Source organism: Glossina fuscipes, unplaced genomic scaffold (genome assembly GCF_014805625.2).
Source record: "Glossina fuscipes isolate IAEA_lab_2018 unplaced genomic scaffold, Yale_Gfus_2 0, whole genome shotgun sequence".
NCBI lineage: Eukaryota > Metazoa > Arthropoda > Insecta > Diptera > Glossinidae > Glossina > Glossina fuscipes.
This window is the reverse complement of record NW_023998414.1, coordinates 16,467,703-16,538,976: the sequence shown is the minus strand read 5'-3', so window position 1 is coordinate 16,538,976 and position 71,274 is coordinate 16,467,703. Positions and strand designations below refer to the sequence as shown.

General features: G+C 34.4%; 8 protein-coding genes across 14 annotated transcripts; 5 read left to right on the top strand and 3 right to left on the bottom strand.

The window, feature by feature from the left end:
- The first annotated feature begins 2,372 nt into the window (after positions 1-2,372).
- Positions 2,373-5,823, top strand: LOC119635655 (attacin-A-like). The gene is made up of 2 exons (XM_038030566.1): positions 2,373-4,083; positions 4,161-5,823. The coding sequence occupies exons 1-2, from the start codon at positions 3,920-3,922 to the stop codon at positions 4,558-4,560; spliced, it is 564 nt and encodes a 187-aa protein (XP_037886494.1). The 5' UTR covers positions 2,373-3,919; the 3' UTR covers positions 4,561-5,823.
- A 484-nt stretch (positions 5,824-6,307) lies between these two features.
- Positions 6,308-9,648, top strand: LOC119641658 (retinol dehydrogenase 12). Its single transcript, XM_038040448.1, has one exon. It carries the CDS (start codon positions 8,493-8,495, stop codon positions 9,561-9,563), a length of 1,071 nt encoding a protein of 356 aa, XP_037896376.1. The 5' UTR covers positions 6,308-8,492; the 3' UTR covers positions 9,564-9,648.
- A 17,379-nt stretch (positions 9,649-27,027) lies between these two features.
- LOC119634815 (gastrula zinc finger protein XlCGF52.1) lies at positions 27,028-28,550 on the top strand. Its single transcript, XM_038029214.1, has one exon. It carries the CDS (start codon positions 27,238-27,240, stop codon positions 28,291-28,293), a length of 1,056 nt encoding a protein of 351 aa, XP_037885142.1. The 5' UTR covers positions 27,028-27,237; the 3' UTR covers positions 28,294-28,550.
- On the bottom strand, positions 28,533-29,376 carry LOC119634824 (NADH dehydrogenase [ubiquinone] 1 alpha subcomplex subunit 13). Its single transcript, XM_038029226.1, has 4 exons — positions 29,278-29,376; positions 29,116-29,218; positions 28,818-29,038; positions 28,533-28,741 (listed from the first exon to the last, which is right to left on the bottom strand). The coding sequence occupies exons 2-4, from the start codon at positions 29,204-29,206 to the stop codon at positions 28,604-28,606; spliced, it is 450 nt and encodes a 149-aa protein (XP_037885154.1). The 5' UTR covers positions 29,207-29,218; positions 29,278-29,376; the 3' UTR covers positions 28,533-28,603.
- Positions 29,377-29,647: 271 nt separating this feature from the next.
- On the bottom strand, positions 29,648-59,464 carry LOC119635268 (nuclear RNA export factor 1). The gene is made up of 11 exons (XM_038030019.1): positions 59,223-59,464; positions 58,966-59,144; positions 58,793-58,903; positions 36,882-37,403; positions 36,031-36,140; positions 31,511-31,547; positions 30,934-31,163; positions 30,678-30,852; positions 30,259-30,549; positions 30,071-30,189; positions 29,648-29,866 (listed from the first exon to the last, which is right to left on the bottom strand). The coding sequence occupies exons 1-11, from the start codon at positions 59,308-59,310 to the stop codon at positions 29,767-29,769; spliced, it is 1,962 nt and encodes a 653-aa protein (XP_037885947.1). The 5' UTR covers positions 59,311-59,464; the 3' UTR covers positions 29,648-29,766.
- LOC119635329 lies at positions 38,449-39,045 on the top strand. Its single transcript, XM_038030147.1, has 2 exons — positions 38,449-38,636; positions 38,789-39,045. The coding sequence occupies exons 1-2, from the start codon at positions 38,499-38,501 to the stop codon at positions 39,014-39,016; spliced, it is 366 nt and encodes a 121-aa protein (XP_037886075.1). The 5' UTR covers positions 38,449-38,498; the 3' UTR covers positions 39,017-39,045.
- On the top strand, positions 44,771-46,147 carry LOC119635414 (loricrin-like). 5 transcript variants are annotated; one of them, XR_005247069.1, is made up of 4 exons: positions 45,006-45,068; positions 45,129-45,403; positions 45,474-45,690; positions 45,757-45,837. XR_005247069.1 is itself a non-coding variant. In XM_038030259.1 (3 exons), the coding sequence occupies exons 2-3, from the start codon at positions 44,997-44,999 to the stop codon at positions 46,024-46,026; spliced, it is 342 nt and encodes a 113-aa protein (XP_037886187.1). In that variant the 5' UTR covers positions 44,771-44,878; positions 44,948-44,996; the 3' UTR covers positions 46,027-46,147. The 5 variants fall into 5 exon arrangements, 1 of the variants encoding a protein (XP_037886187.1); XR_005247076.1 differs by having other exon boundaries at positions 45,129-45,417; XM_038030259.1 differs by lacking the exons at positions 45,129-45,403; positions 45,474-45,690 and adding an exon at positions 44,771-44,878 and having other exon boundaries at positions 44,948-45,068; positions 45,757-46,147.
- LOC119635108 (putative sodium-dependent multivitamin transporter) lies at positions 49,918-54,884 on the bottom strand. 3 transcript variants are annotated; one of them, XM_038029815.1, is made up of 2 exons: positions 54,768-54,884; positions 49,918-52,077 (listed from the first exon to the last, which is right to left on the bottom strand). In XM_038029815.1, exon 2 carries the CDS (start codon positions 51,898-51,900, stop codon positions 49,933-49,935), a length of 1,968 nt encoding a protein of 655 aa, XP_037885743.1. In that variant the 5' UTR covers positions 51,901-52,077; positions 54,768-54,884; the 3' UTR covers positions 49,918-49,932. The 3 variants fall into 3 exon arrangements, with proteins under 3 accessions (XP_037885743.1, XP_037885656.1, XP_037885830.1); XM_038029728.1 differs by lacking the exon at positions 54,768-54,884 and adding an exon at positions 54,271-54,378; XM_038029902.1 differs by lacking the exon at positions 54,768-54,884 and adding an exon at positions 54,101-54,181.
- Positions 59,465-71,274: the final 11,810 nt, after the last annotated feature.

Below are 71,274 nucleotides of genomic sequence, written 5' to 3'. Positions count from 1 at the left end.
AAGAGTCGAAAATTAAAATTGTTATCTTTAAAGAGCTGTGGGCGGTTAAGCTTACGATGCTAATTATGTTTGTCAAGCTTTTATGAAAAGATTAGCCTTAACTGCCCGTTTGAAATTGTAGATAACCGTATCGATTAGAGAGCAATTTAGGCGATAGCAATAAGACAGTAGGAACAGCAAGAGGGGGCAAGCGCGCTTCACACGTAATTTTTGTAAAAGAGTGTTAAGTAATTTGATGGGACTGTTTTAACTGAGAGCGCTTGAGTGTTTTACGTTTGACTTGAGTTCAACTCGATTGCTTTTTTACACGTAGGTCAAGTCAAATTTACAAGAGACACATTAAGGGTAGAAAACGAGTCATCCAGCGAACGCGGAGAGAGCTGTGTTTTACACGTGCTACGCTTATATTTAGAGAATAATGTAATTATATATGTATGCAGTTTTTGGGAATTTTCCATTCGTTATTTGCTTTGTTTTACTACAATTTAACGCGTTTGCATAATTTGTGCCGCGTACGTGACAAACGCAAAATGAATTCTTTATTATTGCAATTGAAAAATTTCCTTTGACACACAATGCAAAGTTAAGTTTAACATAAATTATTAAAATAAAGTATCGAAGTGCGAGATGCGAGTTCAGCCGCAACGCGAGCTTCACTATTAAATGCTCCTTGAGATTATTTAAACTTGTCGTTACATTAGTTTTATTGTTTGTCATTTGTACCGTTCAGAACGAGTATTGGGACTCTTTAACGTATTATTGAAGGTTGGTTTGCTTTCAAAAACCTTCTGAATCCGGTAACTGCAGGTATTATGGGAATTTGAAATAATGTCATCTATAGCTTACTACGTGTAAAGCAAATTTTATCAGTTACTAAAATCCTTTAGGTCTGTAGATTAGAAAGAACGTATTGATTAACTTGAGATAAATTTTATCGCGTCCTAATTCCGTAGCCTTTCCACATGCCATTCGAAACATCTTATGCCTTTTAAGCCATTAAAAGTATATGAAGCGCGAAATAATCTTTCAATAAACGATCGGCCTCTTCACAATTATAAAGTGTAGGTTGGAACAGAGCCAAATATTACATACGAAACACCTTACTTCTTTCACAACTTCAAAGAGGAAGCTCCTATTTCAGTGGCCGCATGAAACAGCTACTAAACCTACATTAAAGTCCTCAACCTATTACTGCAAGAACGGGACTACTGGAATTAATTTTGAACAGTGTTGCGACCTGTAAGAACGGTGTGTGGACTTTAGGAGGGCCATCTTCTACTATTTCTGTGGCATAGAACTGAAAAGTACAACTCGTACCTATTTTTCTGTCCTTTAAGCTTAAAGACTCATTCTGAGCAACGGCAATAGCGAAGTGACAAGTGATAGGAACGCAATTGATATCAAAGAACTTTACCATGAAAATAATTTTTTCTCATAACTAGTGATCGGTCACAGTGCCAGAATATTGCTGTGAATGATATTATGTACTTCTAAAACTTCGTCATTCTTTCTGCCTTAGAAACTCGATTTAAATTTGTTTTTTTTTTTTTTGTCGCAACTATCGGTAATGATTTAGTGGCGATGATTCACTGTAGTCTTTTTGTTTTTTTTTTTTCTTAAACGACTGTCTGCAGCTGACCTTTTGTCACGTTAAAATAGTAGTGTTCTCAACTCCTCAACTTGCAAAAGTGCAACGGACCGGAAGTTGGAAATCAAAGCTCTGTACTCTGTCTACTTACAGTTAAAGTTAATTTTAATTATTCATCAATAAATTATTCTCCCTTGTTTATTTTATTTAAATTATTTTTCGTTAACTAATTTATTCATTCATTAACTCACAACAAAGTTCGTTCAACTGTCTAATGCATAAAATTGCCTTAGACAAACAAATCGTATTTTTGTTTAGTTTTCATAATTATTTTGTTATTTCGCCGATACGACCAGGTTTTGCCATTACCTTAGCAAGGGCGCGAACCAAGTGTGAAGATAGCCCAGCTTTCAGCAAAAGCAAAAATGTGGGCTAAGCACGGTGGGCCAACTATACGGCAGAAATTTATTTAGTTCATTTGGCATACACACACACGCACACGATAAGCAAAAAAGCCAAAAATAATTGAAACTAAATGTAACCACTGAGCATAGAAATAATGATTTTTGACGAAAATTAAATAGGGGTTAAAAGATGATTACTTCCACTCGAAAACTCAAGCTTCCGCTACTCAACTATCTAATACATTAGCCAATCAGTTCCGGGACTAAATAAGACAATTTGTTTGCGAAATTCGACTTTATTTTAAGACTTAGGAGTGATGGAATCGCTTTAATGCTTCTCTAACAATTCAATATGTTTGTGAAGAGCACTAGAATGTACTCCAGGTTATGTAATAATCTTATTATTTAATGCAAATATTTTTCCTTCTCCTCTGCCTCCCAAGCAGAAGGTGTAGCATCAATCCAAAGTTTAAATCAGACAATTTTGGCGTTCCCTGCAGTTAAATGCGGAACACATTTGTAAGATGTTCGTGCAAAATAGTGAACGGATTATCGTTTGATATCCATAAGAAGGGAGCTATCTGTTACAACCTCATTTCTCTATTATCGACAATAACTTTCAGAATTTCCTTAATGTTTTCTAATTCTCTCTTTGGATTATCCGCCGCGTTCAGGATGATTGGTGTTCGCACGACCTTTTTAAAATCAGCAAGTCGCTCAAAAATTGTCCTTTTCGACAAAGAAGGGCTGCCACGATATTTTCAATCCATTACTGAATTTTAACTGAGTTTCAAAATAAACTTTTCTCTCTTAACCTTTTCTGGTCTATCATTCTTTATTCATTCTTAAATAACGTAGCGCGGCCATTAAAACTAATAAACGGTGCTTCCCCGTAATCCCATCTTATCTTATTGCGTGAGTAATTACCGATTGGTTTGTTAATAAAAGCCAGCCAACCGTTGTTCTACTAACCACTACTGTGAATCATCATCATCAGAAGAAGAATGCGATGAGGACAAAGAAACATCTATTATTGTACATATTCATAAATAAATAACTTGTAAGTCCCCTTTGCAGACAGTGGGCTTTTCTAAGAAGAAAACCTAACGTAAGGAATTTGTCGCTTCGAATAATTTGTGTTTAGATCAAAATAGTAAGGGAGTCGTAGCTTGATTTGCTTTATGTAGAGTAACTAACTGGCTTGATAAGTATTGAAAGTTTTTCACTATCACATCTAGAAGAACAAGCATTGCAACTAACTCTATTGAATCCCCTTACGCCAAAGTGTATTTGGAGTTTCGGTATTTGCAAGTATGAGTAGGTTGTGAACCAATTTCTAGTAAGAAACTTTCAAGTTTTTCCTATTAATCTTGAAAATCTTTGGTAAGTAGTATGAAATGAGAAAATGGGTTTACATTGTTAGTTTAGACCCGTTTATTACTAGTCGATACCAGGCTAGACTTTTTATGCACAGGAGTGAAAGCAAATGAACGATAGAAATCCTATCATATAAGTAATATCGGAAAGTTGAACACTTCAATAAAACTTCAGTAGCAACATAGAAAGGGTCGAGATCTAACGTTTTCGGGCAATAGGTAGGTCTACGTACGAGTACAGGTAATATTTCCAATCTTCCCCATAATCGCAATACGTGAAAAGCTCTTTGTATTTATGGATATCGAAGAATTGTCATAAAGCAAACAAAATTCTTTTATGGATTATCGAAGTCTTTTTTTCCACTGTCATTGCACACGCAATCAGCGGCGTAAGATTTTCGCACTTTTGGGTCATATATAAATACTGTCGACTGTAAAGCTTTCAGTTCAATATCGTGAAAGAATTGTGTAGGCAAACGTCGGGAAATAAGTTGAAAAAAAATTTGTAACAAATCTCTTATATATAATACCTAACAAGTAAAAAAAAAGAAATGTTCGGTTCAGCGTCATCCAATTCTAACGGTGGTTTGGATGTAAACTTAGGATGTGGAAAAAGTGTCGGTGACGATGCAAGCAATGTTGGTGCCGGGATATTTGCAGCTGGGAATACTCTTGGTGGTCCAGCAACCACCGGACTATTTTTGGAAGCCAACACGTGAGCTTTCGTATAATATTTTTTATTAATGCCATTATTGAAGAAATGAACACGATCTCATTGACTCTTCAATTTAGAAACAATCATGGAGTCTCGCTGAAACATTCCAATACGGAAAAACTCGGTTCCACTTTAACAACAAGTGCTCACGCCAATCTTTTGAAGACGGACACTATTCATCTAAATGCCAATGCTTTCCATAGTCGTACGCATTTGGACAATGGTTTCAAGTTTGATCGTGTTGGCGGCGGTTTGACCTGTAGTCATGGTAATGGTCATGGTGCTGCTTTGACTGGTTCTCAGATACCACAACTTGGTATGAAGACGTTAGATATAACAGGCAAAGCTAATTTATGGTCATCACCAAATCGTGCGACCACTTTGGATGTAACGGGGGGAGTATCAAAACATTTTGGCGGGCCGTTTAATGGTCAAACTGATAAAAAAATTGGCTTCGGTCTAAACACTAACTTTTAAACATTTTAAATAATCTTTATAAAGGTTACATAAGGCTTGTGAATAAATATTTAAGCTAATGGAACCCTTTACGCAAGCGAAATGCTTTCAACTCTGTTAAGATCGCTCACTGAATTCAGGGACATTTTGCGCAAATCTTCGCAAATTGATTAATAAAGCGATTACAAAGGGTGTTTTTCATTCTTTGCGCAACAACAAATTTGTTTTATATGTCATCAATTATGACGAAACACAAATAGTAACAAGATTTTTTAATTCCATTGACAGCTTCAAGCTGTCACGAACGGTTAACTGGCTACGATTACATCAAGGTATAACTGTATAGTCGAGCACGGCCCACTCGCCCAGTATCTTACAGCGTTTTTGGGGGAAACGGTCATAAGAATGGTACGATCCGAAGAAAAAAGGGAACAAGACCTACATGGATAGAATTATTAGAGGCAAGCACGGGGCACACGAGCTTAAGTTAATCAATGATAGGTTTATTTAAACTGGTTCTGGTTGTCGCATACATCCACATCAAGTGACGTAGAGTATAAAAAAATAAGGTAGTAGCTTTACACGACAATGACCATAAGTAAGAGGAGATTCTTCATTGTCCGGAAACTTTCAAAAGGTTTCGTATGTGTCGTTCACGAACAATTTCAAAAATGGAAAGAGCACTTCATAGCTGTAGTGCTTCATTTTATCGGAAGAGTAAAGTTTCCGACCAAGAAGCTTCATCGATTTTGATTTTTTCAAACTTGTGATCACTTATGGAACTGCGTTTAAGAAACTTAGATCTAACTCACCATCTCACCACCAAAATCGTCGCTATCAATGACAACTGATACTATTTCGCCGATTATTCAGTCGTAATAATAAATAGCTGGAACATGCGAAAGGGCATTGCAGGTAAATTTTTCATCACGATGGCACTTAAGCTGATATTGTCAAACTTTTGAAAGAAGCCTTAGCAACGCTGGTTTAGAAATTTTGCGAGACCTTTCGCGAGATGAAGTCCAAAAATCACCTGAATCGATCCACAAATGAAGTATAATTTCGATCTATTCCTTGTCATAAGAACAACAGAGAAGGCGTGAAACAGACCGTTTGTTTTGGAATCAAAGTGTTTACTTTTTTTCCTTATTTTGATCGAAGAACTATCAGAGATATAAAAGCTTAAAAATTATTTTCCTTTTATATCACACAACATCACGTTTACGTATGCGAGAAGCTGTTCTTTACGCAGTATGTAGCGTTCGCATTAGTAATTTACATTTCTCATGGGTACACGCAACAAAAGTATGCAACCGCTCGGAATAGTGCATAGCCATAAAAATGCAATTTTCCTTACGGCAACGAAATGCATTTTCTGCGCGACAAACACAAAAATTAGTGGCTAACGATGGACAATATTTTGAAAGCATAATTTTTATACTCTACACAGCACTTGTTGTACAATGTTGTATATCAAATTTGTGCGGATTCAGAGTTCCTTTCGGTTCGTTCGTCTTGTTTTTTTCGCGTCCAATTTTTAGATCGCAATTTTTGAAACTTGTTTGCTAGACCGACGTGTCTGGGCCCAATAACGAGCGCTATTGAAAATGGTTCGGATCGGAACAGTTTCTCGACCAATACATATATAACGCGTTATTTTAAAAAGTCATTATATGATTAATTGCATCGCGTAAAGTGGTATTTAATGGTGGACTGTGGCCTACTAGTGTTTTTATATTTCTTCATTTTTATTTATTTATTCTTTTTTTGGGAATAATTTTAGAAAATTTTTTTGCTTCCTCTAGAATCTCGAAAAGTCTTTGGTCTTTGATTCTTATTCTTATTGTTAATTATCTTAAACATTTGTTTTATACAAAAAAAGAATTCATGTAATTTGAAATGCTTAACAAGATTTAATTAACTAAAGAAGCTTAAGGTACAAATATAATTTGTAGAAAATTACTGTGAAATCAGTAAGTTACTTGAAATGCCAAGAGAAGATTGTATTCAACTTAAGACGAATGTTAAATAATCGTCATCTCAATAATCGTAAACATTTTTTCATTAGTTATGCGCGATGAAAAAACTACACGACGAAACGACTACTACGGAATGATTATTTTGCAGAATCGCTGAAGAGCTCTGTTAAGTATTCTTCTCGAATCCTAAAGCGATAGGCATTATGTGTAGTGAGATGGGTGCCCTCATCCCGTTTTTGTTTGCTTAATATGATTAAATCAACCTTAACTTCTAGTAAAAGGTCCTTCAAAACTTCAAAATTGTGAATTGCAAACGCGTGGCAGCGTTCTTGAATCTTGCAGCCATCGTTATTTCCTCTAACATAATCGCCGTTACGGCCGATTAGAGCGAGTCTAACTACAGGCGAAGAGTAATGCCAGCTCTAATGATGCGGTCTCTAATGAGTTAGTAAAACGACTTTGCCATCGCTGATCTCGCTGATACACAGTAAGAATGTTATGTCCACCCATAGTGGACACCGAAAGTTTCTCCACCTGTTGCATCTTCGTCTGCGTTTTTCTACCCCACAATGAAATGTTATCTTTTAAGTAAATGCAGCAAGACGAATCAGAGGCTTTTGCTTTCTTTATTTTCGTTGTGTCATGGGTGGGTTTCGTTTGCTCAGCTCATGGGAAAAGTGCTTGCTCGATATGCATTGCGATAAATTGATCGGCCCAATCATTAGCAGTGTCGCTGTTACTAGAAATTCATTCGACATATTCTTAACCTCAATAGTAAATATTGTTAACAAAATGTCCTTTGATTTAATAGCAAGGCATTCCAGGCATTCGAGATGTTCTGCAAACTAGTCATTTAGCCTTTCTGCCCACTCAGCTTATGGCTTTTGAATGACATTCTTTCTGACTGTTTATATAAAAATGTAGTTCGTCGAAGAAGTCAATTATCGTCCTCTTTAAAGCAATATAGAGACTTTTGATTTTTTTTTTTTTTTTTGACAAAACTGCGCGCCTTACGAGAGCAAATAAATAAAACATGTTTGACTTTTCGTTGTTAGGCGATCGTCAATTCGCAAGTTCACTGTATAAAATGAAAATCGCCAACATAATTGCAGCTAATGATTAGAGAAACTGGTTGAACTTGGATCTGCTAATATAATAACAGCAGCGAATACTTGAATAAATTAATATTTTTATTACAATCTTAAACTCTCGCGTTTGCAACTATGCCAGAGTTAGATGCAAAACCAGTTTAGTATTCCCAGCTATTTAAATGAATTTCAAGAGATGTTGAAAGAGAATTCAATTTTTAAAGAGAAAGGATAGCATGCCGTGCTTATAATTTATGCTGGGTATCTGAAAAAGAGTCACGTATTCATTGCCAATAGCATTGTCAAAGTCTTCAGCTACCACAACACATAAGTGTATCATAATAATGTGAAAGCTTCGCTATGCAACAAAAACTGGTTTCGGCTTGTAAGGAGAAACTTTAGTCAGTTAATTGCCTAGTCAATTAGTCAGGTAGTCAATCTGTCGGGTAGCTGGCCAGCCAGCCAGCCAGCCAGCCAGCCAGCCAGTAAGTAAGTCGAGCAAACACAATAAATGAATAGATGAGCGAATGAATCTTGTTGGTTAAGCTGGTAAAGCAAACAGGCCAAGAAATAGCAACAATTTGTTAAACACCTCAGTATGAGAGGAACGTTGGTAGAGTGCGCGTGTGACATACCAATAAAAGCGGTATCAGTATAAGGAAAAACAATAAACGTTTATTTCATTTGATAGACAAGGAGCACTTTCGGAAATACACACAAGTTGAAGAAAAGAAAGTTTGTGCAAAACTTTTTTTGCCGTTTGCCATTTGCCGTTGTGACTGTGGACTGCATTCCTACATACCATTAACGTTGTTTAAAAGCGGCAGCATTTCCAATTTCTCTTAATATCTTTCATTTTTTTTTTTTTTTTTTTTTTGCTTTGATTATGGATAATTTCGATGTGGACAACGATCGAGATCAAATAAAACGTCTGTGTTTTGAGGGTGCCTGGGCTTGGTTTTTGGAAATTTGCTTTTGGTGTTGCGTGATTGCTTTCGTTATGTATTTGCTAAGACGTGTATTTGAAGGACCGTTTTATAGGCGTACGAACCGCATAGATGGCAAAGTGGTTATTGTTACCGGTTGCAATACGGGTATAGGTAAGGAGACCGCGTTAGAGTTAGCAAGACGTGGCGCCCGCTTATACATGGCTTGCCGGGATGCCGCCCGTTGTGAGGCCGCGCGCCTGGAAATTATTGAACGCACTCAGAATCCGAACGTGTTTAATCGTACGTTGGATTTGGCCAGCCTATCATCGGTACGGCAGTTTGCTGAACGCTTTTTAGCCGAAGAAGATCGCCTCGATATTCTTATTAATAACGCTGGAGTTATGGCCACGCCACGTAAACTAACTGTTGATGGTTTTGAGCAACAACTGGGCATTAATCATTTAGGTCACTTTCTATTAACTAATTTGCTGTTGGATCGTTTAAAAAAATCTGCTCCCAGTCGAATTGTGGTGGTTAGCTCGGCTGCTTATATGTTTGGTCGTATAAACAAAAACGATTTGAATAGTGAAAAGAAATATTGGCCGTTTTTCGGAGCCTATGCCCAATCAAAATTAGCCAATATACTATTCACTCGAAAATTGGCCGAACTACTAAAGGATACTAGTGTCACTGCAAATTGCTTGCATCCCGGCATCGTGCGCACCGAACTGATGCGTTACAACAACTGTTTGAGCTTTTTGAAAACAATATTTCATTTAATTACACGATCGCCGAAAGCAGGAGCTCAAACAACTTTATATTTGGCTTTGGATCCAAAATTTGATACCCTTTCAGGCGGTTATTATGAATACATGTTGCGTTTGCCCTTATTACCGTGGGCTCGTAATAAAGAAACGGCTAATTGGTTATGGGAAGAAAGTGAAAAGATGGTCGGGCTGAAGCATAATGATGATGGGAGTAAACTGACAAACATTACAACTGTACAAGTTATTAAAGACGAACAATAAATTACTGTTCCAAAGTGATTTAACAGAGTTGAGCAAATGGACAAAGAGCTTAGAATAGATAACGATATTATATAAACAAATAAAGAAAAAAAAAAAAGAAAAAAAAAAAAACTAGGTAACGCTATTTATTTTATCCTTTCAATAGATATTAGTTGAGGTGTATTATTTTAATGTAAACTTAAAAAAAATATTTTTATGAGATTATTTTATTTAAATAAAAATAATTTTATTTAATAATGAAAATAAATCGAAGAGCATTTCATATTTACTTAATATCATTCACTAAACTATTGAAAAGATCCAAAACAATAAAATTGATTAGTTTACCAAGAATACAAATACGTAAAGCGTAATATGCGATTAACTAATATATAATTTATAATTAAATGGATAAAGCTTTAAAATATTTTTAAAGAGACCAAAAGCTTCCTAAGCTCAAATCTAATGGTTATATGATGGTTATATGAATTCGCGCAAACTATTCACGCGTACATGTCAACCATTACATCATTTCGTGCTTAGAAATTGTGTCTTAAAGAAAACTACATTATCAGAAAAAGAAAACGTGCGCGTGAAAGTCCGGCAAGTTTTTAGAAGCATCGAGGAAATTTAATGGGAATGTAGTGCCTAGAGAAGAATAATTCATTAAATAAAAATGAGTGATTAATGTCTCTCTTCCCCAGCTTATACAAAATGATTATTCCTAGCACGTGCCTTCCTTTCCCAAGCGGAGGTAAATCAATTAATTTTTAACGATTTTCAACGATAGAGCGAACAAGGTAAGAGCAACGCAAGGCAAAAAAATGAAACTAGTTTTGTGCTGATTTGTTGCAGTACAGCGGTGTATTAAGCTTGTGTGGACGCATGTAACAACCAGAAAAACTAGAGATAGACCCGTCTTTTATTATACCGTGCGACTTCGAATCACTTTCTGACTTGATTTAAGATTGTCTATCCGTCCGCCCATCTTCTTGTGTTCAACCTATAGGTAACAATTTTTGAGATAGTTTGATGAAATTTGATACCGATATGTTTTGGCGCAAAATAAACCTTTTTACGATTAAATGATCGACTTTTACGAGTTGAGCTCTCAAAAAAAAAACTAAAACACGTTAAAGAGCTATAATCGAGCTATCATTATATACGGCACAATACTTCGCTTTTGTACAATTCTTCACCAATTCTCATTATAAAATACCAAAAATTGCAACTTGTTGTTAAATGAAGGGTTACTTTACATAGGAAGCAATGCACTGCATCGAGTTCGAAAAGTAAACCGACATCGTATTTATATGTTGCATTACTACTCGGTTGACGGTGTTAACATAAGGCGCCGAATTGCTAGAGGAGCCTTCAACAGTTTGTATCAATTCTTGAAAGAGCCTAAGTTGATGAACAAACTCGAATTTTGCAAAAACTAAAAAAAATTGAGTTTTTCTCACTTAATCCGATGAACTATTGGTCGATGTATTGGTTACGTTCAAGCCAAATGTAAATCCTTTCTTTCACTATCTATTTAAATTTTGCTTTTATGACCGACAAAAAAAAAGATTAATTTCAACCCATTTTTTACAGTTAAAACCACCCTGCTTCTACCTTGCTTCTTTTTTTATACAGTACACTACTTGCGGTGCAAGGGTGTATTAAGCTCGTGCGGATATATGCAACACCCAGAAAGACTTGAGATAGACCCATCCTTAATTCTACCGATCGACTCAAAATCAGATTTGAGTGGACCTAAGTTTGGACCATCTGTGCGCCTGTCTGTCTTGTTATTCTATGTTTAAACTGCAGGCCGCAATTTTTAAGGCATTTTGATGACGTTTTTTGGTCCAAGAACGTAAGCTATTAAAAATGGCTCAGGGCGGTCCACTTTTCCGATCACCCGCCATATAAAGCCTTATTTTAAAAAGTCTTTATATTGAAAAAAAAATTTCTCGACAAAAGTCGCTGATACATCGCATACTACATCGATATTCTACAGCAGTGCGAAAAATATGGGTCGGGAGGGATCATTTTTCAATCCCCTCGTATAACTCTTCCTACCCTGAAAGCTGAGGGCCTTGAGACCCTTGTCTACATTTCACTTAAAGCGTCGAGTGATTTAAATCGCGCTTGACCGATAATATTACTCTTTTTATAGAAAATTAGGTTCAAAAATCTTTGCAACATAGTATCAGAATACAACTCTTAATAGAAAGTTAGTGACGTAGGCTATATTAAGAATACTCTAAATGTTGTATTCTGAAAGTGCACTCAATACATTTTTGATTGTATACATGCAGTTAATAAAATTATCTCTCAATTAATTACACATTCAGAGATGATAATTGTTTTTGTTTTTTTCCTGTTTACGAAGACAGACTTCAAATTCTTTAAACAATTATTGAATTGAATTAAAATTCATCAAATTAATTATCGGTTAACATTGATTGTCTAAAATTGTTAAACAACCAATGTTGTGGTTTACTAACTCGAAGCTGAGATTTCAATGACGCGCCCTCTTTTCGTAATAACTTGTAAGCGATAACATAAAAATTTTTACTTAAATACAAACGAGGAAAGCGATATGGTAGAAAAGTTGGAAACAGTGAAATTGTAAATAAAAAACCTATAAGAAAATGTTTGTTATAAGGCCGTCACTATTAACGAGGTTTGAAGAGGATCAACGAATCGCACAAACGACTTCTGTTGCTGTCTCATAAAAATAGCTGGGATCACATCAAAAAAAAAAAAAAAGAAAAGAAAACGACGCCATATGTTGTTTTGCGACTTTTTACAAGGCCTGTATGCAGAAGAATGCAGTGACAACGAACTTTTAGAAGACTGAGAAAGACTTTTGCGCCCCACCTATTTTCGCAAGGGGATATCAACAATTCCGTTCGCATAGTCAATGCTTCGATGTAACTGAGTAAGTTTTTAGTAACGCGAGTAAGCGCTTTTCGTAATTGGAATGCGGAATTTTCCTTAATATACCCCCGGGGAAGGCGATATAGAATTTCGTAATGATACCGACTTGGTTAGACCATAATTTCAGCGCATGTAAGTGGCGCTTATTTTTAGATTCTAGATAAGATAATCGCCGATACGAAAGAGATTCGAATCTTAGATCTAAAATTAAACCCGATTTATTTGCTAAAAATACGTTTGTTTTTTATGATAGAAAAAAACAAATTTTTTTTTTTATAGACCGGTGTAATTAAAATTATGCATTTGCCTTATTTCGCATTAGTTCTAATAAATGTTATGTTGCTGCTACTATTATTATTATTATTATTATTTGGAAAGTGCAATGTAATGTATGTAATCGCGTATTCTAATTTTTTTTTAACCTGTTTACAATATTTCCGGGATCACAGGTTCAAGGTACACTAATTTTCCATTTTGATTGCACCAATATATACGCAAACAGTTCTGCTTTTGTGCGGCTGATGATACGCGCCAAACGAGTCATATAACCGTGTAAAAAAGAAATTATATTTTTTCCATCTGTGCTAGATTTGAATCATGAAGAAAATGCTAAGCAAAAAGCAAAGTGAAGGGTGAATTAAAATTCCAAACAAAAATTCGTTATTGCACCCTGCACGTTCAAAAAGTCAGGTTAACATTTACGTGTCGACGTGAACACGGTAAAAATATCTATAAGAATTATATCAATATTATATGTAAGAACTGTATGCAACTGTACGCATCCGCTATTCAGAACAATAGTGAAAAGTTTATTCCAAACAGAATCTACCTTTGTGTTTGTAGTTATTTATGTTAGATTTCTTCTCTCCCCTCTCCTTCCTTGTTCGCTCGTCATCATCTTCCTCTCTCTCTCTCTCTCTCTCTCTTTCTCTCTTTCTCTCTATGTTCACTACTTTAAAAAAATATGTGATCTAGTTCTCTTTAGTGAATGAATATTAATGATATAATTATTTAGTATTCGGTCAAAACCTTGAACCATAGAAACGAGTACTTGCGCTGCCTCAATAAAAATCAAAGGAAAGATTTATTAACTTATTAACCTTCGTATATTGATAATAATATATATAGCAGATAGTATTTTTGTGCGATTTGGTGTCATTTCGTAGGTAATTGTGCCAACCACCCGCCACATACAGTTTGTGCGAATGTGTGCAACACCCATAATGACTAAAAATACACCCTGCTTTTATTATATCAACCACTCGTTATGAACCGCCGCAAGCTTGTCTGTCCATCTGTCCAATTTGTACTGTTGTGCAATTTTGAAAAGTCGTCATATGAATAACTGTGAGACGGTGGTCGGCGGTCTCAGTGTAGTGGTTTAATTTGTTCCTATTTACATATGATTTTTTTGGTAACACTAGGCGATTTCTTGAGTCGATTTAAATGATTCTCGAATCTGGCTTGGAGCAACAAATTAAAACTTGAAAAGTTCTACACTAAAAATCTCAACCTTTTTCAGCGTATAGATTGAAAGATCGAAGCAAGTTATCATTTCCTTCAAATAGTTACGGTAGAGTCAGTCCGCGCTGCAGAACCGCAGATTCAGCTGAATCAGCTCTCGAGTCTTTGGTAACTATTTGAAGGCTGACCTGACTGAAGTGTAGACAAAGTTATGAGGTCATAATAGCGATTTAATGAATCGGCAGACAGTTATACCTACACTTGCTTCGCCATTCGCGCGAATCAAGAATAATTCATACACTAGTCCACATTTTGTTCGGTATAGATATCTAAAAAAAAAAACAAATTTTTACATACAGCGTAGTAACGAAACCTTTGGATGGTTTGCGCCTGACATTTAATCGGATCGATCGGAAATGCTTTTCGTCCAAACAATTCAGGCTAATGGATGCAAATTCGTGATATATAGTTAGGTTTTCGTCCTTTTTCTATTTTCATTTCTTTTTAACTTCAGGAACTTCACAAATCAATGTTACTCAGTTATGCCCAAAAACAAAAACTAGTTAATAAAAATTTAACATTTCAATTCAAACATAATTTCGTAGAAATCAACAAAGTCGTCAAAAATATCTAAAATAGACATTATTTGTACTGTCCAAAGCGCAAATTCTGGACAAAGACAAATTAATAAAAGTTTTTCTATCCCTCAAGCTCTCTGCGATAAATGTTAAATCATAAAATGAAAAGTTCGAAAAGATTGCTTCAGCTATTTTAATAGAGAAAGAGTTCATTGGAAAATTGGTTGAAGTTTTCTGCTTTTTTTTTTACCCTTCGAAGCGCAACGTAAAGTAATAGGTGCCAAGCTTTCACACTTCCTAGCTGCAGTAATTTGTTCCATAGCTTTACGGAAATTTTGTCATCTCATATTTAGCTCGCTGCCATTTATTTCAAAATTCTTCCTCTGAGAATTCTCAGAGGATTTAATTGTCATCAAAGAGTTTATAAACGTGCACGCGCTCATAGGCAAGGAAAGAAACAAATAATAAAAGAATATACAAGCGGTTTGGTTTTTTTAAAAGTGATAGTGAAAAGTTGCCCGACTTAGTAAGCAAATATCACCAAGTACACCAGCAAAAGTTGCTACGATTTTGTCTTTGTAGCACAAGTAAAATGGCGAATAAATAACCGAAGGGAATTTTCTTCTATTATTTCAGAACCAGAAGACTTACGGTGCCGATATGAACGATATGAGACCCGTGCATTTCCCTGAAGAAAGTGAACAAATTAAAGCAGAATTGAATTGAGAAAACTCTGCACCTCTTGGTTTACGTGAAGCTTCAAAGGCACCATCCATATAACATTAAAAGCTGTGCTTGCATTCAAGTTACAAGCAATATGAATCTCATAATGGTTGGGAAAGCGCAAATTGTGCCGGTGGATATAATTCTAAGAAGAAACACAAAAATTTAGCTAATATAAATAATATAGAGCGGTATTATGCCAGGGAAATGTGTAGTCGGGGTTCCTCTCTAGCACAATTGAAATATTATGTAAATAATTTGCGCAATGAAAATTTTTTCAATAGCTTCGCTAAGTCCACAATGTTCACAACCTAGGACGAATCAATAATTTACAGTTTAATTTTATTCCGCCCGTTCAAGGAGTAGGCATCATACTGACTTATCGAATCTTGCGATTTAGTTAAGGCCGACGAAACGCGATGACTACAAAAAACTTGAAACAGAACCAAAAAAATATTTGCTTTTCAAATTCTATTGATGTATACAAATGAAAGACATTTTCAACTATATTTTTTAAAAATTTCATATGAAAACTTGGACAACTCGTGACCGTTTTATCTGAAATCAAATGAAACGAAATGCTTTGGGGGTTTCCCTCTTTTGCCTTGTGCCGAGAAAAAAAAATGTGATTTGTGAACTTCTTCTTATCGTGCTTGTCCCATTAGTCTTAAAAGCCAATTTAATTGATCCATGGCACCGGGGTTTAGCTAATAACATAGTTTTAACCCTATTTATCGATACTAGAAATCGATTATTTCTTTCTTTCAACTCATTCGGTTTTGAATTAATATGTATAGGGTAGCGAAAAACACAAATAAAACTGGTAACCGAATAATTATATCGACCAACCAAACCGATTATAAAATTTCACCGCACAATTAAATGTCTCTCATTGTCTTTTTGAGATTTAATAAAACTCGAGCAAAGCGTACATGAACCCCTAACTCAATTATATTATAATTAAATCGTACTTTTTTAGGTCAATCTATCTGTTGATATCTTGTAAATTAGCTCAGAACCTTAAAGAAGTGCAAAAATATCTGACAATGTAATATATAATAAAAATATATACCGTTAACTTTATTACTATACGTTTTTATTCGCGCGACACTTATCGCAACACTTTGGTAATAAATAAAAAATAAGAAAATTATATTCGGTCGTGACCGAATCTTTTATACCCATCATCATTATTCTAAAAGGGTTTAAAAGAAAGTAAAAGAGCTACATTTTCATACCGTATAACAATGAGTGGGCGCGGCTAAAAGTCAAGAAATTTATATGATATATGCGTTGTCCGTTACGAGTAACAAGCAAAAAGCACAGTCAGCAAGAGTGTTCACAGATTTTATTGCATAGTTCGGCATGTGGGCGTTGTAAGCGTGTCTTCTGATCAGTTGGAGTTATTTTCCAATTTTTGTGCAACTTTGCAGGCGAACGGGGAAAAGGTTTACGACAGATACTGCATTGTTGGGCGGGCGGACATATTGACAGACTAACAGACGACCAAGCTTAGGTGCATTCCGAATTTAAAAATGGACTTTTTGAAACTTACTTCTGCACGTTATCGAGAAGAAAAAGAAATGAAAACAAAATTTAATTTTGATAGCCTCGGTCAATTTTTCACATATTTGTATAGGTCGTCAGCATCAAATTTTCATATACATATATATATCTGCTATAACTTGTGAGTAATGAGCAAAAAATCAATTTTTTATTCTTTTTGACGAACAGAGATGTTCTCATCTTTCGTGGTCTAACTGTCAGCGTGTCGTTCCATCGATTTGGCCCATTTTCAATAAGCATTACACAGATGGACGGACGGACGTGTTTAAATCGATTAAGAAGAATATATACACTGATCAAGAGTATATACACTTTGAATCGGTGTTCTGGCCGTTGCAAATGTCTTCACAAAATGAATATATCCTTCAGCCTTCGGTGATAGGTACAAAAATTTATACTTTTTGTGTTAGAGAACATATAAGTAATTAGTCGCTGGCATAAATCATTCAAGCTTGTTATTAAATTGTGTTGAAATTCTTTTGACGTCTGTCGATGTTAAAAATGCTACACATATATATATATATATATTAGTTTGAGGAAAAAGAAATCCATTATTTTTTCGGTATATGGCTGCACTGATAGATTTCTCGTAAAGTATCGATCAAACAATTTCAGATTTATGCTCGTTGGAAAGGTGACATTTCGCAGTAAAAAAAATTCTTTTGCTGTTTTTTGTTTGGTGCATTCAATTGTGAGTTACAGCGTGTTAAAAATGGAAGTGAACAAAGTGAACAATTCGGTACATTTTACAGTTTTTCTTTGACAAAGGCGAAAATACAAGCCAGGCGGCTAAAATTGTGAATGGTGTTTATGGTTCCGATACTGTAACAGCCAATTATGTGCAATTTTGGTTTCCTAGATTCCGTTCGGGAATTTTTGATGTTAAAGATGCACCTCGCACAGGTAGGCCGGTCGTCGAAAATGTCGATAAAATCGGAGAAATGATCGAAGTTGACCGGCATGTTACCAGTCGTAACATCGCCCAGGTGCTAAAAATCGACCATAAAACAGTTTTAAACCATTTACACAAAGCTGAATTCAAAAAGAAGCTCGATGTTTGGGTGCCACACCAATTAACAGAAAAAAACATAATGGATCGAATTTCCATCTGCGAAGCCTTGGCCAAACGGAATGAGATAGACCCATTTCTTAAACGGATGGTGACTGGAGATGAGAAATGGATCACATACGATAACCCTGTGCGAAAACGATCGTGGTCAAAGAGCGGTGAAACACCTCAAACGGCCAGGAAGGTTTTGCTATGCATTTGGTGGGACTGGAAGGGGATTATTTATTATGAGTTGCTTCCATATGGCCAAACGCTGAATTCTGATCTCTACTGTCAACAACCGGACCGTTTGAAGATAGCGATTGACCAGAAACGGCCAGAATTGGCCAACAGGAGAGGTGTAGTGTTCCACCAGGACAACGCTAGGCCACACACATCTACAGTGACTCGCCAGAAACTTCGGGAGCTTGGTTGGAAAGTTTTAATGCATCCGCCATACAGTCCGGACTTTGGCACCAAGCGATTATCATCTTTTTCTTGCATTGCAAAATTTCTTTAATGATAAAAAATTGGAATCTAGAGAGGATTGTGAAAATCGACTACTAGAGTTTTTTGCAATTAGAGACCAGGACTTCTATGAGAGAGGTATTTTGAAGTTACCTTTAAAATGGCAACAAATCATACAACAAAACGGTGCATATTTGACCCAAATCGGAGAATCCGAAGCATGTTAAATAAAGTCCTGAAGTTCATATAAAAATAATGGATTTCTTTTTCCCCAAACTAATATATATATATTTCATACACTTCATGAGTTTATTCGTGTTGCTGATGTTTCAAGCCAATAAGCATTTGGATATATTTGTGTAAAGTCATCATTGTAATAAGCGTACAACGCAATATAAGTTTCTTTTAGTTTTCATTTTTCGCATGCATTATAAATCGACAAACAAAATGACTTATATACAAAGGAAACTTTTTAAATAATAGACAGAGAAGCAAATAAGTAAGAGCACAGGCCGGCGGTCGGCAACCTATGACCCACGGGTCACCCCATTAATAATTTCAAGTGATCCGCTTTAGTTCCGAAAGTAAGGTATAATATATAAAAATAAATTATTAAAATACAAGCAGAACGTCTCTGAATAAATTTCTTTCAACTATGTTTGTAATCATTTTCGTAACAAAATATATCCTATTACTTACTAAAAAGCCGTTTTAATATGAAATTATCTCTGGCCCAAATACTCACATTTTGGTTCATTTTGACCCGCTGCCAAAAAAGATTGCCTGCCCCTGGCATAGACTATACCTGTCAATGTATGTATACAGTAACTTGTCTGACGATTATTATAGTATATCAAGACGAACTACTTACGCTTTAGACAAAGCTATTTAAATTTTAAAATGGATAGAATTTTTACGTGTCGAGTCGAATCTTTGATACCCGTCATCTTAACTATTTTAGTTTTCAATGTATATTGTGGTGTGACTGCATATCATTGCTGATATGCGTCCACCTGACGTGTGTCATAAATTATCAATGTAAGTGAAATTTCTTTAACAAAATAAAATAGCAAAGTATGACACACTTCAAAACGCTTCGAGTTGCATCACCCGCATTGGCCAATTTCGCTGGCTACGGCATCCTTACGCACATAAGATAAATGTTAAGTAAGCCAGAGAATAAGTATAAATAAGGAAAATTAAATAAAGAAAACAAGATTCGAAATCAAGACTCTGATGCCTTTCATTCGCAAGCCAAATTGAATGGGACTCCTCTAGCCGTATTTGCTTTGGCACTATACAGAGGAAAGAGGACTTGGCGTACAGAAACCGAGCATAGCTGTATAGGTGATTACACAGTTCTATAACTACAGTCGTGGTCAGTGATAAACAGGATTCATAGGGCACCTTTGGTTACGGGTTAAAGGGTTCCAAACAGATTTTATAACTCAGGAGCTATCTATGATGATAAGCAGTTTAAGTCTAGCTGGCAAGTTTACGAGATTTTTAACGTGAAATATTCCTCTATAAATATGAACGTGAATATAATTATCAACATAATTGTTGCCCATTTTCGCCACACTGCGCGCAAAATGTGCTTGCAATGTTTCTACCATATTTGAAGTCGATAGCTTCGTTTTTGCGGGCAGGAGAAGGTTTAAAACACACATTACACAGGCGAACATGCTTAAATCGATTTAAAATTTTATGCTGATCAAGAATACATCTATTTTTTAAGATCTTTCGGTTGTGCACAAAATGGGTCTCATAACGAAATCCTTAAAAGGTTTTTTCTTTAATAGCACGCTTTCTATGTTGCCGTTAAGTCCATTAGTTCGTAAAATTTGCGGAATGATGAGTCTTTTATTGAAATCACATATCCCGAAATTCCAGTTCCTCTAAATCGTAACAGCACAACCGGGTAGCGTTCGTCATTGCTGTTGAGCTATGATCATGCTTCGTTGCTTTGGAAAGTACACGTTTGGATGGCTGGCCATAGTTTGCTTTATATGGCTTAGAGCGATGCACAAAAACTACGCCACGCATTCGTCGCGAGAGAGCTTCACAAGTTCATCAGCGACATCTATAGCTGTAGCAAAAGCAAACGACTCATAGATTCGTGCAAAGTCGTCAAAGTACTGAAAAGACCAATTTGCATTTCGTTTTCAGTAACTCTCTGATCCGGACTATTAGAATAACCGATTGGTAACAGTTTTTACGCTGACCTTTTCATCGGCTCTGGGCACAATATTTGAAACAAATTCTCGATAAATATCTACTATGAATTGTATAGATCACAGATTCTTATTTTCTCAGGGACGGTAAGTGGTTAAAAGTCAAGTGGAATGTTTCATGCAAATTGCAAGGATAAGCCTAATGTACGTTATTTCTTGGATTGCAGAAAAAAAAAAGTTTACTTAATCTACATTCTAAACTGTCATGGTGTCCGATCCATCAGAGGAATGGAAAATATTTGTTCACATACCGTGATAACTTGCTATTCGGGAGATAGAGGATTCATACAATGGCCAAGTGTTTGTTTTCTTATAACAGTCAACCGTGACACTGAACTTGTAATTTAAAGCGACTTTTTTTTTTTTTTTTTATGTACATTTTATGAGACATACATACACGCAAAACTAGACATGAAAACTATTTTTATAAGGCGATACAATAGACAGCAACAGAAATATTATAAAAATAAAAGAGAAAAAAAAGAAGACAAATAAGAAAATTATATTCGGTTGTGACCGCAAAATTTTATACCAATCGCCGTTATCCTAAAAGGGAGAAAATAAGTGAAAGCACTACATTTTCATGCTCTATAATATGCAGTGGGCGCGGCTGACCTTTTTCATCTTCGAAATAAAATTTTATGTCGCATTGCCGCGTGTCCTTTGGCCGGTTTGCGTCACTTGGAATTCTTTTGTGAACTTGTAGGCAATATCTTCACTCTCGCTAACGGGAGAATGTTTACCGCAGATACTACACAATTGGACAAACAGACAAATTGACATGCTTAAATCGATTCAGAATTTGATGCTGATCGAGAATATATCTCCTTTGTGGGGTCCATGAAACTTCCTTCTGCGCGCCGCAAACGTTTTGACAAAATGAGTATACCCCTCATCCTTCGGTTTTGGGTATAAAAAATAGAAAAGAAAAGAGAAGCGAAGAGAAGAGAAGAGAAGAGACGAGAGTAGAAGAAAGGAAAAACAAAAAGAACATATTGTGCAAATAACCGGTTTAAAGCAGTTACATTGAGACCGATTGATAGCAACGAAATGGGGCAAAAATGTACAGAGAAAAGAAAACACATAAGGAAATTTAGTCAGAATATACTCGATCGTGACCGAATCTGGTATACCTATCATCTATCACATTGTCCTAAAAAAGACAAAAGAATTACATTTTCATGCTCTGTAATATGGATTGGGCGCGGCTGGTTTTTTCTCTTTTCAAAATAAAAGATTTTGTCGCGTAGGCGTGTGGGCGTTATAGGCGTGTCCTTGGAAAAGTTTGTCACTTGCAAATTCCTTTGCAAAATTTGCAGGCGATATCTACATTTTCGCTAAAGGGAGAATGTTTACCACAAGTACTACACAAGCGCGCGTGCATTTCAAATTTGAAATTGACAAAAAATTTATGTACTTTGGAAAAAAACTTAAATTTTGATATGCTATAATTTTATTATAATTTTATAAATTTATTTGCTATAAGGAGCAAACAAGTAGAGGTGTTATAACCTTTCGTAATAGTCCGGGTGTGTCCTAGAACCGATTTGGACCATTGTCGACACCAACGTTCGTACAAGAGCTTGCAATGTTTTTAAAGTCTAGAGCTTCATTTCTGAGGCTCTGAGTAGGTTTACAACAAATATTACACAGACGGCCAGACAGCCAGACAGACAAACGGACAGCAGATATGTTTAAATCCATTTAGAATTTGATCTTGATCAAGAATATATACATTTTCTGGGGGTCTCTGACGCTTCCTTCCTTCTGGGCGTTGCAAACGTTTTGATAAAATGAATATACCCCTGACCCTTCGCTGATACATATAAAAATCATTTCCCTTTTGCGTTAGCATTGCAATATACATTTTTCGTAGATAAACGCAACAAAAGTATGCAACCGGTCGCAATTGTGTATAGCCACAAAGGTGGAATTGTCCTTTCGGTAACGGAATACATTTTCTGCGAAATTTTCTTGCAAACATTTGTGGCTAACGATGGACAATGTTTTGAATACATTATTTTAATACTTTACACCACTTGTTGCAAAAGGGTATATAAAATTTGTGCGGATTCAGAGTCCCTTTCTGTTTGTTCGATGGCCTGTCCGTCTCATTTTTTTGGCGTTCAACTTTTAGATCGATCATTTTAGATTTTCGAGACATTTCGGTAAAATTTCATACACCGACGTGCTTTGGCCCAGTAACGAACGCTATTGAAAATGCTTCGGATCGGAACACTTTCTCGACCACTTCCTGTATAACGCTTTATTTTAAAAAGTCATTACATCAACGGTTGCATTAAATGAAGTTGTGTAGAGTATTTAATAGTGAACCATGGCCTACTATAGTGTTTTTAATTTTTTCATATTTCGTTTTCTGGGAATAATTTTAGAGCTTTTTGCTTTTTTGCTTTTTTGCTTTTTATGGAATCTCTTTAGACTTTGGTTCTTAAACTTATTGTTAAATATTTTACACATTTATTTTATATAACGAAACAATTTACGTAATTAGAAGTAATTAACAAGATTTAATTAATTAAAGTATCATTAAGTTATATGAGATGCCAAAAAGTTACACTCAACCTAAGACGAATGTTGAATACTCGTCATCCCAATAATCGCAAAAATTTTGCAGGGCACTACTTACTTTTCATTTAATAGTTTGCGAATAAAAAGATACAGTGAGTTCCACTAATTTTGGGTCTCTCTTCGCCCGTCAAAATGTAAACGCTCGTTAAACCTGTGCCATTGTCGAAACAAAAAAATTTTTTTGTACTAACTTGTACTAATAGGGCATACATATTAAAATAGAAAAACAAAAAAAAAAAAAAAAAAAAAAAAAACAAAGAAAACATTATTCCAGTAGACAAGGATATTAAATAACTTTAGGAACCTAAAAAACAGAGCGCCATTAATATTGGGCTTTCTTCATATAACGAAAGATGAAAAAATAAAAAACAGCGTATTATTAAATTCAGTGGCATATCGTTTTCACTTAATAATGTCATTTAAACGTTTTGACATATTTTGCATAATGTTACCTATGTAGGAAACGGGGACCTTACTTCATTCTTCCTGAAGTCTACTTTTCACATATTGGACGGAAAAGATTTAGTGTTCTCGCACGTGGCGGTCAGATTCATCCAACATAGGTTTGATGGGGTTTATGCCTGATGATTTATGGAAGAGGGTAAAGCACTTTGGGGCAGTTATAAAAGAGCGATTCTTGAATTAAGCGGGACTTAGGCTTGCTTGAGTTTACTGTCTTGGTAGAATTTGAATGTTTCTAAATTACCAAGTTTGTCGGTTTCTTCCAAATTTTCTTTCAATAACCTAAAATAGCTTTCCTTGTTTACAATGCCAACCGTAAACACCAATTTTCCGACTTCATTAAGCCAATGCATGCCAAACTATAATATGGCCATTGTCATGCTCGCCGAAAGCCGTCGGTACAAAAACGTAATGGGAATGTACATATTTTGGAGGAGCTGCATCCCATTCAAATTTTCTACGTTCATTTCGTATATTGACAAACAAATTTTCACCGATTGCAAGAAATAGTCAAAAAAGAAACTCATTTTAACGTAACGTCTTTCCCAAAGTAAGATTTTTCATAGAAAGTGCTTTCAGAAATCAATCCAATCCGTTTTGGGTGGCATCCTTGAGTCAAAATATGTTATTATGCGAAAGCTCAGCAAAGTCTATCAAAAATATCGATTTATAAATTTAAAATACCTGGGCAAACATAGACCGATAGACATTGCCAAATCGAATCAGAAGATTGATATAATAGAAAATAGGTGCGCTGCAACTCTCCTTCTAGGTGTAACGTACGTAATATGCATTTGCCACCTGTGATATAGAGTATAAAAAGAATCAATTACGATGGGTTTCATCGCTGATCAGCGAACTTTGTTTAAGATAACGAAGAAGACACATTCAATCTACTAAGAAATCATTTCGATCACTTACTGCAACGACATGGACTTCAATAAAGTACTTTGTAACTCTATAAGAGAATGTAACGATACCCCACCCATGCCCCCTCTTATCATGATACAAGTAAATCCGTTTGCACATTTTTTCAAGAAATCAAGACACCTCTAATCATATGAATACAAAACTCAATTAACTGTTCGACGAGAGCAGTCTCTTCAAGTCGCGAGAGCTTGAACAAAAATAACAGTACTTAATGAACTGGTTTAAAAAGTTGCCTCTCCGGGAAGATAGCAAAACGTTTATGCCACGAAAATGAATTATTATTGCGGAAGTAATGTGTCTGTTCACAATTAAACAATTCGCTAGAAATTGTTAATGGCTGACTCATACATACTTGCTGAATAGATATGTAATGAGTATTGTATATTAATACCATTCATTGCTTTATATTTCCATTGTATATGAATATTTGCTTTTAAACAAAGAGAGTTATTATCGTAATCATTGCTTGCATGTCATCTAGGCGCAGTATTACGGAGTTCGCCGCAAATATTAAAGATCGCTTTTCTTGTATGAAAGTTTCAAACGTTAAATCTACGTGCATTATGGATAAAAAATTGAAAAAGAAGACAATAACGGCTTGCAATGGCCTATAAAATACTCTACAAAACCCTACTGTTATGCATATGACTGATGGTATCACGATATGATATAATTTGCTGTATGGAAAGCGGTCAAAGAAGTAGTCCGACCCGTACCGTTTTCAGCAGCGTTTCTCCTTGGGCCAAAACACGTCAGTGTACCAAATTTCATCGCAATATTTTAAAAACTTCGGTCTGTACGTGCAACCCAAGAGAACAAGACGGCCACAGGCGACTGGGCTGCACCCAGCTGCAATACTTCACCAAACTGCAGCGCTGCACCTAACAACCGTATTGCAGCGCTACACCTACTGACTGTGCTGCATCTAGCTGCAGCGCTGCACCTATCGACTGTGTAAATGCAACGTAACTGCAGTGCGTGTGATAGAAGAGCAAAAGCGACCAAGTCAAGGAAAAAGAATCGGAAACAATCAGGAAACCATTAAAAAGAATAACAATTTCTTTTTTATATATAACGAAAGAAATCTGCAAACTTTTAATGTTTCTCGCGCGAAAATTTGAAGAAAATGGCACTTTAGCTTATAAAGTAAACTTTGCATTCCTTTTCAACGCTCTTTCTATTCCCTCAACGCACCAAAATTTTTTACTCCCGCCTAAATATAAATCGTTACTTGCTTTGCTTGTTAACAAATCGTTGCAATTTAGGCAAGCTACCATATAGTCAAAGATCAACATAACTCCGAATAGAAGAGTAATTTTATTCTTTTATGTATAAAATACTTGCATACATTCACGTCAATGTGTACAAAAGGAAGGAGAAACAATTTGTAGGTGCGAGAATATATATATATGTGTATATAGCTTGTTCCGGCAATAGAAGCGTAAACAACAAAGTTATTTGTGGTTTACTGAAGGTTACCTAACGCCAACGAGTAAAATACGAGATTATAAATGGCTATAATGTTGTCTTCTTTCTTGCTTCTGTCCTTTCGCAATATTTAACCATAAAATTGCATACCATTTCACGATTAAGAATGTGTTACAAAATATTTTGAGCGAAAAAAGAAAAAAATTTAAACTTTAGTTTCTAAATAAATTATTGCATGCTTTATTGCATCTCTTTAGTATTCAATATTAGAACTTAAGAGAGTTCTAGGTTGGTTTGTGTCCGAACTTCACCCCTAACCCATTGAAAAGTCATATAGAGATACAAGCCCTCTTTTACTAGTTTGAAATTCAATCAAACTCAATCACTTACCGCAATATAACGATCTCATGTCGATTTTTATTATAATCCAATTTCCAGAATTGAGGACTGTGCAACGGAACTATTCAGTGTATGGAATGAATGTTTATGTAAAAACCACCAATAAAATCAAAAACTTTTCAAAGGAAAAATTGACTGCAAGTGGCATTGCAAGGCGCAAGGTTCAATAAAGTGAAGCAATCCAAGTACATTAAAATTTCCTTAAATCTACTCGACTTTCTTATAAAACGTTCTTCGTCATTCCAGATATCATCTGATTGAATCATAATTTCACAACAAAACCGGCCCACGCAGAGAGAAAAGGACGCAGGGTTATTAAAAGTAGGACGCAACTATCAAAACAGTGTTGTATAAAATTGTAATTGCCTAATATATTCATTATGTATTGCCATTGAAAATAAAAAGTACGATAAAAATATATATAGAAAATAAACATTACGCGCGTTTAATTATTTGAATTTTAAGCAATAAAACCCGTAATACGAAATCTTGTATACATATATTTTTCAAAACTTTAATAAAACTGAAAAAATTTGATATATATGAAATACTTTCTCTTATTAATATTTTTCACCCAAGTTTTGTGATTTCAAATGCAACTATGTTTGGCTTTTTATGTGTATACAATTTTTTTATAAGGTCTGACATTGTCCACCATTTTAGTTTTAAACGTTGCCACAATTGAGTTTTCAACACCACTACAAGCACGTCGCGCACGAAAGACCCCGAAAGTTATTGAAAAAAACTGCAGCAACTCGGTAATCAACTAAGTGTTGACCAATTGATAAAAATTTTGCAACAAAATCTGGAAACACCAATTACCAAAGAAATTCTGTGGCCCAATAACACCACCAAAACAAAAGGTAAACAAAACAATGAGTGCAGCAAAACGAACCAAGTATGCTACACTGACAACAACAGCCAATGTGAAAGAGGAGATAGTGCCTGTACTTATACACGATCCGAATTCTGGTGAAGAGCCCCAATACGCTTATGCTACTTTTGCTACCACAGACGAGGATGAAGTCGCTGTAACTACTTTGGACGACCAACACGGTCACCAGGAGATTGTGGATGCACAGGAAGTGATTATTGACGAGCATGGACGGGCTGTCACCATACATCAATTAGTTACTGAAGACGGCAGTTCGGTGGAAGCAGTAGAGACAGTCGAAGACGTTGATGGTACCCACACCATTGTGCATATTGTGCCGTCGACTTCATCGTCTTTAGGTGATGAGGGCGGCAGTCAGGATGAAAGCATTGGTAGTGCCGCTGATGAAGAATATGAGATAACTGAAAATAATTCTGGTGATCTGGGTCTACGCACTGGTAACAAAACATTTTATTGCCCAAAATGTAATAATTGTTACAGTGCTGCCGGTTCCTTGAAATTGCATATGAGAGCCTGTATGCGTCAGAAGCCCGAAGTGCCCGAAGAAGATCGGAAATGCACTATATGCGAAAAGGTGTTTAATTCTGCTTCCTATATGAAAATGCATATGCTACGTCATTCAGGAGTAGGACCCAAGCGTTGCCAACGTTGCTATCGCAAGTTTTTAGATGAAGAGAAGTTCAACGCGCACATGGAACAACACAAGCAGCAAGATAAATTAGAAGCAGAAGCGGAGGCCCTGGCTGTTCAACATGGCGGCAAGAAAGTTGTAGTCAAAGAGTTCAACTGTTCATTTTGCTCACAGAATTTCACGGTTGTTTTTGAATCAGGACAGGTAAAGCGTCGCTATGCTTGTGATCCCTGCCGTGAAAAATACTCGAATGCCGAAATGTTAAAACAACATAAGCAAATGGTCGAAGAGAAGCGTGAGTTTCATTGCGAGCGTTGTGGTCGTAAATTTGTATTCGAGGGTTTCTTACAACGTCACTTGCCTACCTGTGATGGCACCATTAAGCGGCGACGCGATATGAAGTAAATTGAAGGAGGAGACGACCTATTATCGATAATTAATTCCGTTTATAATTCAATTGCGTTACCAATTCTTCTGCTTAATATATCTTTTCGATGTTAAGATTTTTTTAAGTAGTTTTTAGTTAAGAGGTTCCGAGAAGAATTTTCTGGATTATCGTCTTGAGTTGAGAATCTTTGTTTAGTTTATGAATTATATACGAATAATCAATTATTGATTAAGCGTTTACGCTAAACATTAATAAATAACTTTCACAAAACCAATCAAAGGTTTTTATTGAATTATTTTCATGTTCTGATAATAATTGCATAAGAAATTAAGACCACAATTTTACATGTGCACGACTGTTCTGTACTTTTGAATCGGATTGAGCAAAGAATTCCAAGTAGGATGGAGGTATCAATTTATCTTTAGGTATAGTCTTAAAAACAGGTTCACCATACCAAGTGCCAACCTACATTATTAAAGTAAAAAATCAATGAAAATATGTTGCCAATCTCTAATTCTAATCATTCATGATAAGTAAATACCTCCCAGCCCTTAACGTTGGCCATTAGTTGAGCCTCCTCGTCCCGATTTCGACGTAATTGCTTAAGAAATTCGCGGTCGCGTTCTGCTATCAAAACAGGAAATATGACATTTTGTGCCGAACGCATTTCAATATCTTCACGTAGTACCATCTTAGCATTTAAATAATAAATGTACATGCCGATGGTTGTGACAGCTCCGTAAGCAGCAAACATTTGAAATCCTAAGTTTTTTTTATAAAACATCCAATAATTTATTGGACGTTGTTAAAAAGTTTTTCTCTCGCTCTTGAGAACTTACCAGTCATATAAGTTTTCGCTGGCACTCTAGCGTAAGGTATCTTTTTATACCCACCGGGTGGAGGCATATCTTGCTTTTTGGCAGCTTCCATGTTTTTCTTTAACTAATATTAAAATCTTTGTTGAATTATAAAATACAATGAAAAATGTTTCATCTTCTTACCCTAACTGCCCGAAAAAAATTACTTCACTATTATTAACTTTTGCATAACAGTCAGAGAACTGCCAGCATAAATGTTAAATAACTATTGCGTTAAAAACAGCTGTTATTTATTAAGGCAGGTTGTAGGTTATATCTTATTTCGTTTAATCACCAATTTTTTCTCTTTTTTCCCGTTTTTAAATAAATCAGAATGTTTTAATGAACGTAAAAAACCCTTCATTTCGTTTCATAATTTTTATTGCTTTTTAATTAATTTATTTATAAGTCTTTTTTAATTATATTTATATCTAAAGTTGCCCTTTTTATTAATATAAAAGACATATAGTAATTATTACATAAATCCTTTTTTTTTTTTAAGTCGGGATAAGTAAATTAAGAGGTCCTACTAAAAGGAAAAAGATTTCTTAGGGAAACAGAGAGAACACTAATTATGAAACAAAAATAATTTCCGAAGAATTATTAGACAGGCTGGTCGGAGAAGTGGAAGGTTTATTTTACAAAAGCTTCTGGCGGTACTTTGTTTTCCTTTTGTAATTTATCGAACACGAAGGTGGCATGATTGTAATCCCAATTGTTTTCTTCCAAACATCTGTAATGAATATAAAAGTAAAGCAAATATTATCTCGTTTAGATCACTATCGTTATCACGTTTTAATAAGAGTTGTATAATAAATTCGTAATAAAACGGGTCATGCAAAAATTTTACATACAGTAGAGATATAATGAGAAAAAAATTGTTGCATCGATTTAATCAATCCGGTAATAAGTCTTTCTCGAAATCCCTGTTACTTACTTTCTACTCCACTCCATATTCATGTGGCTTTGCATAGACATCGCTTGAACCATTTGCATTTTGGTAGCGTCATCAGGTTGGTTTGCTGGGAGATGTATTAAAGCTGCTGCAGCCGAAGTCTTGAGTAACAAAGAAAACAAAGAATCGTTCTCATAATCTTTGAATTAATATTAATTCCTTTTTTTTACCGTGGCTTGTTGATTCATCTGTAATCTATTTTGTACACTGCTTAAGCTATTTGTTGCCGCCGTCGTGGCAGCAGTACCCGCTGCTGGCATCGTCTGTTGTGGTTTGAGAAAAGCTCTTGCTTGTAATCCGACAGCGCTTGTTACAAATATCATTTCATTCCGTATACAAAAACCGCCGCCAGCTGGTACAATAATAAATTGCCTTTGAAAATAACGTATATCGCCCGTTGGGTTGTTGGTTGATTCGAATTCTTTGAACAAACCCCCAACAGTAAAACATATAAGTTTGGGCTGGACAAAGACAAAAAAATTGATGTTGAGTACGTCAATGCAGATTACTTGAGCATTACACTTTTTAGGTCTTAAGTACAAGTGCAGTGGACCTTTATAGAACATAAATCTCGTATTGTAAAACATACCGTAAATAAAGTTAAATCCACGGTAAAAGATTGAGGATCATGTTGCGTTTTTGGCCATTCAGCCAGAGTAGAAACAACCGGTAAACGTCCGACTTTTAATTGACGTATTTTATTTATTTCCTCATTATTAACAATACGGCGAAAATTACGATTGAATTTCCAAAATGATTGAAGTCTGAAAGCAGACGTTAAAAGGGGTATCAAAAAAAAAAAAAAAAAAATGAAAGAAAACGAAATTCAATGTTGTACGTCTTACCTGCCAGCTTGACTGGCTGACGGCACAGAGATAGACATCATGGCCTGCTCATGATAGGCATCCAGTAAAGGTTGCCGGTTATCGGAATCGAATATTATAAAATACTGTTCCAAAAATTGACGTATTATATCCGCTCCGGAAGCATCACATAAGAATGAAGCCTTAGCCCTTGGCAAAGAAGAGGTATCATTGACATCGAAAAGTATTTGAGGTTCCAGCTCCTCGCCATCCTAGTTTTAAATTAAGAAAATTTATAACTGTTTCTTTCTTTTTTAAAAAATTGGAAAAATTAAAAAAAAAAAAAACAAAATAGTAATGAAGATTAGATGTCATCCCATCCAAAGTTCTTCAATAACAAAGAACAACACTGGGATAGCATGGATTGGATTCAATTCGAATTGCATTGGTTGCAATTTGTGTATTAAGTGTTCCGTTATTCATATAGTTGCTCGTAAAAAAAATATAAAATAAATAAACAGGTAAACTTCTCTCGAAGGCCACTTATGCGCGATAAGTAGTATTACCTTAAGGGAGAGACAGTCTTTACCATTAAAATACTATTATATATTTCACTTACCAGTTTCACAAGTTTTGGAAATTTACGTCGCACCTCACTGCAAGCAAAATATAGATAAGTTTTCAAAAATTATTCCTTTCTTCTTCTTTGAAAGAAAACGAGACGAGAATGTATGAATAAGAAGAACTGTACAAAAAAGTTTTTTAATAATTATTATAATGCATTATTAGTGGAATGCGCTCCACTTAAAGGATCAAATAGAAAGTTTGCTGTAACATGGAAAAAGAATACTTGCGAAGAAAGTTGAAAAACACACTGAAGTGGGATACAAAAAGACATTTGTTGAACATTCTTTCTCTCTTAAAGGTCGATTTATAAAAAACAAAAAAATTTTGTTGCTCTATCTTTGTTAGACCACAAATTTCTCAGAATGGATTTCGATTATAACTTCGCGTTGTTCGCAGCTAAAATAAACAGGAACGGAAGTTAAAGGCAACGTTTGACCAGGAACAGAGCCCTGTTTTGTTGTGAGAAGTGAGACGGACGAAAAAAACATTATCTTAAATCGATCTGGGACAGATATTAAAGACAAATGCAAATGCATTTCCATTCAGCTCGTTGAAACTTTGACATCGCGTAGCACTGGCAGCTTTAGAGCTTATGGGAAAATTACAACGGTTTGTGAATGTCTAACCTTCTTCTTCAACACCTAGATATAACCAAAGCTCCTTTAGCCGCTTTAAACGATTATTGATTTACTTCCTTTTGTTTCATACATTTGAAGCTTTCGCACATGATATATTTCATAGCGAAACACTTGATCCGCAATCGATATATTATACACTTATAACATCAATTTGCCTATATACCAAACAATACAGCAAAAAAAAAATAAGACTGCGTTGATTGTTCGAAAGAAATCCTCAGGCAACAGTTTAAATATAATTTGAGACGCCATGAATTCTTTAGGTGGCCAAAAGTAACACATCAAAAGACCCTTTAAAATGTCGTTTTCGAAAAGAGAAAGACTTAATAATACGCGTACGTAGTACGTTGGAATGGAAAAAAGAAGAAAAATGAGCTAATGGAGACTTTAAAGAAGCATAAGATCCGTTCAGCTTATTAATCAAATGAAGTAAAATCTAATGAAAGTTCTTTTCAAAGAAAGTTTTACAAAACTGATTTGCGCTTACTATTCCATACCATGGAATAACTTAACCTAATTTTTTAAATTACCTAAAAAATAAGGCGTGAAACCTTAGTCTCTAAATAAATGTGAAAAATTCCCCTTACATGAGGCGAAATGAACTTTGTGGGCATAGAGTGTTTAAATTTGATGGGTAATCGACACAGTAAGAACAGACTTTTTACGCGTAAGTACTCTTCTAAAAATCCGACATTTCAATTTCGTTTCTTAACACTTTGTTTGTAAAATTTTGTGGAAAAATATCAAAAGTTAAAAAAAAGATTTTTTTCTATTTCTTGTTGAAACTTGTTAGCAAACAAAGTGTTAAGAGCATCTGGCTCTTTTTAACTGACGGTCAATAAATTTTGTTCGTTAAGTAATTGTTTAACAATTAAAAAAAAAAAAAATAAATCACAGCTTAACTTCACAGAAGAGGCCTTAAAATAGAATTAATAAAAGTTCGGAGCCACAGTTAAAAACATGTAACCAATTATAATAGCACTTAACTCTGGCTCTGTTTACTCTTCTTCTTATACTATAAAAGATATTCAATTCTCACGAATAGCGTGAATCGTGGCGTCTTTGCAGAGTGAGGCTGTGATTTTTTATGGAAACTCGAAGAAAAGGCTAAAAAGGTTTCGAGGATCTTTGAAATATTTTTTTTGCATTTTTTGAATTTTTTTTTTTTTTTGCTAAAATTTTATTATCATCTTTTTTGATTATTCCGTTTTTTTTTTTGCTTTTTTTTTTGCTTTTTTTGGCGAAAAGGCATTTAAAAGATTTTGTTTTATATATGTCTTATTATATATAATCATATAATCGCGTTTTTAAGATTTGCTTTTGTAACCTTTCATTCTTCTTTTCGCATTTTAGTAAGTTAAGTTTTCAGTTTGGTTATTAATTCTTTTTAAATTATTCATTTATTAAATTATTTTAGCCAGTTTGTTATTCTGCCTTTCTATTTATTTATAACAATTGATATTTTAATTTTCAATATGTATACATACTTTAATATGTATGTATATATGTTATTTATTATATAGTTTACAGTCCGACCGCTTCAAAAAAAAATTCAAATTCAAACATCGAACCTTTGAATTCTTATGATTACATATCCATGCCAGTTAAAATGCTCGAAACTTCTTTCGCAAAGAAGAAGGTTCACCTTTTGCGCAATCAAAATAGCTCAAGATCCATAGACCATAGATCTGGTCCAGGCGTTGTTTTAACTGTTAACTTTTACTATGAAGCGGTCTTGCTCCATGGACTGATAGCAACTTTTTTCTTATATTATAACTTTTAATTTGAAATTATTTAATATTTAACATTATCGTTTACACAAAGGCTACAAAAAAATGTTCTTCATCTTAGAGAAAAAAAAAAAACACAATAAACTCTATAAATACGTTTAAACTAATAAATGCCAATTTTCCTTTCATTTATTTATTTATTTGTTTTTTTTTTCTTTTTGTTTCGCTCAGAATTTTTTTTTCTTTTTTTTATGCTTGTTTTTTTTTTTGTTGTTTTCTTTCTTTTCTTTTTTTTTCGTTTTAGTATCTATCTTTTTTTTTTTTATATGCTACCTATTTAGCCGTTACTTTTCAAAGCGCTTACTCAAATCCAGCTCTTGTCCCCTGCTTATGTCTCAAAATTTATTGACTTTTTTACAAAGCCTTAAATCGCTAAAAGCGATTACTACAGGACTTAAGTTCACTGCTAATTTCAACTTAATTTAATCACTTATATTCACTTCACATTTACTTCAATCCATTCAATGTATTTGTCGTATTTTGGATTTAAGGAATGGTCTTCATTACAATTTTCTGATTAATTTCCTTTTGAAGGAACAATATAAAAATTTAAAATATATACAAAGGTCTCGAATTTTTGCCTCGATATTTATATAATTTTATTTACTTGATCGAGTGAACGTTTTTGTGTTGTGAAAGCTTAATCCTAACGCGCCCGAAGACAGGTAAATTGAATTTTCGATAGACGCTTCTAAAGGAGTACGAAGAGGAATAATTTATGAGACTAGATATTGCGGAGGCCATTAAGGGAAAAAAACACTGACTCTCTATATTTCGAGGACAATGGAAGAAGAACTCATATTTTTCGTTTGATGTATTTCTAAAATAAATTGCAAATTGAACCCAATTGGGGAAAAAAACTTTCATCGAAAATTTATCAACAATCGTATTTGTAAGCATTTTAATTAATAGCTACGGATCATTCAAATGATTTTTGTCGTCAGCGGCTGTATTGTAAAAGTGAGTGACTCGGAGAACAAATGTTTTATCCGATTAGTGATTGCAGTGACGATAATACTTAGGACAAAGACGGGTGGCGAGAAGATAGCAAATACATTACTGAAAGCAATAGTTTAACTTCGAAGTTTTGATTGGATGAGCCTCTGTTCACGGTGTTGCGGCTTATCTAGACAACGTCAGCCGAAACAAATGAGAACAAATATCTCAAATTCGTAGGCAGTTGGCCAGTAACATAGCGGGAATGACTCTCCTTTTCAACAATCTGTCAAGTCATTGCTCACAGATTCAAGGCTCAAGTACTGTAGAGCTTACTTTGCTCGTAGCTGTAATGACTGCACGCACCTATTACGTTGCGGTCCATACGTCCTATCTCTTTTTCTTTCCTCTCTTCTTCCTCTCTTCCATCTTACACGAATCCCTTAAGTGATAAAAAAAAAAAAAAAAAAAAAAAAAAAGAGGGCGAAATACCTATTTCTTCTTCTTACTATCAATTATGCCTATTGTTTCCTTTTTTCGTTCTTATCGTATTTTACCAGGGTTAAAGTAGGACTTAATTTTGTGAACCGAAGAAATATGTCGTATCTAACCAATAATATCGCCTGATATTTGTCCAGATCGTAGTAATGAAAATAATAGGCAAAACAAATTTGAATTGAATTAAATTACGAACATTTTAGTGGACATAGTGTGTAAGTGCTTTGAAGTAATAGTATGGACGCGAAAAAAAGCTAGCTATTCGGGAAAGGTTTTATAATTATATAATTATATATATTTTGTAACATCTGACACGAACTCCTGTGTAGATTTCAACTTTTCGCATACTATGCATTAATTATTTGCAGCAAACTCTTTTAAGTAACCTCATAAGACATAAACGTTCTAAATAATTGTAGCATCGTTCCGATGATATTGTTCGATGGATTACAGATGAATCACTTCATAGTGAAAGAAGGATAGATAGTACGGAATCATCAGATTTCCAAGTTGTTGCTGAGTTGTTTGGCAACTTTGGCAAAAAAATAAGACGGTTACACCATTCAGGCATTGAATACCCTCTCAGCATGAAAAACATTCTCAATAAAACATCTCGATTAACAAATTATTTCATTAAGAATACATGATACCTGACATAGAATGAGTGATCTTTGTAACGTTGTCGCAAAGGATTCGATTTTAATACCAATTCCATAATGGGCACATTACGTAAAACCAATAGATGTGCGAGGGAAGCGATCTGAAAAAATATTAATATATTTATACATATGTTTAATTATGTACACTTTTAATTGTACTTAACACATCTTTCCCATTTTTAATTGCATATTATTTTGTAATAAAACGGCATCCTCTACACTATTCACTTTCTTGAAAAAACACTGACTAATTTTTTTTTTCGAATATGACCTGCGACTCAGGGGATGGCCACCCCCCCAATACGTACTAGTGAAGAAAAGACTACGACACACCGTTACACACTCTACATCACCTCATTTCATACAGTTATTCATATCAAGAGAACTTTTGAAATTCTGGCTTTATACGGACGGGTAATGGTCGAAAAAGTGATCCTATCCGAACTATTTTCGATAGCGATCACTCTTGAGCCAGAACAGTTCAACGTAATAAATTTCATCGAAATATCTCAAACATTGCAATCTGTACGTTGAACACAACGAAAGAAGACGGACAGACAAGCTTAGATCGATTCTGTATTTTCTGCTGTGTAATAAAAAATTGGTCTTTTTCAAGTTCCTCTGGGACACCCACACACTACTCAACTCATTGTACCTCCTTGTACCGCAAGTGGCGTAGGGAGTAAAAGTGTAAATTAATACACACCAGCTAGTGTGAAGCGGATGTGTATACAAAAACTCGTATGTAAATCGAACATTTTAGTAATTGCTAAAATAAGTGAAGGATGCCTCCTTGAGAATCTGCCCTAAGAAGAGGGAATCATTTCCATTAATTAACTTACGTTATTATCACCCAGGTAGAGTATTTTTAAATTCGGTAAGCGCTGTTCAACGTTTTTAAAACTGTCCAATCCTGATAAGCTGTTTTCATTTAAATTTAAAGCCTCCAAGTCCGGTATATTCTTTTCGATGATATCTAAAGCGGCCGACATGACTTGTGAGCGAAAAAGCCCACAAAATATATTGCGAAAGTCGGGATCAGCGTGAAACTTGGACATATCCAATGCTTTCGTTTGGGGATTATAACGTTTGGCCATAACTAGCTTCATTTTTTCCTTGAATTCTTCATCCACGGAGACAACTGGGCAACTAGCGCGCACCCGTATAGATAAACGATAACCATCATGCATTTGAACATTGCGCTCAACGCTCTGCAAACGCTGAGCGATCGAATAGTCATCGACAAAAAATTGCACACAATTCTTTTCGGTACGCCAATAATGTGGTATGAAAATCTCTGGAGAAATGACATTCAGTAGGGCACGTATAACATCATCTTTGGAATAACGCTGAGCAAATTGTATCTGCAATGAAATGAAAAGATCGAAAAGAGTAAAGAATTTGAATAATGTTGATTTGATAAACTGAAATCTGTTTGATTGGGCTAAACGCAAAGTTCTAATTACAGAAACAGATTTTTTCTATTTTCTATATAAGTGATTAACTATGAAGTATGAGCATTAGAAACCAAGGGGAGGGGGAAACAAAAACAAAAAATGTATTTACATTTAGATAAAGGGAAAAGACGATTTATAAAGACCTCTACACATTCTGTCCACATTTTGGTCGGTCTTAAGCTCAAATAGCAGAGAAAGCAAATTTTTTGTTTTTCAATTTTTCCAAAATAAAGGGAATACAGTATCAACAGCAATCGTCTTTGAGACTGTAAAAGAAGTTTGTGAAAATTTTTAAGAAAGTTAACGTGAATAGACAGTTTAATCTTTTTCATATTTAGTTTTGGCTTGTCCTTGAATCCTCTTCGTCAAAAAACTCATTTAATGCTAGTTGTTATTTATGTTAACGAAGCGGGAAATGGGTTCAAATAGATTCAATTAGATTATCATTTCATAACGAGAAGGGACACCGAGGAAAGGCCCAAACAAAATAAAGGGAAAGAGAAGAAGAAAAGCATATTGTGCAATGATGATGGGTGTGCTAGACTACAAACTGTCTTTTGTTTTTAAAATATATTTATTTATTTATTTAATTATTTATTCATTTATGTATATATATATATATATATAAATTTTTTTTTTTTTTTATAATACATTAAACGTTCAACTGAAAGTGGCTGTTTGTAGTAAGAACAAAGTTATAGATGTGGTTGATAGGTAGGTGGGTAGGTAAAGAGTAGTGCTTTGATCACTTGAGCGATAACATTAAATAACAAACACTTCAATATCGTGTGATTAGAGACCCACACTGATAGAGACAGACCATTATTTATCGTTCAGTTTACGTATACAAGAAATACCAAGCGAAATAAATCATTGATTATTAAATTATGAAATCATTTTGCTAACGCACAGCTTAAGAAAAAAAAAAAAAAAAAACAAAACGAATAAAATACGATAATTTATAAAAATAAGAAATTAATTTAAAAAATTATTTAATTGAAAATGTTCGATTGTTGCGGATGCTTGAGGAAGAATCGAACTTCAAAAAATAATGAAATTACTTCAGAGAGTTCTTGGACGGTGGGTCAAATAAATAAGAACTTTGAGACAGCAGAGTTATCTCTGGGAATCTCAAGAAGAGTGCGTATTCCTTTTTCTAGTAAATAATAATAATAATAATAAAAACAAAAATAAAAAAAAAAATCATTAAATAATCATTAAAAATTTTTTGCATTCTTTCTTATATATACATACACATATATATATATATATATATATATATATCTGAGTAGAGCACTCTGGCTTGTACCTTACCCACGATCGTCGAAACACCGCCCAGTTTGATAAGCAGTGTACGCACTTCTATGGATAGTGATAAAATGTCAAAAATCGATATGCATATCAATATATTCGAAGATGAGCGCTTCAGTGATATGTCAGCGACAATATTTAAGAAAAATAATGAATCTTTAAGCAATGTAAGCTCAACTTACACCAATGACAGTGAAAAGCCCAATTAATTAAGTTTGAAGTTTTTTTTTTTTTTTTTGTTCTAATGATCAAAAATATGTATAAAAATTCTTTTCAAATTTTGTTACAAAATTAGCTTAGCGACATTGTAATATATATTTATATAAACATATAGCCATGTTGAACTCTTTATAATTTTGATTAAAAAAAAAAAAATGAAGAAAAACAAACGTACTTTTCATCTTAACACGGTCGACTGATTATTTTGCAATTGTGGGTGGGTGGGTCGCATTGGGCGCTGCAAAATGTTTCTTCTTACGCGGTCTTAGCCAAAAATCCAGGAATTTCTTGTCCTGCTTAAGGCCATTAAAATCATTTCCTTCAAATTAAAAGCGACATCAATGGTTCCTCTCGGATCTTTTCTCGTCTATAGAATCCCGTTATATTTCGTACGAGGCAAAATACTTTAATGAGTTTGTTGAACATTTTCCCCCACGAATCAGGATGGAAGAGTCGCAGTCGTTGCCTTAAGACAGCTGGCGTTTAAAATCAGCGAACGCGTAAAAAATATGAAAAACGTAATAAAGGTATTTTAAAGAACTCGAGTATACAGGTGTGCGTTGCGAATTATCACCAAATGTGTTCCACATGTCACAATTTTGTTTCAATGAGGAAGCAATTGTTTCACAATGTGTTTCACAAAAGAAAACTTTGTACTATTCATGGGTAGGATGTCTTATGAAAAATAACAGTAAAAATACATTTCTCTTGCCATCGTTTAATAAGGTTCAGTATTCAAAACGTTGTTCTTTTCGCGATCGCTTCTTTAGAATATATATATACTTATATATGATCGGTTTAGACTGCAGACTAAAATCGATTTGTGCCTTATTTATTACAAAAACAAATAAAAACACTACCAATACCTTCACCACCCTACGATTATTCATATAACGATTTTTCAAAATAAGACGTTCAATGGGAAGTGGTTGAAAAAATGGTCCTGAAAAGGAAAAATATCGTAAAACTTGCAATCTGTAGAATAAATAAATAAATAAAAAAAAAAAAAACCAAAACGGACAGGCAGACAGACACGCTTAAGTCAAATCGGGAAGTGATTTTGAATCGATGGGTACAATGAAAGTTGCACCTATCTCTAGTCCTTCTGCCTTGTACCACAAGCGATGTAGAATATCACAATACTAATAAAATTTGCTATTGTTAGATGCTAGAAAAGGTAAACTAAAGGTTAGCACAATATTTTATAAAAAACCTTATCTGTATGATGTCTCTTCAACGTCTATCGACAATCAATATATATATATATATATATATATTTATATATTTATATATTTATATATATATATGGGCTTTTTGCTTTATAAGAAAATATCACCACTATTTAGACTAGAGCACCTAATAAATACATTACGCGCGCACCTGTTCTTTGACGATGGAGTCAATTTACTTATCCAAGTTCGTTCGGATCGATTATGCGTACACACTCATAATAAAACTGGAAATATCAAATGCTCTTTGAATTTATTGAATAGAGGAACGAACATCTATGCAATCGAAGCGACATCTGTTAATTACTTCTTCCCATTAAATGTGTGAAATTGCTTAGCTATTCATTAGAATTTCCACTGTTTATAAAAATAATTTTGCATTGTAATGTCTGTAGGAATGTTATGGCGGTTTATTTTGCGTATCAGTTGATGGTGTCAAGCAATGTTTTTTATTTATTCCCTTTTTTATTGTTTTCTCTTAAGAAAGGCAAAATAAATTTTATTCGACTTCAGTCTTCGGATACTCCTCAGGCATATGCTTTGTTTTAAGTTTAAAGCTAAAATATTTGTATTATAGTACAAACTTGACTAGCTTTTCAAGCGTAAACGTGATATTTAGCAGGGATTATCTGCACGAAGAAATTAGCATGTGGTTTGCATTGTTGTTCTAAAGAATATTAAGTGAAAAAAGATTTCTAATAAATAATTTTTTAGTAATTGTAGCTAAATAGAATTTGAAAAGCGAGTTTTTTAACTAACGCATAAATTTTGACTTGTTTATCGGGACCTTAAAGACAGACAGCAAGACGGTAAGAGTCTATTTGATATCGAAAGATTATTACAAAAAAAAAAATAAAAATAAAAAATATAAAAAAAAGCACTATAGTGGACCATGACTCACTATTAAATGCCCTACTCCACTTTCGCCTGATCCAATCATTCAAAAGCCAATTTTCAAAATAAGGCGTTATATGGATAGTCAACCACAAAAGCCAAACCACGTCCGATTATCATCCATCAATATGTTGAACAAAAGAATACAAGACGGACAGATGGACAAACAAGTTATAATTGGTATAATGAAATGGTTGACCATCTCAAGTCCGCTTGTGTATTGTAAACATCCGCAGTCTTTTACCCTTGGCGTACAAGTGTTGTAACGTTTACAAGAAAGACAAAAATAAAACTTGGCAATTATTCGCGCATACACCGTAGTTCTTACTCACGTTCGAATTATGAAAGGCATAGAGGCAGCCTGATTAGATCAAGTTTTTACCAGATATATGCAATTTATGACGTTATAATGGTTTAACCCTTTGAGTTAGATGACATCTTTAGACGTCCATTGTATGTGCTTGTAGATGCAAACGATGTACATAGCAGTCTCATATTTTTAGCATTACGGAACAAACAAAAAGGAGTGTGTTTTTTGCAAATACTCACTCGCTGATTGTGAAGTGAGCGTCAACTTGTTAAGGAAAACAATAAAACGAGATACTAGGTGAGGTGTAGAAAGGACTTCTCTGTGTTGTTTCAGACTCGTTTACTTCCCCTATATATTTTAGGTATAGATAACTTTGGCATTGATTTTTGTACGGTACAAGAAGTTCTAATAGCTTACACGTTGTCAGATATTACATTCAGCTTAAACGGATTTTGTAATACTTATCCTGAACCTATTCGCTCAATATATCTATGGAATAAGCGAATAAATCGATACCGTCACCGTTACCGTCATTATCGGTTCACGTAGGCAATAGTTTTTCTTAGTCTTTAAGCATTTTTTAAGCTTTAACTTTACCATATGACAGCAGCGGGTTTGAACTTCACGTAAGAGTATAAATTTTCCCATTGAAGTAGATTCCGTTTTTGAGAGCAGTAAATAAATTGGGTTCCGGCCAAAAAAAGCCAAAGGACGCTAACCTTAATTTAATTTAAAAGATAGTGCGACCGGATTAAAAAAAGTTTCTCTCTTGTAATGCGTACTCCCTTTTTTTTTTTTTTTTTTTTTCTCCTTTTCACTAACTCCCTCCTTAATTGATAACTTGAAGAAATAACGTAATCTTGACTCTATGCCGACAAAAGAGTTGGTGTAATATAAGCAATGCAATGTCGGGCAGACAGTCGACAAAGGGGTATGCAAAAAGTTAACGATCCATATATATAAGTTCGTTATTTGTTTTAGACTTATTCCTACGGCCAACACTGTAGTATACTCACAAAATGCGCATAAAGCGTAGAAATATGCATCAGAGAATCGATAAGGTATGTGTGTTCTCTTTGATTGCATTTATCTGTGCCTGTCTTTAAGAGGCAAAACAAGTTTTTTCTCAAAACGTATGACTAGTTTGCAAACAAGTGCGTAGATTGATAAAAACAATCGTTGAGTATAAGCTGCTGTAGATTAATTTTATAGACACCGTGTACAACAAAAGTTTTCGCACCAACTCTAGATTTCAATGCAGATCTCTGGTCGGTCTTTGTTTTTGCTGTAGCAAAATGGTGAAAATAGAAAGTCAATACTTTCATTTAGCAGAGGTGCTCTCTCAAATTATGAGAATTCTCCATTTTTCTTCTGCATCAATACAAAGGAAACTTCGTGAAAATATCTTGCATGGATTCGATACGAATTTCTCATCTGAAGAAATCACGAAACCTTTTACTGAGCACTATGTGTATATAATTCTCAATAGCCATTAAAAAATGTGTAAATATATTTTTCGCTCAATATCGTTTAACTTTTCTTCCTCTTTTTGCGTGGTGTAAAAACTTTGAATCGCTCCAATCGCTCCGTAAATACACTCAAGTGCAAAATGTTTGCATTTAATTCTGAACATTCTTTTTAAAGCTTACCCCAAATCCATTCACCAGTATAGCAAGGAGCTTGATTGCTCAATTTTATTATTTTTAACACTAAATGAAGAGAGAACGAGGACGAGAACGAGAATAGATTGGATTTTTAATTCAAGCAGTCCCCATCGTCCCGTGCTACATGTTATATATGAATATTGTTGATCAGTATAAGATTTTGAACCGATGCGTCTAATCCGATGGTGGTCATTGGTGATTAAAATTTACGATCACGTCAATTCAGAGAATGGGACGCCTACACACATACTCTTGATCTCAAAGTGTGTTTTGCGTGTTCACCTCTTTGTGCCCTGTGTTGTTGCATTAAAGCCAAATAAATATACTCCCAATTGATGACTGCAGATTAAATAGGAAAACTGGTGTAAAACGTCAACAAACAAGCCTAGTTAGGTAAAAAGCTGACAATATCCTTTTTAGAAGACAGAATTCATAAGCTTCCTGCACGCAAACGGTCTAAATAGTTAAGATTCTAAATTCGATGCAAGCCTTTAACGAGACTGGAAGACGGGACCTGAAAATTTCGCATCAAATTTAAAAAAACTATTTAAAATGCTCAACTCAAGTGTTTTCCCGCATTATTATTAGAATCGGAATTTATCTATAAAACCGGTTATTTTACGATGTATTAAGTAGAGGGTGCGTCACTTTTGTTTCTTTATTCTATTTTTTTAGTAATAATTGTCACCCTACATTCTCTACTTGTAGTGCGAGGGCCTATTAAGTTTGTGCGGATGTCTACAATGCCCAGAAGGAATTAAACCAAAAAATCCACGTTCCACTCAATCCGACCAAATCGGGATCACTTCCTCAACCGATTTAAAATTGTCTGTCCCTCTAATCACCTAGTTTTCTTCTTATCCTCAACGTAGAGGTGGTCGCCATTTTTGAGATATTTTGATGAAATTTGCTACACTGACGTGTAGTGGGTGGTCCAACGACAGGCGTTATTAAAAATGTTTCGAATGGAAGTCTTTACACGAATACCTATAGGGTGATGTAAAGTACTTAAAGCTATATAGTGTTTTTACTTGTTTTATTATAGTGAAGTGCAATGACGTAAACGTATATACGGGTAAAAAAGAAAACATTTGATAAATGAATGCCCCAGGGTATGCTTGCTCATTTTAATTCATTTGAGTAGATTTATTTGGCCGCTTGGCCCATAAGGTAGAACGACGAACTAATGAAAAATGATCATAACGGATATTAAATATTTTTCTGATTTTGTATTTTTTTTTCCAATTACATTGTTGCAATATCGCTAATGCGACATATTGAGACTTTTTCAATGTATTGATCATCATTGATGTTAACATTTCGTTGCACAAGAATTTATACACAGGTACATACGCGCACGCACACATTCTTTTCAAAAAAATTTCCAAATATTAATTCATTTTGACATACACTGTTATGTAGAAGACCTATTCTCTTCTCTTAGAGAGTTGTCGCTCTCTTCAGTGCGGGCAAATATTGCGAGAACGAACTTTTTCATTGCAAGCAGTTGCCGTCGCCATATGTTTATTCGTACGATTACTCAAATATTTCTTGATAAAAAAAATATTAAAAAAACAACTATGCATGCCTTTGGATACATGCATTTGTATCCAGAATTTTGCCTATTATTTACCTTTACATGCATACGCACATACATATATAAATTTAGTTTTTCGATGTGTGTTTATTTACTTTTCAAAACAGAGCCCGAGACAACAAACCCAGTCATATAAGATATAATTGTTCGATGAGAAGGTATTTTTAATTCGATAAATGTTTTTCTTTGACATCAGTTATAAAAGAGTATTGCTAACGTCTAAACAGTGAAAGCCTGCAAATTCGCTTATAGTGACTCATATAAAATAAATTGACGATGGGTTGTTGCAACTCTAAGGATCCCAAAGAGGAGGCAAAAAAATCATGGAGCCCGAAAAAATTAAACAAGGTAAGTCAATTTAAAATTCAATAAAGATATAACTAAAATCGTTCTATTTCACCGGAATAGATTTTTTATAGATAGATTAATTCTAATACTTTGAACAGTTCAACCGAAAAGCAATGTCATTTTTCCTTATAGTGAATTATAGTGACGCGGTCAGGTCGTCACGTCGTGTTTGTTTGCTTCTAATGAGTTTAGCGATTTCTTTTTCATTCAATTTGTCGTGAACGCCTCTACAATGTTTACAAATTATTAAACGTTTGTTTATTAACGTTCATCTTGATGTTAAAAAATTTCAATGACCATTCGAAATACAAATGCATGGAATAATGAGCGATGCGGTACGGTAATGCTGGTAATCAATTACCTAAAATTTATCAACTATTTACTATTCTTTGAATCTTGCCACAGAATCAGCGAAAGAATTAGAAGATTACTGAAAGGTTAAGGGAATGATTAACGAATTACAATTACATCCATTTTTGATTAAGGCAGATATCAGAATTATTTTTTAAAAGCGACAATTTGTTGGCATATTACAAACAACTATATAAGATACGAAGTGCTACAGACAGTCTTGGGAGACAACGGGTTCGAACTTTGCCTGCTTTTCCAGATAATTTTTATTGTATTGCGTTAATCTATCTCTCCTTTAAAGTTTAACTAAAAGAAATTAATCGAATATTGTTTACAGCGAGCTTCGTCCACATCTAATAGGGGATACGATACTGGCACTTTTTTAGAATATAACTACCCGCCCAATTTTGGTCATGATGGAGGTCACAGTTCCTCGCACTATGTTGATGGAGGGCATTCTTCAATCTTTTCTTCTTCGAACAATCATTGCGGTAGCGGTAGTAGCGGTGATGGTGGTGGTGGTGGTGGTGGTGGGGGTGACGGTGGTGGTTGTGGTAGTGATAGTGGTGGTGGTGGCTGTGATAGCGGTGGCGGAACTTGTGATTAGCGATAAGGACTGTGAATCATGTTAATAACTTGATAACTAGGAGTACTTTTTTAAAGAACTTTTGTAAGCCAGGAAAAAAAATTTTTTTTTTCATAAGCATTTATATATGTCACTGTACGTCTATAAATTAAAAAAAAACAAAAATGTTAAATAACTTTTATACCTTTACTTATAAGCTCTTTTGTATTGTTTTAAACCGGAAAAGTAAATACTTTTATTTAAATAAATTCTAATTTAACAAGTTTTCATTGCATTTATTGCGCGAAATTCAAAACTCAGTGTATTTAAAACAAGATTCTCTGCTTCGAGTCGAATAATCCTTAACAGGATCAAATTAACACAGTTAGAGAGGAGAGACTTAGTTAAAACTAAAAAGAAAAGAAATTAAGGAAGGGAAGGTTGATAGTAATACATGTAAAAGAGACAGAGGAAATTATAAGTTAAAATATAATATCGATCGCGCAGACAGACAAACAGGTGCGAGATAGATTTTTCGGTCCACTATTCAAAATTAATTCCTAGTAATCTCCCGTAAGCTAGTTCTTGCAGTAAGACGTTGAATTCGTTTATGCTGCTAAGCGAAATAGACGCGTGCAAAGTAAAGCATATTGTGTGACACTTTGCTGTAAAAGTGGATTGTAAAGGTAAATCGTATTTCTTGAGAAGCAAATGCAATACGAATTAATTTTTATAACAATACTCGACGGGTGGAGGATGTTATTGTAGCGTCGGCTAGTTTATCGCTTTGAAATCAGGGCAAAGCATACAAATTTATTGCCGCACCATTAGGTCGGCCGCAAAAACGAATGCTTTAAAACCCCGAAAAAAAAGTACTGAGAGACGCGGAGCAATGAGATAATCCTATAATCGCATGATAATTTTAGCAAAACGGGATGCCTTCAAATCATTTAAAGCAATTTCCAATCAACTTGGGAATGTTCTATCATCTGTTCGTTGGCGATTATTAGGCGCTAATCTATCAGGAAGAATAGCTCGGAAAGTTCCGTTGCTCAGAAAAGTTATTTTCGAGAAAAAGAAATCCTTTGTTTGAGACCATAAGAATTGGTAGGGAGCCGTTGGCGAAAAACGGTGGAGAAATATACTTTGCAGCGATGAAACAAACATAAATTTGTTTGGGAATGATGCGGGAAGAATTGTACGTCGGCCAAAAACGAAAAGAGTTCGACAATAGGTTTACTACAAAAAACAGTGAAACACGGCTGAGAAAATCTTATGGTATGCAGCAGCTGATTTTCTTGCGAGCGTCCAGGTCCAATACAATTCATAGAAAACTCTGTGGGTGCACTTGTATTCAGCAGAATTTCAGCAGAATAATGATCCGAACCATTCGTCCAACTTGGCGAAAGTCTGGTTCCACGAATTGCAGTCATTGAATGACCAAGTCAGTTTACCGTCCTCAATCCTATTGTGAACCTTACTGGAGAACTATAGACACAAGTTTCGAAACTTTCCGGCAGCAATAAAAAACAAATTACGCCCAAGAGAATCGAAACTGCCCTTAAAAAGGATGGTGCTTATACCGACTATTGACTCTCCGAATTGATTTCTAAGAAAATGGTTACTTTTAAGTACAAAAAATTGGCTTATTTTTAAATATGTGTTTGTGCTCCTATTGTACTGTCCACCTGCTTATACGTGATATTTATGAACTGAACATCTTTTAAGTTTTTATTTATACTTAGCGTAACTCTAGAACTACTTTTAAATACGGAAATATTCCTATTTTGTAAATATGCGATAAATATAAAATATGACACGAAAAAAAATGGAAAAGAATATCCGTAACCAACATACATCTATTTTTCTATTCAACTGTGCATATAACAGAGCGTATTTCAACAACCTGCACGTGTGGGGATATTCGTACTTCGTCCTAATAATGTGGCTGTCTTTAAACTACAGATTTGTCGTCTGATGTATACACTATCCAATGCGAATGATGGTGGCAAGGGTACAAGGAATACTCTCGCGTATGGCTGAATAGGGCGAATACTTTCTGTGTTCGGCACATTCATACGCGATCGGCTTTCTTCGATACTTCTATTAACCTGTTTTTAAACAAACTAATAGACACTCATGGGTAAATGGATATCAAATCTTTGGCTGGAGTACTTAAAATACGATTTTCAGCGCATATTTCTGAGCGCTGCAAAAAACAGACAAGGCAGCCTGCTATGCTTTCATATCTCGGCATAAGAAACTGCAATTTGAACTTTTTCGTCACAGTAAACTTTTCTTATTTGTACTGATGATAAAATCGCTAAGAAAAAAAAAAAACAAAAAAAAAAAATACATACGTCTTAGGAACGTAATATGTATATATACATTTTTTATATATGTGTATACTAAACTGTGAAAAGATTGTTTTTCTTCCATAAAGAAATTACGCGTCTAATACAAATATAAACAAAAGTTTGCCTACAAGTGACAGTTTTCAGTATAAATGCGACTGCTGACCGATTAACAAGCAAATAAATTATAATAAATCTATGAACAGAGAAAAGTTGAAAATACCCGACAATGTTTAAACAATCAAATCTGATAATGCTTGCAATCTTTTATATAGTATTTTTAAAACTCAGTGAAGCCTATGTTTTATATGACGACATTGCCGTCACTAGTGAGCCACTTAATGCAAACGATGTTAGCGATGATTCTCCTCATATTGGAAAGATTATAAAACCTTCTGATATCAGAGAACCAAAAACATTACAGGAAATTATTAATTATGTCGACGTCAAGCCCAAAGCAGGAGAAACGCAGTTTCATATTAATAGAGAGGACGAAGAGCGAGCAGATGATAACCGCCAAGCTGTATCTTACAATGAATTAATTAAATATCTATCATTATGGGAATGGGCCAAACAGCAAAACTTTTACAATATGTCGCACTCGCACCCATCGCCAACGACAATAAAGAAAAATCGTTTAAATGAAATCGTTTGAAGTTGAAATTTGATATAAAATAAAGAAAACAATTAAAAAAAAAAAAAAAAAAAAAAAAAAAGTTGAGAACATAAAAAATTTTAAAATTTAAAAGGGTTATAGATAACGAAAGCGCTATAGAGATGAAAAAAAGAGAGTGAAAAGAGCTAAAGCTTTATTCTGTAAACGAATCCCATAATCTTGATAAGGCATGTGCATCCCTTGTCTGCTTTTCTCATTGTTTAGCACAATACATTATATCACGCACACATTATAAAAATGAAATAAATAATCATAATTATCTTAAGGTATGTCAAAATATTAAATTACAACAGCGAATTGAACCTCTCATGAGCATTTTATAACATCAACAAGAAAACGTGATTCTGAATCGATGTAAGCTTATTTGTCTGCCTTTCAATCTAATTTTTATACACCGCAAGGTTTTGCTCCAAAGATGAACACTATTGTAAAGAGGTTCCATCATGATTTCCCATGTAATGAAAATGGAGAAAATATCATTGGACAAACTAGTCCACGTCCATCCTTAGTTTCTTTGCATTGCTTATTTGCCTGTCTTTATCTAAAGTTCCCAGTCTTTGCATTATCCATACAGCAATCTTCTCTTAACTAACTACTACACCGATCTAAGGCAAACATTTTGATAAAATATTCAATTATTATATAAGATTTACCTATAGATGGCTGATATTTTCTTAAGGTAACTTCATCAATTCTCCGCCTTCTCCATCGCAAGCCTACAGTTTATACTTCGTTTCACTCTGTTAGCTAATGAATTAAACACTACACGACGAAAAGAAATGTTAATTAACTCCGTCACTTCTCTCCGCTCGCGCAACTATTTTATTCCATATACTTACAGGGGCTTTTGAAAACATTCAATCACAAAAAAAATTCTATTAAAACAATACTTCATTTTTATTATCTTAATTAACAATGCTAAAGATGCGTACGTGCAATCTCATCTTGACCTAATTCCGATAAAACATCCATACTGCCTTTACCGCTATCGGGGTCACGAACACCATTAGTTACTGCTTTCGCTTGTACTGTTTCTGGTTCATTCTGCTTCAAACTATCTCTAATTGTTTTCGAAAGGTGTGGTGATTCTCTGCCGTCCATACTAGATGTGACAGAGTCGTTGTTAATTTCAGAACTTGTGGCTGTAATTACCACCGTGGGCATTTGATGATGCCGTAAACGTTTGGCTACGGGCGGCACAAACAATTCATATTTGATAATTGTTCGAGTACAATCGGTATAAATCCGATCGTTGTTATCCCAGTGCAATTTTTCAAAGATCCACGAGCATAAACATCCCATTAAAAAGGTTATCAGGAAGCCAAGCACTGAATACCACATGTAAGAAATGCGATACAAATAAAAATAGTCAGTCTCCTGATCTGTTGCCTTTTGCTTCATATTGGAAGGAATTAATTGTGGTAGGAAGATTTCTTCTATATGGGTAAGCTTATGAGCGGGACAATTATCTGCATTCAGGGGTAAAGTTGGTATAGGCGGCCTAGGTTGGCCAAACCCCATCCAAAATGAGAAAGCCAGACTTAGGGTCAAACCAGCCAAAGCTCCTTTTTGATTGGCCCATTTAATATACATGCCGAGGGTGAAAAGACCCAATAAAGGACCGCCTATAATACCAAATATGGAGAGAGAAGCTTGCAAAACTCCGCCAAGCGTACCTGCTAGGAAAGCCAAACCAATGCATAACGTTCCATATATCACAGAAAGTAATTTCGAATAATAGGCATATTTCTCATCATTAAGTTGCCCATGTTTTCTCCAAGTTAAAGTAGGTTTAATGTAGTCTTCCAGAGTTACAGCTGCTAAGGAGGAAATCGCGGAAGATATCGTAGATAAACTGCCAGAAAATATACCAGATACGAATAGTCCAGCCATACCTGGCAAATGGCCCATAGTGTCCACTACAAATAGTGGTAAGAGTTGATCTCTTGAATTTATTCTGCCCTCCAGTAAAGGATCGCAATTTTGGTAGTGAAAGTAAATGCATAAGCCGGAGAAGCATGTAGTTAGACTCAGAACGATTAAAATGGGCATACTCCACCAAAGGGATTTGGCTGATTCGCGTAAACTTCGCACCGCTAAAAGGCGTTGAACCTGCGTCTGATTTACTCCGTATATTGAAAGGTAAGTAGCCGCTCCGCCTATTATTTGAGTAAACCAGGTATGCCGAGTGGTAGGATCAACACTAAAATTGAAGAATTCCAGGCGCCCTCCTTCTCGTGCTGTCTCCCATATGGGTGCTAAGCCGCCAGCCTCAATTCCAGCGCATATTATCACCGCAAAAATGCAAGCAAACATTAGAACAGACTGAAAGACATCGGTTATCAAGACAGCTTTCATTCCTCCTAAAGTTGCATAGAATGTGCACACTACTCCCACTGCAATTATGGAGAATACCAGATTTAAGCCGGTTACAGCTTCTAAGGCCAAGGCAGGTGCATATAAAACTATGCCCATATATAAAATCATTTGTAATGAAAAAGCCAGAGAGGCGTACAGACGGGTAGCAAAGCCGAATCTCGTCTCTAAGTACTCGTAGACACTAGCCGTTTTTAATCGATAGAAAACCGGCAAAATTAAGTACGCAGCAGCTGGCGTGGCCAGTACGTAAGCCAGATTGATTATCACAAATTGAGTGCCATACTGATAATTTTCCATTGAGACGCCCAGCAGTGTAACAGCCGACATGAAACTGGCCATTAAACTGAACGCAACAGGCATTACGGGCATAGATCGATCAGCCAGCAAATATTCTGCGGTGGTTTTTTGTTGACCTCCCGTTAAACGATAGTAGACACCTATAGCAGCCGAGATTGTCAGAACTATAACTAACACCACGTAATCCCAAACGTCAAACGAGCCGGCCATTGTGTAATATTTGACGAAAAGTAAAGAATTACGTTTCCTCTTTTTAAATGATTCACTTTAACTTCGTAGACTCATTTTCTATTTTTTTTTTTAATTTTTTTCTATTTTTGTTTATTGTACATTTAATTAACGTTTCACCTCAAAGGCATAATAGGCTTCAAACTTTCATACCTAAATCTTCGCATCATGGAACATTTTGGATATTAGTTGAACGTTTGAACATCGATTGCATGTACAAGTACGTATCAGAGATGGAGAGAATTTCAAAAAGAGAAAAACGTCCTTCGCTCTAACGGTGCGACCACCATACATAAGAAATGTGCAAATAATCTCTTCATCACTATTAATTAATCATCGTTTTCGAGATATATAAAAAAGTTTATCAACATATTTAGCATTTGAAACTTGAGGAAGCACTTAAACGTCCGAAATTCAAGTAAAAATGGAAAAGATGTAAGAAAAAGATGTTGAAAAGGAGTACCGCTTTTGGCTACAACTTATCATGGTAGCGGTATAAAGTCGATAGACTTAGATGCTGGTGCTTTAACAATGACTTTGCTCTTAGAATTTATTTCTCTGGCTAAATATATTGTAACAACAATAATTTTAAGCGAATTATTAATTGTACGCTACAACATTGATAAATGAATAAATAGCTTGCAAAAATACGTCACTTTTAAAGGCGCGCGACATCGCTATGGAAATAAACGAAATTGTCGAGTATGAGATGAAGATTGATTCATAAAAAAGCAAGAACACATCCATTACGCATCGCTGTTTTTGCTTTACTATCCTCGAACTGGTGAGAGTGGCTGGGCCTCTACTAGTTCCAATAAGTAAGAAGATAGCGTTCGTCGGCGAAGATTGCAATCGCGTCGCCGTTATCATAAAGAAATTGAATTTCTATCCTTTATAGTTTTTGTATTTTCGTGGGAAAATGTGGAAATTTACATAATGTGTGTCTATCGTTGCCTATGGGTAAGCAGTAATAAATATGGAAAGCAATGGTGTTCTCACTTTACGCTGCATTGTAGAAGTATCATTTGGCTAGTTTGGGCAATTGTCAAACTCTCCTACCAATTCGAAGGGAATGTCCGCATTTTCGACGACGGATACTACACAGTTGAGCAGACGAACAGACGAAATACATGGCCATGTTTAGGTAGCATTTCAAATTTGATTCTGTGCAAGAACATGTACACTTTATGAAATTTTTTGAGGTTCGTTTCGGAGGTATTACGGCAACGCCCATGAAATATACGTTCAAATTTTTATAGACTGAATGAATAAAAAGTCAATTTTCCATTTCGTTTTAAAAACAGAACTATTCTCAATACACGCGAATTTGTAGAGGTGTCCTTAGACCGGTTTTGTCCTTTTTCAATACGAAACTGCGTGAAAGACCTTCTAATATTTTAACCACATTTTTGCGAATTACACAAACGGACAGAAGGACAAGCTTAATTCGATTCAGAATTTGATGCTGACTCCCTTTCTGAAGTTTCCTTCCGGGTATTGCAAACATTTTGACAAAATGAAGGAATGGTGAACGTTACAGAAAAAACTCTCTGATCATATATTTTAAAAATTGGGTTAAATCAGAATTGGTCGACAAGATCGCGATTCGAAACAATGCTACTTCCTCCTGTGGAAATTTTTTAAAGTCTTACGTGTTTGCCGATAAGTCACAACGCAAACATTGAGCTTGAGTTTGAAGCGGAGATCGAATATGGTATTTACAAGCATATCGACACGCAATTTGTTTTTATTCTAGATTTCTTTTAGCAAGGAATCCAATCTGCTGTAGAAACACCCTCACTTTTCTGAATGATCTCAATGGCCCAATATGTAAGCATTCCGATAATGTTGATAAAATTCGTTTCACTAAACATTATAGCTTTGATATTGAAACACTTTTCGCTACGAATCTGTAAATTAACTCAGTAATTCCTGTGTTGTGCTGGATGGCGGTGACAGAGCTGTAACCATTTCTTGAATTTATTTGCGAAAACTGCAACCATTTTCAATAGGACTTCATAGTTTGCATTCCCACCACGAGTTCAAAATTTCTACTTAAAACAAATATACATAGAATATTATTCAATATCGAGCAAGCCGCGTAGAATTTTTGAAAAAAAGAAAGGAACATTTATTTCGAAGAAAATAACAAGTAAATTTATTACAGCGTACCACAGCTCACCTTTGCCCTAGACAACTACGCTTAGTATATTTATTCATATAACGAAATAAGGCATTATATGTATGGGAAGTGGTCGAAAAAGTGATCCGGTCCGATCCGAAAACGAATGAAATATAAACAATAAATTAAACGAAAAATTGTTGAAATTATTCTCTTCTCCGATACGTTACATTCATTGACGTAAAAGTTAAATAGACTTTAATTAACAATTCAAATGCATTTCAAATGGAGTCGAGTTCACTTTAGAACACTTTACAATAAATATATATATATATATATGTATATCTATTAAATTTATTTTATTGTTCCTTTTATTTAATTAATTTATATTTGGTTCACTGTTTTTTTTTGTTGTTGTTGTTTTTATTATTATTATTATTAATTAATAGTTCACTTTTTTAATTATTCTTCCCCTTTTCGCAATTATTTTTGTGTTAGTTTTCTTTAGTACTCTTCTTTAAATGATTTTTAATATAAATTCGCCATTTCTTAATTAATTTCTCTTTCTTCTCCTTGTCATGTTCACGTTAAACAAGTTTCATTGACAATGAAAATATGTATAGAAAAAGAACATGCAAAACACGATATTATATCTTGGCTTTTTCTCGTGCTAATCATGAATTGATTTGATTGATCGATGGAATTGAGAATTAATTCAATTATTTACAATTGTGTCTTTTATAAAACTTTCTATTTTATCAAATTTGCCGGCGTTAAAAAAAAAAAAAAAAAATTACAAATAAATAAATAACACAAGATGTTTAAGCTCTCGCAATAGAGTTGAAAGTGTTGTTAATATAAAAACATGTAATACACCTGAGGTCCGATCAAAAGTGTTTAAGATTGCAAAGCTTTTGCCAAATAATTATAAAAAAAAAAAAAAAGAAAAAAAAAAAGAGAGATATAAAAGATAAAGAGAAACGGTTGATTAAAGTTTCTTTCGAATTTTAATCGCTTATATAGGAAACCTACCAAACACTCTACGATATTATTCGAAAGCTGAACTTGAAACCAAAAATCAAAACAATGTTGAAAATATGTTAACGTTATTCTAACCACTGAACGTAACAGGTAACGAAAGAGCATGTCTTTCTTCTTTTATTTATAAGTTTTTTTCTTATTGTTCGGATTTTTCGAAATTCCTGCACAAGTAAAACTCGCAAACAGTTTCGTACATTTGTCTCTAAGCAAAATTTTTCTAAATAATTAGGTTGAGGCGGGGAACTCAAAATTCGTAAATAAACATATTTATACGCTATTTGTTTTCCTCTTTTCTCATGCATTTTGTATGAAAATCATCCGGAATTGTTGGGAAGAAATTAAGAGATTTATTTATTATGTCATCACTTTTATCCAACAAACACTCCACAGGTGCAGTAACCCTTATGGAGACAGACGAACGATAGAAACTTTTTTACCGGACGGGCTGATGTCATGCCCTGGACTATTGTACATCATGTCCTACCTACGGTCTCTTTCGGATAATCCGTATGATATAAAAATTAGTATTAGTAGTGATATTAACACAAATATTGAAAATCTATTATCTATGGCATAACGATAAAAGCGAAAGCCATTCATTTTTATAATTGAACTCTAATTTCTCTAGTCTTTCATTTTATTCCTTCTTTCTATTCATTTCAGCTTTTTTCATCTTTTCATCCATTTTCGAAGTGTAAGCGGTAAACGATGATATTCAGCAAAAGCTAGTTCACTGAATGAGTGTTGCTGACGTTGTTCCATTTGAAAGAAGCTTTGATAAATAGCAAAGGAAACTTAAAACGGTCAGATATTATACTCAGGATAATGGAGAGAAGAGTTTTGGATAGCTAAAAAGCTGGGAGGTAAGGATATGTAACGATTAACGGGAAAGGGAGCAGAAATTGGAAACGCTTACGTGTGAACAGTTTGCGAATATTCGAAGAGGTGAAGAATGATATAACTAAAGAAACGTTCAACACTGTATGCATTGACGAAGAGAAAAGCAGAACAATACTTTCTGGCGGAAGGATCCACAAACTATAAGATGAGTTGTTCACTTTTTCTCTTTTGCTCGCGTCATGGGAAAAAGTGATCCATCCCTGGGCACATTTCTCTAATGGATGGAATTCTCTTTAAAAGAAGCGAATAAAGTTTTCTAAACGAAATTTGCGATAAATTCCGAACTTTTATTATTAAGAGCACGCGATTATATTGAACATACAATAAAGACATTTGTAGCGAAGATCAAGATTTCCTGTGAAGTACACCCAAAAGTATTATCAATATAATCGACAGAATCAATGCAGAAGTAGCGGTTTCCTTGGTGAACAAGACTCGTATTCAAAACTTTCGTTCCTTGTGAAGGATCGTTCTGTCATTTGAAATGCAATACTTTTTTTTTTTTAAGGGAACAAACTGAATGTCTTCTTGGCACTTTGTTCTTGGAGATACCAACAACCCCTTTTGGAAGCTGGTTTTAAGCGGGCAAAAATATATATTTAATATTATCGGTTATAAGGCAATATTCTTCAAATTTTGGTAAATTTTCAGAGCTTTGCAGTCATGTCATTTGACATTTACTGTGGGATTTCGCTTTATAACAACTTTGACAAATTGTTAACTTATCGAAAATACATTTTTATCAAATACAACTTAAGCGACATTACATTATCGTTCCTTATCAAAATAACTAACATGTATTCTAGATTTATTGAAAGTGTAATTACATTTCGTACATATTAATAAATACTTTTTCACGTTCTAATTTTGTTCGAACTTTTTTCTACAGAAATATTTACAAATGGACACTGTGTATGCTACAATAAGAAATGCCTTTTGTCATTCATTTTGGTTATTTTTTTTTTTAATGAATAATCACTTAGGGAATGTCACCTATAGTTGTCCATTTTATAATTTTAATAAGGATTGGAATGGAATCTGGGAGAGTTATCGCAGTCAAAGTAAGTCGGTTGTGGTACTTTGAACGTTATCTTAACCGATTAAGAAAGCCAATCAATCATATTCGAGAAGCGGTATAGAGAGGGAGAAGAGTGCACTTTTTTTTGAACATCTGTTGTGAAAATATCTATATATGTATAAGAAGGACACAACATCAATTATGCCAATACCTAGAACTATCGAGAAATGTACACATATTTTCGTAATCTGTGAGCTTCTCTTATAATTATGAACAAAGAGCTTTACAATCAAGTAATGAAGTACAGTATAGACTCTTCATGTAAAGAAATGATCAGACAGTGCAATGCGTTGACATTAATATTACGATACAATTATTAAATTTAAGAATAGTTGCTGTATTATTATTTAAGCCAAGGAATTTGTGTTCTACACCAACAATTTAATAAAGGAAACAGAACTAAGAAAACGATGAATTAAAGAAAAAAATTTACTTCCCACAATAGGTGATTCGTTTTATATATACGTAGTATGTTTTGTTTGCCGACCTTACGAAAAGTAATATTAATAAAAATTTATTTTATATGATCAGCATAAACACAACCAAGGTAAAAAAGCGATGCCAGATAAATAATAACATATTTATAATTAAGACAAGTCAATAAAATAAAATTACGACTGTTTACAAGATAAGCGAACGAATGAATAATAAGACTTTACCGAATTTTATTAACAAAAAATTCGCATATATACTCTAAAAAAAGGTAAAGCGCCTGGAGACATCCATATTAACATATAAACGAGCATGTTTTATAAGAGAGAATTCAATTTTATTTGTAAGCTGCTTCTTAATTTATATAATTAATACCATCTTGCAGATGAATGAATTTTGGTAAAAATTTCATAAAAACTAAAGTCTTCGAAGACTTAATTTGCAGAATTATTAATTGAGAACGTTTACTTGAACAATTCTATGTTACGGAATGCATATAATTAGGAAACAGTTCCAAAGAGCATCAGATCGCTGTGGAATACTCATTGGCATCTGTGATGTCCTGAACTCTACTTCCACGCGCGGCCTAATGAATTTTTTTAAGATAAACATCCCTTAGGAAAATAATGAAATTTCACTTGACATTATCATCCTGACTTATACGACGTCGACGCAACTTATATCTGTCCCAGACGAGTTTATAATGGATGAGAAGGTAGCGTTTGAATGCAATAGACTTATGCCCTAAAATAGATCTGAATTTTAATTACCCCAAAATTTACGGAAGTATTTAAAGCATTTTCGAAGCGTTCATTAATAATTGTTCAACATGAAGCCTTAAGCAAATTTGCAAAATCAAAATAAGGTGCAAGTTTGAACACAGGGATAGGGTTCTGTTGCCTAATTTACTACGTGCGATCCTTTATTTTAATTGTTGAAACCATAATAAACTTGAATGTGAAGTGTAGAAAGTCCTAATCAGTGCTACTTCTATGTAATGGCAAATGTAGCATAAACGTGAAATTTATTGTCCCAAAACAGACTTGATGGCACACTAAGTTTCTAGAAAACGTAAAAATCTTGTCTATTAGTCAATTTATAGCCCACAACATGCTACGGAGTGAACACTAACTAAAAAAATGTTGCTTTATTTCAACCCATAAAACATATTCTCTGTCCAGGCATTCGGCTGTGTGCAGCGTAAACAAACAATGCAAAGTAATAAAAGCCTACTTTTGAAAGTTTCAATTAAGGAACTTTTACAGCTATGATTAGATTTACAATTAGGAGCATTCACTTACCGTCACTTGATACCATCCGAATGTACTGGGCATTAGTTTGCGGGTTTGTCCAAACTTCCCTTTTGGTATGGGAGAACCTTTACGTCGTGGTCCTCTTGTGCGTTCATCAAACTGTATAGTACGAGAAACACGTATCAAAAGTAAACGTTCCTCTTATTGACCACTCAACTTACCGTTGATGTCGTAGCTAGACCATCCATATCTTCATCATCTTCCAAACGCGTACGTACCGCCAGTTCTGCCAAACGACTTTTAATGCCACATTTCGATTGCAATTGCGAGGGTTTAAAACTAACTCTACGCGTTGAATTGCGTTCTTTTTTACGCATCATCTCGTCGCGGTTGTCATGGTCTGAAATATATCAAAATTATCACGTTTAATAATAAAAGGAATGTTAACTTTTTTTATAACAATTTCACAACTACGCACCATTTTGGTAGTCGTTAAGTGAAGAAAAGCGTGAACCACCGCTGCCACTATTATAACTTGGCCGCTGCAAACCTTTAGGTTTTGGCATTTTACAAATATATAGCTTTTTTAAATAAATTATTGAAAATTTTGCAATAACTTGGTTTTTATAATGATTACTTCTGCTAGAAAATACGCGCAAATACAAAAGTTTTTCACCGTAACAGCCGAAGAAGTCTTCGTTTTTTATTTTTTTACAATGAACAATTTTGTTACTGCGTTGGGGAAAAGAGACAAATCTTAGAATTATAAACACAGGGTGACCCGAAAAACCAAGAATTTCTCAAATTGTTGTTGCTATTTACATACTACATATAGTAAACGCAAGAAATATAAAACAATACATTTTCTATTATTTCTTCCCCACAATATGTCCAAACTCTCCGTGGCTAATTATATTTTCCTACATTCCAATACAATAATGGGTATTTCTTATGGGTTTGTATGGATTTCTTTATTTCACTATAAGAACAAGTGTTGTTGTCGTTTTTATATTTTAATAATTTTTTAAATACTTTAAATAATTCATAACAACTATATAAAGTGTTTGTTTATCAATGCAATTAGAAATTTAAAACAATTCTCATATCGCTTGAAGAGTATTGAACAATGCACATTTGCTGATGTTATTAAGAAGAGTAGAGAAGAGAGACAGATAAATGATTTTAGTATGAAATAACAAAGCGGGGATAAAAGAAGAATTTCAACGGAATGTATGCAACAATATATTAGCGAATATAACAGTCTTTAGTTGTGTTGTAATATTCGTTCCATTCCATTTTTACATTAAAAATTTTAATTTGTATATTATGAAATTGTAGTTACGTAGGTTTTTTTTTAGATATCAATGAAAATGATAAGTAAATTTGAATTTTATAGAAGATTAAAAAGCATGTTTAAAGGGCACTCCACTAAAAATGGGAAAAATTATTCTGAAGATCTTTTGACAGGAACCGGCAATGAAATTCCTAGGATTCCGGAACTAACATTTCAAAAATATGATCATATGTATTTTGTTGTTGCGAAAGTAACCAGGTAACAGTAGGCCTTCGGTTGATAGTCTGTCGGATTTGCGAAAGAGCTGAATAGAAAAGAATATGCTAAATTTTGCCCTTGTGAGAGTTAAGAGACAAATAATTAGAAACATTTCTTATCTTTATATCGTGACATGTTCGTCTATCTGGCATACAAAATATATTAAAAAAGAAGAAGATTGCTGTACGGAATATCTATTAATATCAATTTAAATTACAAACAAGGGATCGCAAAATACTAATATGTGAAAAACAGAATTAAACAAAAACATATGATTACATACACAATAAACGTGTTGGGAAATATTGTATAAAATTATTAATGAAGTAAAATGAAACATCCCTTACTTAATGGAAAGCTTGGAAGGTAAATGATAAAATATACCACGAATGTCAGAAAAAGAGATATACAAAACAAAAGGAAGAAGTCAAGTGAAAGGCTTCTTTGCGGAAATAAAATTCTGTTCAAGTACAAATAAAACTTTTTATTTTTATTCTCTGGACGGAAAACCTAAACGTTTTCATATTGGAATCTGAAATGGCTAAAAATTTTCCAAGCTCAAGGCTTATTAAACGGCTGCTAGAAGAAAAATATGAAAAATTTCACAAAAACGGCTGCTTACATGCTTGAGTTTATTACCGTCGATTGGTGTCACTGTTTTTGACTTAGCGTTTTCATTATATGCGACGATATCACGGATAACATTTTCTAGAAATATCTTCAAAACATGTGGGCTTTCTTTATAAATCAAAAAACGAATATCAAATTTTGCGTTATAATGTTACCATGAACCTGTACGCCCCTAAATTAGGTATCAACGAGTTTTTCGTAAAATATCAAATAATAAGAAAATAAGATGGATCAAGTTTTCTTAGGTTAATGATCTGAACTGTTTTCAGGCAATTTAGATTTAAAAGCAGCAGCTGAAGAAAGACGCCAACACAGCAGCTCCCGAAAATATCAATGGCAAGAATATTAATTAAAAAAAAAAATGCTATATAATTTTTCTTTTTTTGTAATTCACATCATAACTGTAAGTCCTATCCTATCCTAATAGACCTAAGTGGACCGGCGTTTAACTCTGAATGCTTTAATTAAGATTGGTGTACGGTCGTAGTTATAATGAGAGCTTGGCTGGTGGGACACACACATCTCTCGCGGTTTGGCTATCCGCTATCTATCCAATCATAATATTACACGTATATTTGAAACAGTTCTATATAGTGTTGAACGCTGATTCTATATTTTGAAGGCGATAGCCTCCGGTCAAGGCAACGCTTACCGCAGATATTACGGAGTGGGATGTTCTAAATTGCTTCAGAATTTGATACTGATTAATAGTATACATATATTTTATAGCATTTCTGAAGTTTTCTTATAGCTATTGCAAGCGTGTTGGCGAAATGAACACCACCCCACTCTTCGATGGTGGGAACCAAAAAAATCTTACAATTGAATAATAAATAATAAGTGGAAATGTTATCGTTAAGTAGCATTAGGTTGCTGTATGTAGGAACTCATTCTTGCTGACTCTGCATTTACATATGTTTAAATGTGAAGTTATCAAGTGTACTAAAGAAGAGCACATGCCTCTGCCATTTTTTCAGCATCATTTTTTTTTCTTCTTTCTGGGTTTTTTGCTCATTGCCTACTAACTACAATGATCCACCCACGGCAAATTGTTTCACATATATCGTACAAAAATTAAAAATAAATCGTCCATACCCATCTACTATTCGAGAGCATAAAAATTTAGTTTTTCGAGCATTTTTAGAATAAAAATGTTGGGTTTGTATAAAGGATTCGGTTATAGTCGTTCGAATTTAATTTTCAGATTGTCTCTATTAGCTAGGGATGGCGAACAACATGCTTTTCGTTTCAAGTTTCTATATGTACACCAATCTGGTGGGCCGTCACTGGACGTATGAGGGTTCGAAGCAATTTTAAAGCACATAGACTAAGCTTCGCATGCCTAGAAATGCATTGAAATTAAAAAAAAAATTAATTTTTGAATCCATAGAATAAACCTTCGAATGAAATATAAGTCAATGGAAACTTTTCCATGTTTTCTAAGTTCACACGCGACATTGTGTAAAGTCGAATGAAAATTATCTGTTTGTGAAAAAGAAGATCACTAGTTTTTCTCGTCTCTAAAGTACTTCTTTAGTTACTCTCAGTATATCTTCTTACACCAAATAAATTCAGAATGGTTGTCCACTATACGATTTAAGGTTGATGTCGTCGCTCCATCACAATTTTACATGGTCAGACGTTTTTTTTTCTAATATTTAATCAATTATCTTACTAACGAAAAGTTGAAAGGCACTATTTCTTCAAAAAATTTCAAGATGATGCCTTGCGTAGGAAAAATATTAGTTCAACAAAGCAGTGGAGAAGATTTTTCTATTTCTCAGAATTGCGAAAGTTGTCATAAACCGTTGAAATTTAGCGTAAATGCATAGTTAGTTGATGATTAAAATGTAGCCACCAAAATTATTATGTCTTAATCTAGTTATATGAAGAAGTAATGTAATAAAAGGCAAGAAATACATAATCTTTTGCAGCGGGACAAGATACTGAAACTTATGATATAGGCATCTAAGAAAATTAAATTAACGTAATATACTAACATGTATATCCTGCCACAGCAATAAGAAGAACCACTTACGGAGAGAAATTGTGGCATCTTAAAGGAAGATTCACGCACTTACATATATGTCATTAAGTTTACAATAGATTAACTTCTATGGCACTAAAGACATTATACTTTCAAACCTAAAAAGAAGACCTGTATATGGCACCACATAATCCTGATCACTATTTTAGCTTTTCTTTCGACACACAAAAAGCACTTCCTTACCCGAAGCAAACTCAATTGCATATTAGAAACGTGATTTGTACATTTCTCCACTCTCATGACGATACCGCTGATAGGTATGTAGGTACGTCTCGTTGGAAGTAACAACATGTATCTTGAAATGCTGAAAAGCTTACCACAGTAACAGAAATATATAATAACAACGGCTTTGAGATGGTTAAAAATTGTTTAGTCTACCGAAAACTTTTTTGCTTTTCAATGGACTGTTGCTTTTTTAAGAACTGGAAATAGTTATTTTGTTAATAAAATATTGTTTAAGTTATGCATATGGCATTAGGTGTTATGGTCAATCAATCACACCATCAGATTAGGTCTCTTTTATCGACTTCATCGCTCTCTGCCAAGGGGAATATGTTACTCGACTCGTTAAAGTTTTTGGGTATGACCCGCAAGATTGAGTATTCTTTTCTTTTAATTGCATGTTTATTTTACAACCTCTCAAAGAACATGATAAGTAAACGTTCTACCAAGATGAGAGCAGAGCTTATTGTCGCCCAGTGAAAACAAATATAACGGTGCAGACATGGTGCTTAAATAAATGGAAAAAACTTGTGTAAGCTTGGAAAATTCTTCTTCTTATCTCATTCGATTCATCTGGAAGAGGTGTGATGAAGCGAGTGACATGGTTATTCACTCTGACAAGAAATTTTGAGGACGCGAAAGCGTTAAATTACATTTGTGACATAACATGCACTATACAGATCCTCAAGAATAGTTCTGTTGCTACTGCGAATCATAGGGCATTAATAAGAAGAGCAAGAGTTCTAGATTATTGTTTTTGGGAAGTATTTTACTACTAGAGTTATCGGCCTCCACAAAGATGGTTAGCTTGAGAGGTTTAAATAAGATATGAAGTTTTCAGCTTTCCCTATATAATTTCTGTACGAATTTGGAGCTCTGTCGTTAAAGAGAGCAACTCCACTGGTTCTTTAAGATAGTGGAAAACTTTTCGTAAATAATGCTCCTCCAAGTTAATGTTGATCTATTTATTTTTTAACTCAACTATACGCAAGCGCAGACCTCTTGTAGCTCTGTTGAAACTCCTGGAACTCCTAGAAGATCCCTATTGTTTTGACTTTGTCTTCCTCTTCCATCTCTTTCCAATCGTTAGTGTTATTTCAAGGCTAGTTATTGCAATAACTAGGCGGTGAATACGAATTATAAAATCTTTTAACGCTTCATCTATTTCCGAAGAGTTTTTATCACATTAGGACCAGGGAGTCAAACTTGATTTGAAGCCCGCCTGGGAGCGCTTGAAAGAAGTGTTAAAGTTGATTTTTAAAATCCATTTTTTTAATCTTTGGTAACATTGTAAAATTCCTGGCTGTTAGCGTCCTATTTACATTAGCCGTAATTTATGAAAACGCGAGGATCAAGTTACTTCTTCACGTGCTACTTCAATGGTTCACATTTAAGGTCTGGTTAAGGTATGTTTTGTAAAGTCTTATTCTCGTTTATTCACTTTATGGGCTTTCTTCTCAACATTGTCGATAATGTTATTAATTTAATTAATAGAGTTATAAAATTTAATTTTTTCAATTTACTTTATGATTATTTACGTTTTTAACAATTGACAAAAAAAAATAAAAAAATAAAAATAATAAATAGAATCAACCACAACTTGGAATACCAACACAGGAAGTTATAAATTTATCAGGTTACTATTGCATATATTGCTTTCGATGTCTACAAAAAAAAACCGGCAGTAGAAACGCTAGCAGTCTATAAAAAAGAATTAATTGATAATTTAGCGCCGCACCAATCGCACAATAAACTACGGTGATGATGGTGGTGACGACGAGCGTGATGACGGTGACGGTCTTGGTGTAGGGAATAATAAAATTTAAATGTTTATATTGATTGTTTTTGTTTTTTCTCTTCATCTTTTCATTACGTCTAAAGTGACAACAGAAACAAGCACAAAACAGTTTCCGTAACAAATTACGCTTAGGTTGACGTTAAACGCGGAGATCTTGTAAATTATAAGAACACGTAAGGCATTCGTGTAAGCGAATTTGTTAGGCTGTTCAAAATACATATCCACCTAATATTAACATGAGCAACTCGAGTAGGGAAAGCATTTTAAATAGATTTGTATCCCTCTTCTGGAAGTAACTTAGCATAACAATGTACTTAACTCAAAAGCTCGTGCGCAATAGTAGAGAATTTGCAAAAGCCTAAATAATTGGTTCTATTTACCTAATGACGCCTCACTTCATTCCTCATGTCGTTCTTCCATTTGGTTTGCTCCGTTCTTTCACAAAAAAAAAATTACCACTTGGACCAATTTCGCCTAGTTTTGATCACTTTTTCCTATATTTGCCATTCCAAAAATTGTAGAGATTTCTTGGGGGATTTCCATTTCGTTACGTTCGCAGCAATTAGTTGGCTTTGTGAAGTATAGTTATTCCTTGAGAGTATTTGTGTTTCTCTCTACATTAGTCTTTAGTTTTGCTTGGTTCATAACATGTCTGATCCTAACCCTATAACCTAGACCAATACACATTAAGTTTTCTAAATGTAACCTATATCTAACCCTTAGAAAAACTAGACGTAAATTTTATCGAAATCCTTTTCCAAGATGGCTGCAGTTCTTTCCTTGTAATCTTTGTCATTATCGGCGTAGCTTTGTACGCAAAAGCATCTATTATGCACGAGTCTCAATATAATGAAACGATAAGTAAACATAGGTGAAAGAATATCACTATTTAATGTTCCAATGAAATGAAAATGAAGGAAGCGAAAATTTTGGTAGTAAGGTTGCAATTTATTTCGCACATCACAAAGAGTGTAAAAGAATGCGAAGGCGATACAATTCCTCTATTTTATGGTTTAGGAAAAAGTATACCCGAAAGCTGCCAACGCATTGTTTTGTTCGAATTTCATTTATCGGGATTTGCTTTCATTTCTTACTGAAAATTCTTCATCCGCACATAGTTGTATATTTTATAACTAAGAAAGTTGTATTTGCTTTGGAATAGTTCTTCTTGTAGATATTCATCACTTCAAACCCGTATATAGGAATTCTAATTGTAAACGTCTTCCTTAGCGATTTCCTTTAAGCACCTGACAAGTATTTATCTTGGACTAATGTCTGTCCATAGATTGGAAGTTAGTTTTTTTTCTTTTTATATTGAGTGCATGATTTGTTGCGGAACGACTATTTATTATTTTTCAGGGATACAGGGCATATTTAGTTTGTGCGGACGTAGATAACATCCAGAAGGGCTTAAGAGAGATCCAGCTTTTATTACATCGATCGTCTGAACATGTCTGTCCGTCTTGTAATCTTGTGTTCAACCTAAGGATGGCAATTTTTGAAATATTTTGATGAAATTTGGTATACCTAAAACGATCAATTCATTCCTTCAACTATTCAAATGCAGTGCATATATTTTTTGATCAAAACAAAATTAATTAAACAACTTAAATGTTATTCAACTGTTTAAAAATCTTGGTTTCTAGTTACGACGTGTGATCATACTCACTTGCACGAATCACAAAAAGGTACGATACTTGATCCTTGTTTTCAATAATACATTGCTTTGCTAGACGTAAACCGGCACTTGATTGCATTACACGGAACTATACCGTAGCGAACGTCAAGTCATGGGTGCAATGAGAATAGTGGAATGATGTAAAGGGAAATTAAGATAATGAGTAGGAAAGAAATAAATTTAATCTATCTACAATTTTAATATAAATAACAGCCTACGTAACTTGTTAAATACACGACACAGCCATTAATCACAATTCCGAAGAAAAATAATGCCAGAAGATGTCAGAATTATAGAATGATATCCCTAATCAATCATGTTCTGAAAATATTCTTAACAATAATTCAACAAAGGCTCTATGGTAAATGCGAATCATAACTTAACCGCACTCAGTTTGCTCTCTGGACCGGCCAAGCGCACGGGAGAGCCTCTATTTTGCATTTATCGTAACTTGAGCGAAAATATCATATGCAAATGCCAATCTATTCATTAATAACCGACAAAAGGCTTCCCAGGTTTGTATACTTTGGGTCCATATTACAAGAAAACTGGAACAGCGACACAGAAATAGAAGGAAAAATCGAAATGACTAGATCAGCATAGACGAAATATCAGAAAATTTTAGCAAGCTGGGAAATGGGTTTATTCCTTCGTCTTCGTATGGCCGGTGCTCTTGTGTGGTCTAGAATCATGGACATTAATAATAAGCACAATGAACAAACTGGAAATCTTTGAGCTGTGGTGTTACGGTAGAACTCCTAAAATGTCGTGGGCAGATTGCATATCCAATGTTGAAGTGAAGAGAAGAATAAACCCTGAGCGTGAGCTACTAACGTGGGGAAAAATGTGAACTCGTATACTTAATAACGGAAGGCTGCGTAACATTCGGGATCGGACAGGACTGAGAATCAGTGCTGAAATCATATACACTGCAAGGAACCGAAAAGATTTTTGGGCTTGTACTTAATAGCATAACCTTGGCTATAATAGATAGGTAGTAAACAGAGGATAAGGGTGCGATTTCAAAGTAAAGGAATAAAACATCATCAGCGTGCATTAAGATACGGCTCGACCAGGTGGCTATTTTGAGGTAAAAATGACGCAGTGAGGAATTGAGAAGAAGTCAATGGTGTTAAATAGAACCCTAACTGATCTCTTATGGATATACGAGTACGAAGGGCAGCCAGAGGACTGGAGTTTAAAGATCAACAATTTATGGGTAATTAAGTCAAACGTTGTATTAAAATCCACACGAGAACCACTAGAAAAACCCTCGCAAAAATGACAAGAGAACTCTAAGAGATTCGTAAAAATTGTTCTTAAGACTAACAGTCGTTGAGGTAAAACCTCACAATTCAATAAGAGCTTAACCTAAGTGTACATGATGGAATGCCGTCACGCTCAGCCGCACAACTATACTTAAATGATTTTATGTCTTTTAATAGGTCATTTTTTAAAATGACGAAATTCGGAATTGAAAACGGGTTTGTGATTTGCTGTGGGTAATTATCAGTTAAATCGAGGATTCGGATTCATTAAAAGGGGTGGAGAGAGGAGGGATATACGGACAATCTTCTTTTGGAGTTAACAAAGTTATAAAAACATTTAGGATTACTAAGAAGCGAGGACTTCACCGCTTGAAGACATCTGCGATAACTTTGATGATCGAGGTAATTGATTCTACGTCGAACAGAAGAGAAGATAAAACAGTCGTATGCAGATCCATTTTTCATATAATTTTTTGTATGTATATATATGCTAAACGCTCTTAATCATCTCTATATTGAGTCAGTAATTTATGAATGTATTCACAAATATGTTGTTTTGTATCAAAAGTCGACCAAACTGCGAACTTGTCGTAAATAAATAAAATTCGAATGTCTTTTCGAAATGGATTTTGAATAGACTCTTTACTTGTGATTATGATATTTAATACATGCGAAACTGATTGGTTGTACTTTTACTCTCATATGAGAGAATCGAAAACCCTTTTAGGATCCTTTACTATATGCTTCAAGTATTAAATGGCTAGACACTCGGTGGGTCTTATTATAAAGATCAGGCAAATGACGTAATCAGTTAAAGTGAGAAAAGAAATGCACAATTACAACAGCCGAGTCAAGGCGTTCTGATCCAAAATGTTTTCTCTCAAAAGAGAAAAATAACTAAACGCAGCTAAATCGTTATGGAAGTGAACTTAATCTGTCCACCAAGATGGCCTACATATTTTAAGGGTTGTGTCTTTGCTCAATTGGGAGGAATCAAAAACACAATAAAATAAGTGTTAAAAATGAAGAAAGCGGCCAACATCCGCTTACGTGGTTTGTTCGAAAACAAGGTGAGTTTTTATTCTTTTCGAAAAATATATATTTGATTATTTTATGTCTGTTTTCTCTTTTTCAAAGCAATCCCCCAAGATAGGATAGGATACACTTGTGGCGGCGCCTTTTCCAATCGTCGTAGCACTACTGATATGCGCTTATTGGGATGGCCTTGAGCACTTCCGGCGATGCGGGCTATATCTTTTTAACCGTGGAAAAGGTACGTCCTCTTATGCTTTTTTTTGGTTCTGCACGATTGCGGCCATTTTTGGCCAAAAATTGCGAAATTTAATAAATTTATTTTGTCAATATCGGAACAAACATCGTTACCACGCTTTGCGAGCCCCAAACATCTACAAAGGTTGCATCGCATGAGTCAACCGAAATGCTGATATCCTCAGCAATTTGTCTAATGGGAATTTTCGTATGTAAGATACTAAACCTTTAGTTACGATCCCAAAATTTGGTACCAATTCTCAAGCACGGCTACATTACAAACATTGAAGGAGTCAAATGCAGAAATCGAGTACTTTCAAAGACATATTTCTCCAGTTTTTCGATATGTTCTAAAACACACTGAGCAAACTATCAGAAAAACTTAATTTCATTACCATGTTCTGGATTTATTACCGCCAAAATCTTCCATATATGCGCTCCCCATATACGTAAGGCACTAAAAGGCGTGGGCTGCGCAGGTTATGCTAACTTCACGCCAGCCAATTGTTAGTGATATCGTCGCTCTAAAGTGGCAACGAAACTAAAACAGCTGATAGGGTTAATTTCTATACATTGGCCGATGTTGCGTGCGTAGATAATGGGAGGTAATCAAGTACGAACAATTCGTATTCACCCGTTTTTGCCAAACAACTGACGTTCAGCCATGTGATTACCCTCCTGAGAGATAGCCTTTAATGTTACGTACCACGACGGACATTTTATTATTATTGTTGTTATCATTATAATTTTTTATTGTTTATCATTGTAATTATTGTTTTTTTTTTTTTTTTTTAATAAAAATAAACATAATGCAAATTCTCTAGGTGAGTTTTGATCTTCACTTTTCACCGGCGATTTATGTTTAATACCCTAACAGCTATTTATTCAGTATATAATGCTATATTAAAGTGATGGGAAAAATGATTCGAGTGACGAATCTTGAGAAAGATTTTTTAGTGAGAATAATAGGATGTTTCTATGGAAGGTAATATGAAATATTTAATTGTTTGTTGAGATATTGTGTGAAAAGCGCACAAACTGACTGAACACAGAATCTGCTGTTATTGTTGTTGCTGTTTTTATTTTTTTTATTTTTTATTAAGAAGTACTTGAGAAATAAGTCAATGCACGTTTTATGGGATTGTTATCGCATGAAAAATGAAAATAAACGAAAATATATGCAAAAAAAATTATTTTAAAATTATCGGAAAATTGTATAAAGCTTTAAGTTTTCTCTCGGTGTAAAAAAAAAGAAAAAATTGAAAGCAAAAAAGAAACAAAATAATAAAAATAAATAAATGAGATCGGATTAGTGCAGCTTAAAACACTCTTTATTTTTGCACAATGCGAACAGTAGTGATCGTGTGCTGAGCGGTGAAACATTAACACAACACACCATATAATATGTATATATACATATATATGTATATATATATATATACATATATATATATATATATATGTGTATGGAAAAACAAGAACTAAACGGTAGGGCTTTTCGCGTACGTTTGTGAAGCGTAAACTTTTGCGTATGTGTGATATATACGTATATGTATAACGTTCAATACGGTTGCCGATGCTACCGCTAATGATGTCCGAGCTATAGTCAAAAATTCTGAGTTTTCGTTAACACTTGTTTTTACATCAGTAGCACTACGCCGGGTGACTTTTTTAAAAAACTTGTTATTTTTTCTTTTCGTTGCTGCTATTGTTGTATAGTATTGTGCTTGGCCTAGAGTGAATTTTTGAAGATTTTCTTTTTTTTTCGTTTGTTAATAGTCGTTACTGGTGTTGTTCTCTGTTCTTTTTTTCTTTTCAATCTTGTCCTTTTTCTTTTTTTTAACTGGTTTGCCGATCAACGACTAAGTCTTAGTACGAAATAAACAAAAAATTATTTCATAATTCTAGTGGTTCTATATTGTGTGGCATATTTTTAAAACATATATTAAAACGTTTAAATGTCGCCAGACCACAATTAAAAAATGATTAATAAAAAATGAAAAAAAATTTACGTGACGTCAATGAGTTGTGATGGTAGTGTGTTTAGTTGCTGATAATTGTGTTTT

Excerpts from the sequence above, each read along its gene's own strand:
- LOC119641658 (XM_038040448.1), top strand. The coding sequence starts at position 8,493 with ATGGATAATTTCGATGTGGACAACGATCGAGATCAAATAAAACGTCTG.
- LOC119635268 (XM_038030019.1), bottom strand. The coding sequence starts at position 59,310 with ATGCCAAAACCTAAAGGTTTGCAGCGGCCAAGTTATAATAGTGGCAGC. Across the intron at positions 58,904-58,965 it reads GTCTAGCTACGACATCAACG|TTTGATGAACGCACAAGAGG; the intron begins GTAAGTTGAGTG and ends CGTACTATACAG. Across the intron at positions 30,550-30,677 it reads TGGATTTAACTTTATTTACG|CCCAAACTTATATGTTTTAC; the intron begins GTATGTTTTACA and ends GTCTTTGTCCAG.
- LOC119635108 (XM_038029815.1), bottom strand. The coding sequence starts at position 51,900 with ATGGCCGGCTCGTTTGACGTTTGGGATTACGTGGTGTTAGTTATAGTT.
- LOC119635414 (XM_038030259.1), top strand. The coding sequence starts at position 44,997 with ATGGGTTGTTGCAACTCTAAGGATCCCAAAGAGGAGGCAAAAAAATCA. Across the intron at positions 45,069-45,756 it reads GCCCGAAAAAATTAAACAAG|CGAGCTTCGTCCACATCTAA; the intron begins GTAAGTCAATTT and ends TATTGTTTACAG.
- LOC119635655 (XM_038030566.1), top strand. The coding sequence starts at position 3,920 with ATGTTCGGTTCAGCGTCATCCAATTCTAACGGTGGTTTGGATGTAAAC. Across the intron at positions 4,084-4,160 it reads CTATTTTTGGAAGCCAACAC|AAACAATCATGGAGTCTCGC; the intron begins GTGAGCTTTCGT and ends TCTTCAATTTAG.
- LOC119635329 (XM_038030147.1), top strand. The coding sequence starts at position 38,499 with ATGTTCGATTGTTGCGGATGCTTGAGGAAGAATCGAACTTCAAAAAAT. Across the intron at positions 38,637-38,788 it reads CTCTGGGAATCTCAAGAAGA|AGCACTCTGGCTTGTACCTT; the intron begins GTGCGTATTCCT and ends ATATCTGAGTAG.
- LOC119634824 (XM_038029226.1), bottom strand. The coding sequence starts at position 29,206 with ATGGAAGCTGCCAAAAAGCAAGATATGCCTCCACCCGGTGGGTATAAA. Across the intron at positions 29,039-29,115 it reads AGCGAAAACTTATATGACTG|GATTTCAAATGTTTGCTGCT; the intron begins GTAAGTTCTCAA and ends AAAAAAACTTAG. Across the intron at positions 28,742-28,817 it reads CCAACGTTAAGGGCTGGGAG|GTTGGCACTTGGTATGGTGA; the intron begins GTATTTACTTAT and ends TTAATAATGTAG.
- LOC119634815 (XM_038029214.1), top strand. The coding sequence starts at position 27,238 with ATGAGTGCAGCAAAACGAACCAAGTATGCTACACTGACAACAACAGCC.